The sequence below is a fragment of the Canis lupus genome, chromosome 2, assembly GCF_048164855.1.
Source record: "Canis lupus baileyi chromosome 2, mCanLup2.hap1, whole genome shotgun sequence".
Classification (NCBI taxonomy): domain Eukaryota; kingdom Metazoa; phylum Chordata; class Mammalia; order Carnivora; family Canidae; genus Canis; species Canis lupus.
The window spans coordinates 46,121,041-46,193,129 of record NC_132839.1 but is presented as its reverse complement, the minus strand read 5'-3'; positions in this window follow the sequence as shown (position 1 = coordinate 46,193,129).

Sequence of the window (72,089 nt, the reverse complement as noted above, 5' to 3'; positions counted from 1 at the left end):
AAGAATTGATGGGACAATAGGAATGACTCAATATGAAGGGTGGGAGGGAGAGGTCAGGGATAAAGCTCTGGTTCTTCTTTTTTTTTTTAAGATTTTATTTATTTATTCATGAGAGACACACAGAGAAGCAGAGACACAAGCAGAGGGAGAAGCAGGCTCCCTGCAAGGAGCCTGATATGGGACTCGATCCCTGATCCCAGGATCACTCCCTAAGCAGAAGGCAGATACTCAACCACTGAGCCACCCAGGAGTCCCTGAAGCCCTGGTTCTAATCTAGTTTGTTATAAATTTGTCAAATCCTTTCACTGAAATGAGAAGAGAAATAATTGGGATCTGAATACATGATGAAAGTTTCAACCTGGACATCTTAAATTTGGGGTGTCCATGGGCCAAGATATTGTGGATATTTAGTAAGCAGTGGAAAGAATTGCTAACATAAAACAGGTATTCCATACATATGATGAACAAATTAAATTAAAATTTACCTTTAATAAAAAAGTGTTATGGGACTATCTTGGACTCTAAACATAAGCTATTATATATTTTATTTCCCCGCTGCTTTATCTAGCAATGAAACATTTGATTAGCTACTGGAATTACTGACATTTCACTTCCCACCAGCACCATCAGTAATAGTTTAGGATTTAAATATTACAAATGGAGTCCACATACTAGTGAAGACATTGCCATTTCTGTTCTAACCTGGTCTCTCTTTTTTTCACCTTTCAGACTTTGAGGATTTTATGGATGAAAAGATATAGAATTATTATGTGCTTATACTAAATACTAATAAGATACTTTTTGATTGATTTAAATATTACATTTACAACAGTTTGATAAAGGGATCTAGTTACAAAAACTGCATTTGCTCACCACAGAAAGTAACGCAGCATCTAATAATTATTAATAATATCAGAGGCAAAACAGGTTTGCTAAAGGGAACAGGCAGGAGGAAAAGACATATTTATTTGAATATTAGTGATATTCATTTGAAGTACTAGCTCCTTCGTCTATGCTATCACACTCAAGCTTCCCATAATAATTTGGATAAATATCATTAGATCTACTTTGAAAGTTAAGCAGTTGAGACTGGGAAAATGGACAATAGCCAAAGACGACATAGCTGGTAATCAGCAGAGTCTAAGCATAGACTCTCATGCTAGATGACTTTCAAAGCAGGCATTTGAAGATATTTGAGGATAGCCTCCTCCTGTCTATGTTAGCCTAAAACATTGAACATTTCAATAAATAACTTGGAAATTTTCAAATCATTCAGGTATCCCAACTATGTAGGTTCCCAAAAAATCTGAGGATAAAGTAAGATTTTCAGGTTACAAGAAACAGTGCCTCTAATCATCATTTATAATTAATCAGCCTCATAGCTCTTTTGGCTAGAGGAAACATTTTTTCATATTCAAGTTTGTCTAAACATGTTAGCATGTCAGAGCTGTTTTCTTTTTTGTGGGTTTTTGTTGTGGGTTTTTTTGGTTTTGGATTTTGGGGAGTTTTGTTGGTTTGGTTTGGCATTTTTGGCGGGGAGGGCTTAAGATACCACTAAAAATATCAAGCTAGATAACTGTGTTTAAAGTCTACTATTAAGGGCCAACATTCTGTGCTGCCTTGACATCTGGGGAAACTGGGAGAGTCTTGAATGGCCTAACCACTGGTTCTCCTCTCATTCTGCTCCCACGATTAAGGTCCCTGAGCCAGATAACCCTCCATGTCAAAAGGACCAGGCACAGTTCCCACTTATCTCAGAGTATCTCTGAGTCTGTTCCTTTGCAGCCTGTGGAATTATTCAAACAAGCCAATCATATCCTCCTGTGGGAACTGAGAGTCACCTCACCCTCTTGGTGCTACAAAGAGTTTCTCCCATGGACCTGCTTTTTCACTCTGTCCTAAGCACAACCTCATGTGGCCCTATATGGCATGCAGTGTCCTCCTCCCCCAGGCTGAGAGTATATGTGACTAATGAAATACTAAATCTCAGCTGCCTGGTATCAAGTGTCTTACATTGGTCATTCTCATAAGCTTAGGGTGGGAGCCCCTCCCCCACTAATGAAGTAAAAAAGAAGTACTTCAGACATCATAATCAAAGAATAATCCTTGTTAAGTAAGGATTTTGATTTGTAATTCTGTTGACTCAAGATCTATTCAGGGCATCAGAGAAGCCCTAAAGCTTGCTAACACCAACAGTGATCCCTTATTTCAGTGGTGTCCTAAATAAGAAATCAGAGAAAGATGGATGAAAGACTTCAAGAAGCCCTTCCTTATTTCATTATACCTACCATATGAGTATAAGAGAAGAGATATATAAACCTGGACTCCAGAGTGTTACTTTGTAGGATAATATAGTATGATGGTTAATGGTAACAAGCTCAAGAACTAGATTAATCAGGTTCAAATCTTAGCCCCACAAGTACAGACTTTGTGGTGTTGGGCAAGCTAATTAAACTCTATGACGAATTTTCCACAATGGTACAATAAGGAGATAATTATACCTATTGATATAATAGCAAATGTTGTGAAGGCCATGAGTTTAAATAAAGTACCTATCACAACACTTGCTTTTGGTAGGTATTGTCTTTTTAGTGATGCTAGTATTCTATCAGTAATAGTATTAGAATTAAATTACTAGGTACTATTACATTGAACCACATGAACACTTTTTAGGTAAAAATAAGATAAAATAAAGGCAATTTCTTTTTTAATTGAGATGTAATTGACATACAACATGATACTAGTTTTAGGCATAGAATGCAATGATATCATTGCTAATACTTGTTATTTCTTGGTTTATTGAATAACAGCTATATTGACAGATGTGATGTTATATCTCATTGTGGTTTTGGTTTACGTTTTCCTGATGATTGATGATGTTGGGCATATTTTCATGTACCTGTTGACCATTCCTATGGCTTCCTTAGAAAACTATCTATTCAGGCCTTCTACCTATGTTTTAATTGAGTTTACAAGAAATTTCTTACAGTCAACTTAATTCATTTTCATACTTGTGTTCATGACTGAGAAGATGATTTCTGAAACTCCAAGTTATTCCTGCTTTCTGACTTTGGAGGAGTGTATTATAATAAATATAAAGTGTGCCCTCCTAATCACTGCTATTCCACCTTACATGATTGTGTCAATGATTAGCTCTGCCTAATAGCAGAGACAACAATCACATATTACTTAGAAAGAAAGAAAGGACATTAATACATAAAGGAATCCTTTCTATTTTCATAAGAATAAAGTTCCACCTACCTCTATAGTCACATCCTTACAACCTCTGTTCATACTTTTATATGAAGTTTTTACTAAGTAGAATTCTATATTCTTAGTTTTGTTATCATTTCTGTGACATTGGAATTATTTGTCTAATACTTTCACGTTTTAATTAACCTAGGATATCTGGGTGCAATGGGCATTTTTTAAGCTTTTGGCCTCTATGGAAAGATATTCCTGTAAAAAAAGCTTTCTGTGGTATGTCTCTAATTAGATAGAAAAAAATACAACTATATGCAGTGGTTCTGGATTAGCCTGACTCGAATTAGGTATGGAGAATTTGGGCAGGAGGAATTAGGCATTAGTAAATTCAACTAATGTACAATTCATCCAAATAATTTGTTAAGTAATACTAAATGTATTTAAAGTGTAAAAATCTTATTCAAATAAATTCAGGCAGGAAAAAAATTTATTGGTGTACTGACAGATATCCAAGAGAACAGCTAGCTAAATGTTCAGTCAGATCCAATGACTCAACACATATGCTCAGGAATCTTCCTTTTCATCTACCTGTAAGCTGTTATTTCACTTGAAATGAAGGTTTCTTTCATAGAGTTAGTAAGGTAGCCACCGGCCACCATTAGCCATCTTTGGCTCACTTCTTAGTTTTAGAATCCCAACATAACTAGGTATTGTCTTGTCTCATAAGCATGAATTAATCTCACAAAAGTATCTGCTTGTCCAGGTTACATAGTGTGTTCATTTCTTAACAAATCTTTGGATCTAAGGAGATGGAATTTTATTATTGGCCCAAATTGGGTCACAAGCCAATAACTGTGGTCAGAGAATATGGTCAGAGGTTGTGGAACATCATGAGTGAGGGTCTCCAAGGATAATATTGGGTAGAAAGATGCTGACAGGATAGAAATAACATGTCTGCCAATTGTCTTCTGATAAAGAATATCTTATGTGGAGATATTATATTGTTCTTCCAGAAAACATTTGTCAAATTATCTTGACAGCACTACTTATAACACATTTCTGGGATTGGTCCCCTCAAAATCACTGGGTAGAAGCTGTGCTTCATTCTCTGGAACAGAATCTAATATTGGAAAATCTGTAAAAGTAGTACAAATGAAGCTATAAACTTACTCTATTAGAGGCTCTGATTTTTTATGGAAATCCCTCATGTACCTCTACTAAACAGTCATTTGTTATTATAGAACCATTTCAAGGGAAGGATCTTACCAAAAAGCTCCTCAGAATGGCTCAGAGCACTCCAGTCCTTTCTCAAATTCTGCTGACTAACTAGAGTCCTAAATTACATACAGGATTGTGCAATGCTATTAACTTATACTGTAGAGACATTTATTTCTAATAAAAGAATGAAGGGGCTCCTGGGTGGCTCAGTTGGTTAAGAATCTGACTCTTAAAAAAAAAAAAAGAATCTGACTCTTGGGGGATCCCTGGGTGGCTCAGAAGTTTAGCACCTGCCTTTGGCCCAGGGCATGATCCTGGAGTCCCAGTCCCACATCAGGCTCCTGGCATGGAGCCTGCTTCTCCCTCTGCCTATATCTCTGCCCCTCTCTCTCTTTCTATGTCTATCATGAATAAATAAATAAAATCTTAAAAAAAAAAGAATCTGACTCTTGGTTTCTGCTCAGGTCATGATCTTAGGTGTGTGGGATAGAGCCCTACATCGGGCTCTTCACTAAGCATAGAGTCTGCTTGTCCCTCTTCCTCTACTCTTTTCCCTCCCTCCTTCTCTCTCTCTCTCTCTCTCTTTCTCTCTCTCTAAAATAATAAATAAATAAAATCTTTATAAGAATTAAGGCAGAGATTTTTATTCATGTTGTTATCCTGAGCTAGTTATCAGACCATTATGGATGTTCTGAAGTCTATGGTTGACAGCTCCTTACTAATAAACCCTGAATAGCTAAGACTGAGTTGAGTTGACATCTGAAGTCTGGCTTTGAACTTTTGCACTTGTATTTATAAGAAATGTATAAACCAACAAAGGTATGACACTCATACCTTTCTCAAAATTTTTTTCTATCAAAGTTGAAGCTCTGGATCTGGCTGACCCAGTTCCTTGTGTTATATCTAAAGAGGACAAACTTATGATAATGAGTTATACAAGCATGATATCATCATATTAATTATTAGTTCTGGAGATGCTTCCTGCACAGTGAAATATGTCAACATAACTATAGAAAAGGCTTATTTCTGGTATCACTTCACTTTGCTATGTGAAGAAGACAGAAGAGTAAATAGTATGGTACAAGGCCTGAAAAAGGAGCCAGTGTGTGGCACATTTATGGCAAAAAAGGCACCTTTCGAAGTGAAGATGTTAGAATATGAGGGGCAAGTGGTAAGAAATAATCCTGTAGTCAAGCATTAACTAACTTTCTTAAATTTACAAACTCATTTTATAGTAGCATAATCTCACAAACTTTCAGGAATATTTTTTCAATCTTTTCATCATTTTGCATGAGAGATTATAAAATATACTTCTAAGTAAGTATTTCATTTTGCATACTAATATTTTTGAAATTTATGATAAATTTGATTTGACACAATCTCTAATGATGTTCACAATATAAGTTTAGTAACTACAAAACATGATGGGTATCTTAGATCGGATTCCTGGAAAGAAAAACAGAAATTTTATAAAGAAAGATGATTGAGAAGTGCCTTCAATATTGACTCTTGTGGAGGAAGGAAGGAAGATTGTACAGAGGGAGAAATGCAATTTAGAAGGCATCAACCCAATCCCAAGGTCCCCTGGAGAGTTTTGGAGATGGATCATCACTTGGAAATTGCTTGCCTTCAGGCAGAAAGGCTGAACCTTTCGCCTTTATATTACCAGTCACTGGATCCGTGCTTCTACTCTGGGAAAAAGTACAAATTTAGGCTGGGTAGTTCTCTTTAGCTGAGGGCAATTCCTAAAAATGGAATCAACTGAGAACTGTTACCAATATTTCTAGCAGGTAGGGGAATGAATGACTTAGTTCTAAAGGATGAACATATGTGGTCCATCATAATACCTACCATAGGGGTTAAGAACATGGTTCTGGAGACAAACTATGAGTTCTACTCACTACCTCCATATTCTCCCATGAATGAATTTGGGGAAGTTAGTGAAGTACTCAGAGATCACCATGGTGCTAGAGGTCCTATGCAGTTAAATAAGACAAAGAAGAAGGAGAAGAAGGAGATGTAAGAGGCATGCTGGTTAGAAAAAAAGGTTAAATTACCATTATTTTTGTTTGTTTGTTTCTAGTTTGTATTTAAATTCTAGTTGATTAACATATAATGTAATATTGGTTTCAGGAGTACAATTCAGTGATTTATCACTTACATATAACACCCAGGCTCATCACAACAAGTGCCTTCTTAATGCCCATCACCCATTTAGCCCATCCCCCACCCACTTCCTTTTATCAACTCTCAGTTTGTTCTCTACAGTTAAGTGTCTTTTATGGCTTGCTTCCCCGCCTCTTTCTTTTTTTTCTTCCTTCCCCTATATTTATCTGTTTTATTTCTTAAATTCTGCATATGAGTGAAAGCAGGTAGTATTTGTCTTTCTCTGACTGACTTATTTTACTTAGCATAATACACTCCATGTTGTTGCAAATGACAAGATATACTTTTTGATGGCTGAGTAATATTCCTTTACATATATATATGTGTGTGTATACTACATCTTTTTTATCCATTCATCAGTTGATGGACATTTCCATAATTTGGCTATTAGAACAACATAATTTAAGTGAACTTATAAGTGAATTTATAAGTGAACTTTAAAAGTTCTAAGATATAAGGTTAGTATTATAAGTATTTAAAAATCAGTTAATTTCTATATACTAACATTAAACAACTCAAAAACATTAGAAAAATTCAGTTTATAATCACATAAAAAATACACACATTAAATGCCTTAGAATACGTCTAACAAAAAATAAGCAAGACCTCTATACTGAAAACTATAGAATGACATCAAGAGAACTTGAAAAAACACAAATAAATAGAGAGATGTATAATGCCAATTCTCCCTAACTTATTATAAATATCGAATGCAGTCCCTACCAGAGAAATTTTTTGACAAAATAAGCAAGTGGATTCTAAAATGTATATGGTCAGACAAAACAAATTCTAATAAGAACAATATTGGACAACTGTTCCAATATGATTTTAAGACTTACTATACAGCCATAATAGTAATGGACTCAGAATTGAATTTTAGATAAGATGCCAGGTCAAACTAATTGGGAAAGAAAAATCTGGATATTTGCATGATTTGTTTTTTAATTTGTAGTGCATACACAAAATGAATCATAGATCTAAACATGAAACTCAGACACAAACAGATATTAATATAAAACAGGAAAATGGGACACCTTGGTGGCTCAGTTGATTAAGCATTTAATTCTTGATTTTAGCTCAGGTCATGATCTCAAGATCATGAGATTGAGCCTGACAGAGCCTGCTTCAGATTCTCTCTTTCATTCTCCCTCTGTCCCTCCACCCCTACTTGCATGAGCACTCTCTCTCTTTCTCTACAATAAGTAAATAAATTAATAAAATATTAAAACAGGAAAATATCTTCATGATTCTGGTAAAGTTTTCTTGGACATGCTACAAAACACACCAAAATGAAAAAAAAAGTTAACAAATTAGACTTCATCAATTAAAAAAATATTAATTTTCAAGACACCTAGGTAACACAGTTGGTTAAGCATATGACTCTTGGTTTTGGCTTAGGTTGTGATCTCAGGGTTGTGAGATCGAGCCCTATGTCAGGCTCTGTACCCAGCACAGAGTCTGCTTAAGACCCTCTCTCCTTCTCCCTCTAACCATCTCCCACCCCACTCTCTCTCTCTCTCTTTCTTTCTCTTGCTTTCTCCCTCTCAAATAAATAAATCTAAAAAATGAACTTAAATTTCAAAAGACTATGAGAAAGCAAATAGATAAGCCATACACAGGTAAACATATTGTCATTGCATGTTTCTTAAAAGGTCTCGTTTCCAGAATATGTGAAAAAAATCCCTACAAATCTACAATAACACAAAGCAACCAATTAAAAATGGGCAAAGTACTTGAACAAATACTTCACATAAGAAGATGTTACCATATATTCAGCATCATTAGTCACAAATGCAAATTAAGTCCACAATGACACCACTAAATGATATCAAGGATATGAAATAATTATGACTATCATACATTGTAGGAGGAACTTTAAAATGATAATACTGTTTCAGAAACTGTTTGATAGTTTCTAATACATATACCCAAACATGCAGTGAGTCTAGTTCTATATATTTACCCAAGAAAATTGAAAAAAAATTTTCTAAATTGTCAAAAAGATTCAGGGCATATAAAAAATAGTGAAAGGGATTATAGGGGAAAGGAGAGAAAATGAGTGGGAAATATCAGAAAGGGTGACAGAACATGAGAGACTCCTAACTCTGGGAAATGAACAAGGGGTAGTGGAAAGGGAGGTGGGTGGGGGGAAGGGGTGACTGGGTGATGGGCACTGAGGTGGGCACTTGGCAGGACGAGCACTGGGTGTTATGCTATATGTTGGCAAATCTAACTCCAATAAAAAATATACAAAAAGTAAATAAATTGTCAAAAAGAATTTTCATAGCAACCTTATTCATTATAGCCTAAAACCAGAAACAATACCTGGGTAATGGCTTAAGTACTTGGGTATATCCATACGAAGAGCTAATACTCACGGTAGAAAGGAATGCTCTATAGTACACAGAACAACATAGTTGAGTTTCCAAAATGTCATGTTAATCAAAACACAGATATTTTCACTTATATGAATCATAAGAATAGGCAAAAATAATCCATGGTAATTAAAATAAGGAAGTGATTTCTTGGGGTGGGAACTTTTTTGAAATGCTGTGATATTCTAAATTTTGTTTTGAAGGTGACTAAATAGATGTATACAGTTACCAAAACTCATCAAACTAAACCCACAAAATCTGTGCATTTTGTTTTGTTCTGAATATCTAAATTATATCTCAAAAGTTTCTTAGAGGCTCAGTTTCTTGTGTGCGTTCTGTCATGTTTGTAAAATAAATGCTAGGAGGTCCTACTTTAGATGACTGTTATCAGAAATATTGACAATGTATTTACCTATGTATGTATTTTTAAGTAGGCTCCATACACAGTAGGCTCCCTGGGCCCCAAGCTTGAACTCACAAACCTAAGCTGAGATAAAGAGTCGAATGCTTAACCAACTGAGCCACTCAGGTGCCCCTGATGTCAGAAATGCTGATTTTTGGAATAATATATATGAAAAGTTTATTACAAAGTATTGCGGATGCTATAGATTGACACCTTGCCTGCCAACCACCATCCCCACAGCAGGACTAAGTACTTATTTCTTAACCTGATGGGAGAATTGAAGCTAGCAGTTGAAGTTTATCTGCCAGCAAATGCCCTTAGCTAAAGGACACATTCCATTCCCAGGATTATCCTTTATCAATAACTAGTAAATGCAGAGGCATGAAAGTCTTTTGCCTCAGCTCAAGACAACTCCTCGGGGCCATCCCAGCTCCAGGACTTCCTGTTTGGTATTGTCTGAGGCGGTTACTATATTATCATGATTACATCACAGCTCGACTTCCCCCTCCACTCCATCCTGTTTCCATTATTCTACACAGTTGTTGATCTCAAAACACTTCCAAATAAACTTCCTGCATGCCAATACCCATCTTCTCTATCTGTTTCCCAGTGAAGCCAACCTGCAACAGTTGGTGCCAGGAGCATTCCAAGAAAACAGACTCTAAAATGGGATTTGGGAACGAGGTCCACCGCTTTTGTCTGACATTGTCAATCCCATTGCAGTTGGGAGGTGAGTCATTGATAACCTCTGGCACTGGTGGTGATGCTCAATGACTTACCTGCTGAAGGGAATGCATTATCTGAAACTATAAGGCAAGTGTTTGAGAAGTTTGAGGCTGAATGTAATTATAAGAACAATGGAATTGGATGGCCATAGCTAGAAGCAATCAAGCCTCCTGAGAAAGACAATGAGATGCTGAAGGTGATTAATGAATCATTAAAGGTCAAAAGTGAAAACCAGAGACCTCTTTGACAAATTAAAAAGAGATTCTCCTGTGTAGTTGGAAGACAAAAGCACTGAGAACCTGACCTATTCCTAAAACCTAATCTTATGAGTAGCAGAGCCCCAAGGAATGATTAGGGTTGAATTCTCAGCTCTGGCAGAAGAGGGGGTGGGGGTTGCTGTGATTGAGATAGAGTGAGACCCTAAGAATTAGGATAGGGGTGTCTGAGGTTTCTCATCAAAAACCTTGAATCTCTAGATCTGCTGAACCCTCTAGGCAAATGGAAGTCTCCCCCCACCCTTTGTTAAAAGCTAGGACCCCCTTCTTTCATGAAGACTGCAGTTTTCTGCCACGCAGAACAACATATGTCCACTTCAGGATCTGCTTTGTATTCATTCTTCACCATTAAACCTCTAAGAGATAAACCACAATGATACTTTGCTCAGAAAGTGCTGAGCCTGCCAAAAGAGGAAAGGAATTTGTTAAGGGACTATAGGACTTACTGTCAGAAGCCAGGAGATGATATACAGAACAGGATTCAGAACGTATTGAAGTAAGCAGAGCAGAATCTAAGTTCGGATAGAGACAGGCTACCAAAATGGGAACACTACCAGGAATATAAAATGTAATACTCTGGCAAAAAAACATGGATGAGGATTTTAACACATTGACAGGATGTGTCTTTCAAGCTTGGGGAAATCAGTGACCCTCAGTAAATTGAATAGAAGTGATAAGCCATTGCAGACTATGTAAAAAGGAATCAAAAGGCTAAGAGAATGGGCACGCTAGAGTTGGTGTCCTGTATAAGACTGGAAAACCCACCAATTGACTATGTTCTGCAGGAGAGACTGCATGCAGGTCATCCTGCCCACCTACCTGGCAAGCAATGCACTGATGAGAGGGACACCAGAATTGCTGAGTGGGGGCTAAGCAGGTGGAACAGTAGTGACGGGAGGAGACATGACTATAGGAATGGGTTCACTAATAGGATGGATGATAGAACTCAGAAATATTTGAGGATAAATGGTAGCACTTAACGGCCAGAGCAAGTTCTTTCTACACAAAGACCATAGTGAATAACAAGTTTGAACTGTCAGCTAGAGTATCTGACCTGGGGAGAAACAGACAATAGCAACACCACAGAAAGTATATATATTAAAAGTTTTCTCAGTCTCTTTACAAGTTGAGTCATTTACCCGGGTAACAAAAGAAAATATCCAAACATTATGAGAGTTTTTGCACATAGTATCTGGGGTGATATTGATATTCAGCAACACAAAGCATCATCATGGAACCCTCTATTAGTGTGGTTGTGTATGGGAACCAGGTGAGAAATGAAGTTCGGTGTCATCCACCAGCTGATAAATAAGAAAGCTATCAGCTTCATCAAGGTCCAGAGAAGGAAAGAACCTTGAAGCAGATCCAGGCAAGCAGCGTGGGCACTTGAGCCATGAGATCTGGGAGACAATATGGTATTAGATGTGCCAGTGGTTAGAAAATACACCAAGAGAGCAGTAAGGAGGGAAAGAAATCATCTCCACCCTGGCTGGGTAATTGACACTACTCATTAGGATGGGGTAGAGGCTGCATTTACATAATTGGGACAGGGAAAAATAAATTTAGTCACTGTTTGGGTATCTCTTACTATCCTGGTGATGAATTTTGATGATAAATGGGCAAGTGCAGCAGGCACAGCCTGAGAAGAATATGGTGACCAGGGGCAAATCTTTTCACCCCACTCCTTAGGTAAGCTAACTAGGCCAGAAAAGAGGTCATACTACAGGGAAGGAAATCTGGAACAGATGGAAAAAAAAGAAGTGGTAAGTATTGATTATATTCTTAGAAGCAGTTTCAGTGATGGAGGCTGAGTATAAGAGGACTCATACATTTCTTCAGGAGAGGAAGCCACCATAGTTCTGAAGAAGCTAATCCCCAAATTTATATGAAGCAAGTAAATCTTAGTAGTATGAGGGATGAACTGTAACAAACCCTGTGGGGTGCCAACCACACCCTCCAGGATTGAAGCACTTGTATATTTCCCCAGCTGTTGAATGAGCTGATCCTGCAGCTGAACACTATCCCATCTTGATCCAGTGAGTTCCCCAGAAAAAAAGTCTGTTGTTTCATCCAAACTCATGTATCCTTCTCCGGAGTAACTCACATGCAATGCCTGGTCTATATAAAAATTCCACTTCTTTGCTTCAATTTGGGGCAACTCTGCAGGATGATCCCAATCTAGCTAAAACCTATGATATGAATGAACAGCAGTCTAATTTTTCCCTTTGTCAAATTTAATTTCTTCACTCCCCCAAAAGTATGGATCCTGAGAGCATACTTCCAGTAAACTTTCAGCCCATAAATCTCTACCTCATTGTTTCCTGGGAAATCAGACTTGTACCATAAAATTGCACCCTGAATAAACTCTAAATTATTATCATTATATGATTGACCAAACTGGACTTGATTGAGTACAATCAGAAAATGTTTATTCTCTACTCATCACTTGCTCTGAAGACTAGTTCTTTGGTCCTGGATGACATATCAGGCAGGTCTTTATGATTTCTAGCCCTCTTTAGTCATAAAGTAAACTTATTTCAAGAAGTAAAATATTCATTCTTTTTCTGACTCTCTTCACCTCTCCAAGTGGCTTTCCCAGATGATGGGTCTTTAAGACTCCAGCAATATTCCTCCCAAAGGGCTCATATTTGGTACTTGTGAAACCCATGCCATCATAGTCATTTATATAAGTGGAAGAGTATCCCTGGCATTGCTTTCAGATTTCAACAAATGATGATAAGACATGATGAAATTCTAAGAAGTAAGCCCTTTGAAGGTTTTTCTCTCATTCAGTCAAAGGTACAAGAATATCTTTCTCCACACCCTAAGGGTATGCTCTTTCTTTGCCTTATCAACATCTACTCTTATGATCTGGAAGTGGGTTATCAATAATTCTAGAAGAATGAGTTTTGTCACATCATGGAACAGTAGACCAACTTGTCCCTTTAGATGGGGAAACTTCTTGGAATATTATATTTTTTCTTAACCACTGGGGCCCTGGCCATAAAAATAAGATAAAAAAATCCCTCTTTAACATCCTATTATAATTATTATTAACAGAAATTATATGTAATGGTAAATGTCTATTATTTCTCAGAATAAATGCTACTCTTGTTATTTACCTAAAAGTTAATTATGTGAAAAGTTGTTAACAATTTCCTTTTTTAAAAAATATTTTATTTATTTACTCATGAGAGACAGAGAGAGAGAGAGAGGCAGAGTCATAGGCAGAGGGAGAAGATTCCCTGCAGGAAGCTCGATGTGGGACTCAATCCCAGGACCCCAGGATCACAACCTGATCCAAAGGCAGATGCTTGACCACTGAGCCACCCAGGTGCCCCCAACAAATTATTTCTAAGACAATATATATCATATATTTTTTTTTTGTACTGAACGTATAATAAAATGTAGGTTGGAAGTGAATTATTTCTTAAAACGTAAAGAGATAAAAACTTCATTCCTAGAGTAGTTGGCATTTTTAGGTTTTGAAATATTTCTCTGTCTCTCTGTCTCTCTCATGCAAACCTATACACACAGGCACATAACTTGTTAATTCATTTTATAAATGTTATAATTTGCTTCTAAGCTATGATTTTCAGGATGCTACTGGCAGGCTCAATTCTACATATAAATTATTATGGGTACAGATAGATTATCTTATTACCAATAAATTAAAAGATTTTAATAGGACACATGGAATATCTTTACCTGTGTTTTCCTTTTCTAAGTTTTGGGTTTTATTATCAGATTACTAGAGACATCATTTGATTACTGGAGGTATTTTTGCTGTGGTTTATACATATTGTGATTGGATGAATTCAGCTTTACAGGTCCATTGTAGCTCATTGCATTTTTTGTTTGTTTGTTTGTTTTTAGATTTTATTTATCCATTCAAAAGAGAAATACAGAGAGAGGCAGAGACACAGGCAGAGGAAGAAGCAGGCTCCATGCAAGGAGCTCGATGTGGGGGACTCGATCCTGGGACTCCAAGATCACTCCCAGAGCTGAAGGCAGATGCTCAACCACCAAGCCACCCAGGCATCCCTCACTGTAATTTTAATACTGCTTATTAACTGATATTTTAACATCTTGTTTTAGACTTCCTTCCTTTAACCAACAGTCCACTGTAGACATAGGTAAGTAAGTTTAAGAATAAAAACTAATTCACCTGCCCACTATGGCAACCAAAGTATCCCAGGGTATCCATCTCAGTGATGTAGGTGTGAGTGACAGTTCATGAATGAGGCTGTCTGAGACCTACCAATACCAGATGTGCTTGGCTTTCAGGTCATCATTGGAGGCTCGCAAAGCATTACAATTTTGAAGAGGGAATACTTTGAAAGTTTAGTTATTGACTTCAAATAAAATTAAAGCAAATCCCATTACTGCTTTTAAATGCAAGAAGTATCAGGGGCCCTGAAATAAGTTGCTAATAGACAAGGGGAGCCAGTGAGGGATTTCCACTGAGATAAGACACAATCAGATTTGCCACATGGAGAATGAAAGAGAAATCAAAGGTGGGGTGGAGTGGATTAGAAAAATGGAAGAAGGGTTAAGAGATTATTGCTACAATCTCAGGACTGAGATGATAATGACCTGAACTAGGATACAAAGTTGAGATATGAAGAACTCTATAGATTCTAAGCATAATAAGGAAAGGGCACCCGTATTGATAATTGCTTGCTTATGGAAGATATGAGTGAAGAAGAGGACAAACATAGTATGAAAGTCTGGTTTGGGACACAGATTAGGTTTGGTGTCAATCACTAAAATAAGAAAGAGGAATAGGTTTCTGTGAAGAAAGATGAATTCAGTTCAAGATATTCTCAGTTCTGGGTATTTGTGGACAATTTAAGGAGCTATGCTATGGAAATCATTCCATGTAGAACTCTGGAGAGAAGAATGTGAGGAATTGGATTTGGGGATCTTCAGGTAGAACCCTATGAAGAGTCTCAGTATAAGGGACTGATGCATCAATAGCTAGTTGCCCACTCTCCAAACATAATACTCATCTTTTATATGAATTTAAGGATTGTGATTCAAAAGTTAAATCCCACTAGCATGTAGTATTTGTGTTCACTAACCCAAACAACATACAAAAACAATTGAGATAAAAACAAACTTTAGAATTTCCATGACTTCTACCTTTCTGCATCTCATGAAAGAAGATCCATGTAACTAATCTCTTTTAAAATAAAATTAAAATACTAAATTCTGACTCTTTATTCTAAACTGATTTGGGTTAGTAAAAATTGGCAAAAAATGAGTTTGGACAAAACTTTGTGGTAGTATCACACAGCTATGCTCTGTGGCATTTCACATTTTTGCAGCATGCTCAAATACAGGCTGATGATATTGCTAAATATAAAATCCTATATTAATTTTCTGTATTTAGGCTACTGCATCATTTCTGCAATCAGTTGAGTAGTGGATAATTTAAAGTACTGAAAAAATGCCATTTTTCTCATGCCGATAAAGTGAAGAAAAAAACCACTGATAGAGATTATAGCAGTGTGAAGAACATGACAGGGAGATCAGAACAGAGGAAATAGCATGTTAATGACATTCACTATTCTCCTTGTGTCAAGTCATCAGCATTTTTATTGCCACTATTTCTCAGCATACACTATTAGAATTTATTGAGTCAATCTGTCTCCATCACCTGTGATATAATATATTTTATTCAATAAGATATGGAATAATATTTATCTTTCAACTCCAATGACTGGCTTTCAGGACAATAACTGCTTATCAACCAAGCATTACAAGAGTAGGAGAGGTTGTACATTTTAATATCTGACCCGCGGGTTGTCATTTTAGCATCTCTACATTTGGTATTAAGAAGTGTGCAGACTTCAATCCAAGAAATCACTCAGATTCAGTAGTTATGGCAAATGATGGTATCAAATCACATTTTAAAGTTCTAACCTAGCAAAGCATATTGCAAGAAGTTGAGAAGGGAAAAGGCTAGTGTCTGAAGTTTACCCTATGAGGTGTTTACACTGGATTGTCTATACCAGAATGAAACTCAAGCTTATGTCTGAGCTTACTCAGCTCATAAAAAATATGTGAATGGAAAGTGGGTGCTTTTTAAAAATTACCTCTAACAAATATCATTGAAAAATCAGCGTAAAAGTCAATCTGCAACGTATGTCCTCAAATTGTCAGTCTGAATCTGGGTGTGTTCAGAACTGAACATAGTGCCCCTGATTTTCATGTCGTTGATGTAGTTGGTACCCCATAGCAGCCATTTAGAAGGAGAATTGCATTGTTGATAGCTATGTCTTCCTTTGAAGGGAAGCATATGGGTTTCATGCAGTTGACTTAACCAAGTTCTCAACTTTCTGCACAGTTTAGCTTCCTGTTGCTCACCTAAGGTAATTCTGAAAAACAAAGAATCCACTATGTTATTCTTCTATGTGCTTTGATGAACATTTATTCCATATCTACTTCCTACCCGCTTTCTCCCCAGAAATCTCCCATCGATGTGGAGACAAAGGGCTGTCACAGCTGACATGATTGAATTGGTATTTGGTGGTTTCACCCCAGAAACCAAGGGGGTCCGGAACTCCTGCTGGTAAAAAGCACTAATTTATCTGCTTTTAGTTTTGCTCACCAGGAAGTCCCCTCTCCCGGGCAGAGAGCAGAGCACTGCATAGAAGCGACTTCCTGTCAGGCAGTTTATTGCTTGATTGTGTCAGCTATTGCTGACCTGCATGAGAGGGTCAGACAGCAGGTAAAACACAAAGATATCTGCCTTCCAACAGGCACATGTCTCCTCAACATGTGCGGTATTACTACTATGTGTGCCATCTTTATCATTCCCTGCTTTTTTTGTTGTTGTCTGTTAGTCTGAGCTTTCATTACAAAAATGATCAGTTGCAGTCAACTTTTTCTGTCCAACCCACACACTCTGCATATTCTTTTCTTTATTCTTTTCTGCATATTAGAAGAAAGTGAAGAAAAAAAAAACTGGTGTTGGAATCATCTGATTTGAATTCAAATCCCAGTTAAGCAACTTACTAGCTGTTTGATCTTAAGTAAACTCATCCGAGTTGCAGTTTCTTTGTCGTTAATGCCTGCCCTGAAGGAGCTATGATAAAGATAAATGAAATGATAAATGTAGAGGGACTGCCCCCAGATCTGACTCACAGTAGGTGCACTTGCTTCCCCGGGGTGAGGCGGGGGGGGTGGGTGGGGGGGACAACTAAACTTTTAGGTTATATTATCCTCTCAAAAGAAAACAGTGGAGTGTTGCTTGTTGGTTCATTTATTTACTTATTACTCACAGGAAGGGAAGACGGAAAGGAGGAAGTGTGGTTAGGAGAGATCCTGCATTAACTCCATTGGGAATTGCTCTAAGTGTGTGTTTTGTGTATGCTACTTATATCTTCTTAGAGTCCCCATTTTAAAAGCACGTCCTCTCTTTACTTTGGCACCACCAGAGACGGTAACAATAGGATTAAAAGGAGTGTATCTGGTTTAAGATTTGTCTTGAAGCTTTACGGAAGCCAAAAGGAGGTGTTATATTCCCAGCTTAGCAGGGGAGCACTTGGCACAGGAAATCTCAACCTCAAATCCTTGGCAGTCCTCCACAGATTTGAGGTTGCTTTGTTGTGTGTGTACCTTTGTATGTTGGTGTTCGGGAGGAGGGTGGGGGGGAAGTAGGGGAGGCTTAGGAAGGGGGTGTGACTTAGGGAAAAGTGAATGGAGTGGAGACATCTGATAAAGAGATGTCAGGGTTTGGATCAGATCTTGATTCTTGTACTCTGGCTGACAGTCTTGTGTACAAATGCCATCTACCAACCTCAGCAGGTCTCACTGTGGGCAAATTTTTCAGCCATAAGGCAGTTGATTTATCTGTAGAGAGGGGAAGAAGATACCTCTCAGAGAAGCCACATGAGGAATTATGTATAAAGCATATAGAATGACAATTGTTCTTTATTTAACAGGTTAGTTTCCTTTTATAATGTGGCTTCTTACTTTATATCCTGAGAGAACTGCACCTGGAAGAACCGCAATGTAACTTTGATTCCCCATGCAAAAGGCTGAGCAAGGCAAAAGTCACCTTAGACTGCATGCTTTTCCATAGAGAAGCTTCTTTCCCATTCAGTGGAATTCTTTAGACCGTATGATCTGATTGGATGTTCAAACTTTGATTTTATGAAGCCCACATAGCTCTCTTTCTTGTGTGTAAGAAACTGAGCAATCCAATTCAGTATCAAGACCAAAGTTAGGGGCACCTGGGTGGCTCACTTGGTTAAGCATTGGACTCTTGGTTTCCGCTCAGGTCATGATCTCCCAGTCATGAGATTGAGCCCCACATCAGGCCCTGTGTTCAGGGCAGTATCTACTTCAGATTCTCTCTCCCTCTGCTCCTCTCTTTCCCCTCCCCACCCCCTGCTCATGCTCTTGCTCTTGCTCTCTGTCTCCCAAATAAATAAGTAAATAAAATCTTTTAAAAAAGAAAAGACCAAAGTCAGCCCTCAATTGACCACACGGTTCCAATGGAATGGTAGTCTATTGAATATTCATTTAATGATTTATTGAGAAGCTAATAAGTGCCAGACATGGTTCTAGATGTTCAGATTACAGAAGAAAATAAGATGTACAAAATTCCTAGATTTCAGTGCTCATAGGCCAATGATGAAAACAAACTATCAAATATATACATGAAGTGGTATCTGGTAGTGTTTATCAAACTATTCTCACAGGAAAAATCACAGGGTAATAAGATAGAGACTTAGATAGAAAGGGTTATGTCTAGGGATACCTGAGTGGCTCAGCAGTTGAGCATCTGCTTTTGGCTCAGGGCGTAGTCCTGAAGTTCCAGGATCAAGTCCCACATCAGACTCCCTGCATGGAGCCAGCTTCTCCCTCTGTCTGTGTCTCTGCCTCTCTCTCTGTGTCTCTCATGAATAAATAAATAAAATCTTTTTTAAAAAAGGATTATGTCTATGCTATAGACATGGAGGATCATAGAAGTCCTCTCTGAAGGGTAATGTATCTGAACAGATATCTTAATGAAGTGAAGGAGAAATTTAGGAAAAGATTTGGAGGAAGTCTATTTAAAAAAGAAAAGGGTCAACCTGATATTTAAAAAGAGTAGTGCAAAGACCACTATGTCTGGGATGGGAGAGAGCAGATGTTGGAGAAGTGGAGATCAGACAGGCAGGATGTAGGTCATACAGGTAGTCAGGAACCAAGGAAAGTCCAGTCTTGTAGGCTTAGGCTAGGTTAAATAGTTGGGATTTTAATCTGAATGTGACATGAAGCCATTGATGGGTTTTGTACCCATCAGTGATGGGTTTTATTATCTATTTTATATTTTGCCAAAGTTATTCTGGCAACTATATGTAGAATTTACTGTTAATGATCAATGATGGACAAATATTAAAGTATTATTTAATCAATGCAGTATGATTCCATGGTAAGCATGATAGCAACAGATTGGATTGTACAGCCTACTCTTTATGAGTGGGATGACTCTAGGTAAAGTACAAAAGTTTGAGCCCCAGTGCTCCCAGCCATTAATTGGGAAGATCACCCACCCACAGGGCTGTTCTAAGAATGTAATAAAGGACATACGTGAAATGTTTAATGATATAAGGTACTTAAAAATGTGAACACCCCTCCCCCTTGCTCCTCATCTAAATCATTCAGTTACTTAAGCCTAGCTAGCTTCTACTTCAATAAAGTGCTTGCATCATTACTGTGTTCATGAGATCTTACTCCCACCCTGGGAGGACACCCAGATGGGCTGGGAAGGGGAGTGAGTAACATGGAAAAGTAGCAGGACAGAACTAGTCATGGTTCTGGCTAACCACCAAATGATGCCTGTAGCAAGTAAGTGCTGGAGGAATGCAATGAAAAGAGAGTGACTGTGCTACAGTCACCAGGGATGGCTTCAGAAACCTTGCAAATCTCAAAACAGCAGGTAAAGACAGGGTGGCTGTGGGCAGCCTTTAGTCCATATGTGGAGAAAGAGAAATACTTAATGGACAGGGTATGGAACAATTTAACTGGAAGAAGAATATTAGGTTGGGAGCAGTAGAAGGTAATGTTGGAAATATATGAGGACTCTAGGCTATGGATGCCCTGGGATTCTAGGTGAGGCTGTTCTGTCTTTATCCTGCATGACCTAACATTCCCAACATTAGACAAAAATACCTCAAGACAGGAGCTGTTCCATCTGTATTTTGCCCAGCTGAGAAGATACTTATTGTCCTTAGGCACCACAGCATGAGGGGATTCTGTTGTTGGTGAGGTCTTTATTGGAAGAGCCATGTTTCTCATTCTGAAGTGTTTTAATTATGTGTGGACAAATCACAGAGAATTGTGTGGTCAGGGATGGCTGGGGAAAGAGAGGTTAGAAAAGCCTGCAATGAAGGAGGAAGCACATATTTTGGCTACCATGATGAGGAAAGCACAGCCATCAGAATGTTGTTGTTCTTTTTTAGATTGTATTTATTTATTTTAGAAAGAGAACAGGAGGTGGGGCAAAGGCCATGCCCAACATGGAGCCTGACATGGGGCCTGATCCCATGACCCCAAGATCATGACCTGATCCAAACTCAAGAATCGGACCCTTAAACAACTGAGCCACCTAGGTGCCTCAACCATGAGGATGCTATGATAGATTTCAACAGAAGAAATGGTTCATATCTATGAAATTGTGGATGATGAAGAGAATAGCCAAGAAATCCCTTGTTTCATTTCACAGATGCGTGTTACCCATCACTAGATCAAAAACATAGTTCTCTGAACACAAACTTCAAGCAGCTGTGTGCTGCTGGACTGACATCCACCTGCTAATAGGTATCTGGAAAATCCATTTTCTACTATATTTGTTAATAAATCTTAGTAAAGCATGTATTATAAGGAAATGCAGTGTCTTAGCTAAAAGAAATCAATAATGCTTTTAAACACAAACTCATTAGTATTAAAGATTATTCCCATTTTTCATTATATTGAGAAAGAAAGGAAATGATAATCATATCAATGCATGCCATCCATTGAACTAACATGATGTCAAATGCATTGTTTAAAAAATTAAAATGTTTCATACAAGTCAGATATTATTTATTTATTTACTCCCCTTTCCCCCCACACAATCCTTTTACTCCCCCATGCACAATTCTTTCCAAAGAATATTTGAGACAGCTTTAAAAAATGCATACAATTTACTAAGACAAAAATAGATAAAGAAATCAGAGAGACATATATTACTATTAAAAATAGCATGCCATATAAATGATAAAAGAAACAATTAATATATCATGTTCCTTAATAGTGGTTGCTTTTCATCCTATAATCTAAAGTACTCTATAGATATCAACCTATTAATAGTCCTGTTATCTTTGCCCAGGTAATTCATTTTGGAGAGGATTAATATTCAATAAGATATCAAGTAACTTGAGATTATCATAGAAACAATAAATACTCTGGAAAACAGTGTTCCATCTTTTAGGCCATTTTCACAAATCATATAAGAATGATAATAATTCCTAACATAACAAGAAACCCTTGCTGGAGCATTGTCTGTGCATGCCAACTTGGTTTACTCACACATACTCACATTTATTCACACGTACGCCCATGCTTCTGTTTCAGTTCATGGAGACATACGTATACTTGCTTTGTGTAGAAAGACAAAGATATTCCCAGAAGGCGACTATGGAAGGAGGCTATCACATTTCTTACTTCTTCTGGTGTGCAAGCCAGTACTGCCCCAGACAACTAGACGAATGGCCTTTTGCCAAGCAGGATTTAATCACTGGGAGGCAGCTACTTGTCCCCACCTGCAACCACACCCCCAAGGTAATTGTAACAAGCACTGGGATTCCTTACAAGTCAAGGTGTGAGCATGAGGTTACCCATGTCACCTGGTGAGAGGAACACAGGGATCATGCTAATCCTTTTACAAGGGATGCAAATCCACAAAGCATCTCAATGCCAACCTGGTCAGTCAGTGCATTCAGTGTATTCATTGCATTAAAACACACATACACACACACACACACACACACATGCACACATAATAAAAAAATGACAAAAAAGAACACACTCAGCAGAAGTCTCCCCAAATAGCAAAATACAATTTTTTTTAAAGGACTCAAAAATCTTAGTGGTAATTTTTGCATCTGACATCGTTCCACGTCCAATATTTATTACCAGTACTACTATGTTTTTCTTTTCCTGGTTGTTATTTAAAGGAGAAAATTTCATTAACAAACCGTGGATATAAAATATGAAGTCTAGATCACCTACTGCCAAGGAGAAGCCAAACATCACTAAAAAGGATTAGTTTCTTTCACTGTCTAGAAATTTTTCATGGAAGACCTTGGCTGGCCTTTTGATATTAAAACTTCCTAACAAGTATTACACAGGAGTTTTAAATTAGAACTCGCTGTCACCGAGACAGTTATAAACTGTTAAATATGTCCTTTCTATGCTAAGCTCCTGTAAAGTATGCACATGGCCATGGCCGGGACACTCTTCCTGACAAGTAGTGGGGTGAGATCACAAAGATTGTTTGCAAGCTGCCTGCAAGGCTGTGCAGGTGGCCTGTGAAGTATGTGTGTGTGCACATGTGTGCGCACGTGTGCATGTGTGTGTGTGTTCAAAATAAGCCACACTTGACTGCTTCTCAAATCACGTAGTTCTCTCCATGAAAACCTCTCATGGAAATGTACATTATATTTGTCCATGATACCTGCAAACCAGAGAGTGATTTTCAAACTAACTTTGCTTGCATTGGACTAATTTCACATTGAGTTTTCTCAAATAGCCAGAGCTCAAAAACTATTTCTATGCCACCATGATCCATAGGTATATCATTATCCATAAGGTATCATAATTTGGTTGACTAAAAAATTGAGTCATTGCTTAAAACACTATTTTCCTATTATCATTATATTTCATGAAACAGAAAAATTGGTATATGTAGTCAATGCCACATTACAGAAAAAGTGGGGGGGGGGGAGGTGGAGAAAAAAAGGAAACTCAGTCTGCCATTTTTTTTCATTCCCATGTTTCATTTTGTTTATTTTATAATATTTTCCAACAACAAATAGCTCCTTCAAAGGTTTATGCTAGAGGTTGCATAATAGACTCTACTTTCTCCTATTTGACTAGTAGAGCTTATAATTAGTGCTTAATTATAGTTTATATGGCCACTTTGGCCAAGAAGAAAAGAGCTGCTTTGTTACAGTCAATGGAGTATTTAAAGCTATGCCCAGGACAGGGATGGGTTTATTAAACACTTGGGTAAGCAATAATAAACTTACATTGATCGGGCAATTCGATAGATCTCTTTTATGTGCTGCTTAAAAAAACAAAACAAAACAGGTAGAACTGGAAAAAACTAGAAATCCTGTTGAATATGCTAACAGTAGTAACCAATTCCCTACAAAGCCAATGTAATAGGAGGAACATAACCACCCCCCCCCCAAGAAAAACTGACTCTCCAAAAATGTGAGATATTCCTGCTTTAAGCTGACTTTGACAAAAGGGATGGACATGTTTTATATTATATAATAAGTAATATGCCTTGAGAGCCAGGCACAGGCTCAGCATTTTCCTTGTGTATAAAGGTTAAATAAGTTGCCCAAGGTCATCGAACAAGAGTTCAAATCAAGGGAGTTTTGTTGCACAACAGACACACTTAACCCTAAATTGATTTTTTACCTTCTTCAGCTTAAGAAGGCTTGCTGCTTGTGTGAACATTTGCTTTTTATAATTTTTAAATTTATGTTTCACTGACTATCCTTCCAAAATTGCTGGGAGACAGAATCGCCTTCATACTAGAGAAGCTGAAGAGACTGGCTACTCATTTTCTTAGCTTCTCCTGCAGGAAGGAAAGGCCAGGTCCCAGGCCAGCCAGTAGCATCCAGAGACTTGAACTGGGAGCCAGATGATGCTCAGAAGGGGGAGCAGAGGGTTATTCACTTTGACTGCAGCACGTACAGTGGCAGCTACATCCAGTTTCCCTGGGTACAGAGGGTTTCAGTGCCAGTAATGGTTCCAGGGCACAGGGGACAATGCTGAAGCATGTGGCAATGTGTACTGCTGTATCCGTGCTCAACAAGGCCAGAGCTATGATGTTGCTGGTCTGGTCCTAGTTGCTGCCTGGCTTCTTTTAGCTTCTATGTTCTGAGTCTGCTTTTCTAGTCTCACCACTTCTTTGATGGCTTCAAAAGTCTGCCTTCGGGATCCCTGGGTGGCGCAGCGGTTTAGCGCCTGCCTTTGGCCCAGGGCGTGATCCTGGAGACCCGGGATCGAATCCCACGTCAGGCTCCCGGTGCATGGAGCCTGCTTCTCCCTCTGCCTGTGTCTCTGCCTCTCTCTCTCTCTCTCACTGTGTGCCTATCATAAATAAAAAAAAAAAAAAAAAAAAAAAAATTAAAAAAAAAAAAAAAAAAAAGTCTGCCTTCCCTTTTTCAGCCCCCCAGAGCTGCTTTTGTTACCTACAACTGAGATCTCTGATAAACAAGAATTAGTTGATGTTTTCATTTATTTAAACACTCAACAAAATGATTGGGTTTGTTGTATTTTGCATCACAAGGTGAATTTCAAATTTGGACCTTGGAGAGAGACGTTAAGCTTTATATCATTGTTGGCCTGCGCCTCACCACTGTACCTCCAGCTCAAAACATGTGTGGATAAAGGCAAGTGAGCTCTAAGCCCACTGCTTCTGAGCCTGCACACCATCTGTTGGGAGGCAGAGGGGGCGGGCTGCATTGTCATACTTGTTAGTTCTCTCCTGGGAGCATTGCTCAAAGCACAGGGTTAAAACAAAAATGAAACTGGACAACATAACATACAAACGGCCTCCTGCCGCTTCTTTTGTCACCTCTTGCTTTTTTTTAGTCACAAAAATAGTCACCACCACGACCTCTACAATATGCTAGCATGCATTCTTCCCTTCATTCCCCCATCTATTGCCTTGAAGGAGCCCTGGCCTGGCCCCAGGGCAGCTTAGCAGGCAATGTGGAGCAGAGAGACATCAAGTAATCATAAATATCTGTCATTTGAAATGGTGACAGGTGCTCTGAAGGAAGAGGCCTGCATCATTCAAGGAAGTGTTATGGAAGGCAGGTTCTGATATAATAAGCAATGTCATAAGAGCAGGCTCTGAAGAAATTACATAAGACCACTGACTGTTGGTTAGGTAAGCATTCAGGGTGGGTAGAAGCATCTTCGTTGTCACCAAATCAATTGCTGCAAACTTTGTGATTTAAAACAACACATATTTCTTACAGTTCTGGAAGTCAGAAATCTTAAATGGATTTCACTGGGCCAAAATCAAGATATCAGCAGGGCTAGTTTCTTCTTGAGACTCCAGGAGATATTCCATTTTTCTTGTCTTTTCCAGCATCTAGAGGTCACTCACATTCCTTGGCTCATGGTTCATTTCTCCATCTTCAAAGCAGCAGCATGGCATTTTCTCTCCTCTCTGACCTCTGCCTCCACTCCTTACAACTAGCCTGACTGTGGCCTTCCTGCTTCCCTCTCATAAGGACCCTTGTGGTTACATTGGGTCCTCCTGGATAATCCAGCATCATCTCCTTACTTATCTCAAGACTCTTACCTCAATCACATCTGCAAAGTCCCTTTGACCGTATAAGATGACATAGTCCTAGGATCCAGAGAGTAGATAGTGAATGGGGGCATTCTGGGTAGACAGAACATTAGTGTAAAGGCACTGAGGCAGCGTGGAACATGGTGCAGTTGAGCAACTGAGGAAAGTCAGATGGAGACAATTGAGAAGAGCATGGTATTAAGAAGAAACAAAAAGTACTCAATGCACAGAGAAATCCTTGAAGGCCAGGTTGAGGACTTTGCTGTATGGAGTAATCACAGAAAGAAGCCAAGATCTCATTTTCTTTTTGTATATATCTATATATTTTTTTTCTATTATTTACATGTTTTACATAGTTTACTTCAATCAGAGGCCACTAGAAGCTGTCTCGCTCTGATATGTTCCCTGATACTTGATTTGCATGTTTAAAGATGGCTATGAGTCCAAAGCGGAGGATGGATTGGGATGCAGCATGAGGAGAGGCAGAAGGACCAATGAGGACTGGACACAGTATACTCCAAGAGAAAGGCAGGAGATCAGCCTCCAGGATACTTTCAGAGAACCAAAATGTGAGATGGAGCATCTCCTTCACAACACTTCCTGTTTCAAACCTTCCCATCTGCAGTGAGGAGTCTCAGAACAGAAACAGGACTTTCAAAATCATGGTTAGTGAGGCAGGAACATTTATAACCTAGGGTTACTGAAATAAGGCATTTAAAATAACATGAACAATATTTCTTTAAATCTTCTTTAAAATATTTTATTTATTTTTGAGAGAAAGCAAGAGTGGAAGTGAGAGAGAGTGCACAGAAGGAGAGGGAGGAGCAGACTTTCCACTGAGCAGGGAGCCAGAGGCAAAGCTTGATCCCAGGATCTGGATGGTGCTCTATCTTAGGACCCTGAAATCATGACCTAAGTCTAAGGCAGATACTAAATCAACTGAGCCACCCAGGCACCCCACATGAACAATATATTTTAAAGCAAAGTCAATTCTTAAAGAAACACTCTAAACAAGAATCACCAGTGTTAAGTCTTTTGTCTTTTTAAACAAATTTTGCCTTTTTGGCTTGTTTTTCATCTCAGTCACTCTGACGTTGATTCACCAGAGAATTTTAATTATGTAGACTCATCTTTTTTTTCAAGTATCTGAGCTCCCTTTTACTGACATGAAAGTTAAAGTCTTTTACATTTGCTTCCTCTCTTATTTATAAAAGTCTCTGCAAAAAGAGAAAAAAAAATTTTATATCCCATTGTTAACTGCAGTTACCCTTGTCCTAAAAACATAGGTAAAATTATTTAAATACTCATCATACTTTCCATAGAAAGTCCATCATCTTCCACAGGATCCCTATAAGTTCTGGAGAGATGGTATTTTCCTTGTCATCTTTGGCTTTGACTTCTTTACTGGGATGAGTTAGTTTGGTGTAGAGATGATTTCACTTTTCCATGGGTATTTCACTAGCCCCTTGGTGTTTGTGTATGGAAAACGCTTCACAGAAATTTTTGACTGTTTGTTAATTTGTTAATTTTCAGTAAGAGAAAAGGCGATTAGGATATATAATGTGTTTGGAGAACTAAATAAAGTAACAATACCAATTTAATATTCAAGTGGTTGCAACTCTAAGCCTTTGTAAGTGTCAGGATATCAAACCTGCTCCAGATATTCATTCTCAGGGCCTCACTCTGAATATTTATTCAATCTGAAAGGGAACATGCTAGAGATCTTTGCAGACTTACAGTCAGTCTTCTGAAAGGATTTCCTCTTCTCTACTGTGACTGACTCAGGATGGTGCCACCAAAACCCACTTGAGACCATTGTTGTCATTTCTCACCATGATTGCTGAGACCAATGAGTCTGGAGGATTTACTTCAATCATTGTCACAGGTCTCTTATTTCATGTCCTAACATCATATCTGAAGATTTCTTCCTTCTTCCAATACTGTTTTCCATCAGTTTCTGTGAAACAATGTTCTGGTTTGCTTTGGCCTTCTCATCCTCTTTGACACAACTACTACATGTAGAAAGTCTTCAAGAATAGGTCCCAAGACTCTGCTCTTTATATTTTCCTCATACATACTTTTTTTTTTTTTATCCTAGTTATTTAAATTATACTTAAGCTCAAAGATTTACTCTAAGACTTAGATTCCAATGCTCATCTTCACTGGGATGTTCACCATGTCTGTGAATGAAATCAGGCTCTTGACAAACTCCTTTTAAATTTGGCTCTCCTGTTTCTATTTCATCAACCAGCCATCTCACCTGGCAAGTCAGAAACTAAATGTTTTTCTTAGTGCTCCTCACTTATGTGTGTCTCTTAGATTGCCATGTCCTGTTGATGTTACCGTCTAAATCTCTCTTGAGATCTGCAATCTCCATCGTCTGTTATTTCACACTAGGATGACAGCCTTTCATTTCTTTATATGTGGTGCACTTTCTTCTTCCTTAAGACCTCTGCACATGATAGTGTCACCACGTAGTTAATTCAGATTTCAGACCTCAGCTCTGGATCATAGAAGATATGGTAGATCTCCCAATTTAAATTAGTTTTCTTTTATTATATATGTTTGTAAGCCCCGATTCTTTGCCTCACATTACTTGGTGATATTTTTTATTTATTTAAGATATTATTTAATATCTGTCAACTCCACTAGGCTACAATTTTCATAAAGACTGGACTTTTATTTGTTTTGTTCATTAATATAGCCGCCATCTTGCACAGAATTAGACATGCAATGATAAATATAAACATATGTTTATTTAATGAGTGAATGTCTTTGTGGCTCAGAAAATCATAGTAGCTTTCAAACTAGGTCAGAGGTCAAAAAGCTTTTACGTAAAGGCCAGATAAATATTTCAGGCTTTGTAAACCTATAGTCTTTGTGGCAGCAATTTACTTTTATAGCATGAAAACAGTCATAGACAATCTGTAAACAAATAGGCATAGCTGTGTCCCAATAAAATTTCAACAAAAACAGATTGTGGGCTAGATTTAGCCTGAGGGCTTGCTTTGCATACTCCTGAGGTAGAATACAGAGTTTTAAATAACTCCATGTAGAGAGCATTACATCTTTGTTTTTTATCATTTTTCAACTTTGGCAAGGTTAAAATTTCTCCAATTCAAACTACTAAATAGTACATTTAACACATTCTTCTTTATAACAATTATATTAAGCTCCCCCTCTTGCACTGTTGGTGGGAATGTCAACTGGTACAGCCACTCTGGAAAACTGGGTCAGGGTCCTCAAAGAGTTAAAAATAGAGCTACCTTACGACCCAGCAATTGCACTGTTGGGGATTTACCCCAAAGATAGATATGCAGTGAAACACTGGGACACCTGCACCCAATGTTTATAGCAGCAATGTCCACAGTAGCCAAGCTGTGGACAGAGCCATGATGTCCTTCGACAGATGAATGGATAAAGAAGCTGTGGTCTGTATATACAATAGAATATTACTCAGCCATTAGAGGTGACAAATACCCACAATTTGCTTCAAAGTGGATGGAACTAGAGGATATTATGCTGAGTGAAGTAAGTCCAGTGAAGAAGGACAGACATTATAAGGTCTCATTCATTTGGGGAATATAAAAAATAATGAAAGGGAATAAAAGGGAAAGGAGAGAAAATGAGTGGGAAATATCAGAGAGGGTGACAGAACATGAGAGACTCCTAACTCTGGGAAACAAACAAGGGGTGGTGGAAAGAGAGGTAGGCGGGGGGTTGGGGTGACTGGGTGATGGGCACTGAGAAGGGCACTTGACAGGATGAGCACTGGGTGTTATGCTATATGTTGGCAAATTGAACTCCAATAAAAAATATATAAAAAAAAGAAACTAGACAAACACTTAAAGAATACATAAAAAAAAGAATGATAAAAAAAACAACTGTATTCAAATTTCAGAGGATCTCACAATTTTCCCCTAGAACAAAGACTAGATGTTTATTTTCATTCTCATCACCAAATGGCCATATTTGGTGGTTTCCTAAAACAAAGGGAGTCAACACTGAGGATACAGAGAGTTTTACTATCCCCAAATGACAGTTCTTTAATGACACTAAACTGATTGAAAACTCTTCTTCAGTAATATTACTGGTCTTACATGCCAACTTTCTCACACATCAATGGGTAAAGAAACTACTTCCCCACCCCATGGCCAAATGACCTTCTTTGGCCAATGTAATGTGTTTCAAAGTGTTGGGTGTCAATTCCAACCAGAAATTTTAAGACACAGGCTGTGCTTCATTTCTCTTGGTCTTTGTGCTCAATAATATTCTAAATGGAGGCTAATCTATGGAGCCTGGGCCCAAAGGGAAGACAAGCTGGAGCATCATGGCTACCTACCTAAGGGATTTGAAATGGAAGTGAAAAATAAATTTGTATTGTTGTAAACCATTGCAATCATGGGATCAATTATCACATCGTATCCTAGTTTATCCTGACTAATATACTGGAAACCTCCTTACTCAAACATCAAACACCATTGTTGGAAAAGCCACTGTTGATGAGGACTAACTATAATCTACATTGATGTGAAAAGGATCCTAATTATAGTCAGTAACAGCATGATCAGGTTAAATTGAATGGATGAGCAAGCTATATAATATAGGGTACAAAACATGTTTTGTAAAAATATGTTTAAAAAATTGAACTGAAGTGAAATTATTTTATGGTTTCACATAAAATATGCCAGCTTTCTAAAACCTCAGATGATCTAATATGATCTCCCAGTACCCCTACATAGCAAAGATTGACTGGAGTTAATTTTCAACATCTCCCTCTAAACATTATGTCCGCTTTTCCATTTGCCATAGTCCTCTCCACTCCTGTAATAAATACAAATACCTCTCATCAACTTCCCCTGAGTCTGCCCTCCCCATCTGCCGTGTCAGACTTTGTACTTGCCTGGCATCCCATCTATACCCTTAGTCACTCAAATCTTGAAGGCCAGTGACTGTGCCTTACTCATCTTTGTATACTCTGCCCTAAGCACATGCTGGGAATATAATGTGCTCAGTAATATCAGCTGACTACATAGCTATTATTGAACTTCTAGGCTAGAAGCTTCCATAGATTTAAAAACGTAATCAAGTAAGACTCAGGTTCACTTTGAAGTGATGAGTCTTATCAGTCCATCTGAATATTTATTAAATCTGAGTGAGTGCTAAAGAGAGTATGTATGCACGATGGGAGAAGAAGAACAGATAACCCAGACAAGTCAAAGTGATGTATGATATTGGCAAGTTATGAAGCCTGCAGGATCTTTTCCGATACTCGGTTGAACTTCTAGGGTTTTACAAAAAGCAGAAAATTTAAAGACATTTTCCTCCCTGATATTTAGTATCGCTTAATATGAGACTCTTGCTCCAAGCCAAGTATGGTAAGGTTCATCCAAATCACAGGAAGAGTGAATAAAATTTGATATCTGTAAGCTCAGAACTTTAATATTAATCACAAAGGCTATATCCTTTTCCCAAACCTGCTGTATTTCACGTCCCTGTCCTTCCCTCTCCCCACCCTCTTCCTTGCTCCATTACACTTTATTCTCTTCTTGGGGGTGGGTGGCAGAGGGAGTGGTAATTCATGCTGCATCTTCAGACTGTGTGCAGAACGTGTCTCCCTTCAAGGTGAACGACACTAAGTCAAACTCTTCATTTAAGGGTGAGAATGGGATCAGCAGTCAGTAGAAGAATTATACATACAGATCAGCAGAATCTTGACCAAAACGGACATAGGACAAAGAAATCCCTTGGATGTAGTATTTATTTACTTCCTGATATAGTTGAGGATAGATTTTAAGACATGCACAGGATTCTGGACTAGAAATCACTAGCTGTAGTGATTTTTTTTTTCCATTCACAGTTTTATTTCTTTACAACAATAGAGAAATGGTGGAATTTCATTGATGCATTTTAATAAAAAAGAAATCAACATATAAGCAGTAATTTTAATTCTATTTTATTTTCATGATATACTTGATTCAACCAAGATCCACTGTCACTACCTATAACAGTTTATAAGGAACTGCTCTTAAGTAGAACTCTGCATTTGGCTTTACTCTCTCTAGTGGTCTTATCATTAATCTGTGTTATGTATGATTTTGCAACAGGAGAATCACAATATCTTGTGAAAAAAATAATCAACTCAGTAAAAAGAACTTGCTCAGGGTGCCTGTACTTTATTCATAGGTGAATTTCTATTGTCCATTATCATTTATATCTAATATGAACCATTCTACACTGCTTGCTTCTAATCCCCACGCTTGTTAAGGAGCTTAAGAGGAGAATCAGTTGATTTCAAGGCCTTTTGGAGTTCAAGGGCACAGTGATTATTTCCTTAAAGGAAAAAAAGATCACGGACTCATCACAATTTCCAAAGTTCAGCTCTTTTTTGTTCACTAATTAGAAGCCAGACCAAATGCATATCTGGAGGCTTTTATACAAGCTATCAGCCCTTTGCCCTGGGACCAATTACAGAAAAGTATCTTTTACACATTACTCTCTGTGAATATCTAGTGTTCATACAAGCTGTCATGTTCACCATGAGTCATGCTAAGACCATATAATCACATAGCTGAAGAGCTAATGATATGTTTGCTCTTCTCAGTTTAACTTACAAACACACTTCAATGCTGTGGCTTATTTGTGGCTTAAACATGAATGTGTGTAAATATACATACATGCAAACATATTTTTTCAAAAGAGGACACTATTGAATCAGTAAATAAGATCATGCTTTTTCACCTGAAAAGTATATTCCCATGTCTAACTCTGTCCATAGGAATATATTTTTTTACCTTGCAAAATGAAAGCAACAGTTGAGTGTATGTATCAAGCACCCAATTTGGGTTCCTGCATTAAATTTGCATTATCTTTTTGATGTGTTTCAGAGAACAATTGATACACTGGTTATGTAGATCTATTGTTTAAATTGATTTCATTTGTCCAACTATATTAGTTTGGGAGAGAGAGGGAGGGAGGTGAGAGAGAAAGAGAGAGAGAAATTTACTTTGAGGAATTGGCTCATGCAGTTATGGAGGCTAAGAAGTCTAAGATGGAGATTCAGGAAAACAAATGGTATAATCAGTCCAAAGGCTGGCAGAGGAGTGACCCAGAAAGACAAAGGTTTCATTTTGAGTCTGAGGGCAGGAAAAAAAGCAGTTCTCAGTTGAAGGTCATCAGCAGGAGGAGTTCCCTCTTACTCACAAAAGAATCAGATTTGTATATTCAGGCTTCAACTGTTTGGATGAGGCCCACTCACATTAAAAAGGACAATCTGCTTTACTTGACCTCTTGACTTAAATGTTAATTTCATTTTAAAACGTTCTCACAAAAACACCCTGCATCATGTTTGCTCAAATGTCCATGGCTTAGTCCACCAGACACAATACCATTCCGGCCCAAAGCCTTCATATTTATGTTTCTGGTGGTCCAGTAATGTCTAATATAAGTCATGATGTAAAAGGTCTTAACTTCTGTTAGAGCTTTGAAAATGTGACACAAGTCAACAACACACAAAAACTCACCCTTGAGAACAAGGCAATAGGACCATTTTCTCACAGTTCAAAGTCTATAGAAAGAACATTAGAGGGGGGCAGCTGAGTGGCTTAGTGGTTGAGTGTCTGCCTTTGGTTCAGGTCATGATCCTGGGGTCCTGGGATCGAGTCTTGCATCAGGCTCCCCACAGGTATCCTGCTTCTCCCTCTGCCTATGTCTCTGCCTTTCTGTGTCTCTTATGAATAAATAAATAAAATCTTTTAAAAAAAGAACATAAGAGGTCTTTTAGAAAGATGACCTTTCAAAATTAGTATATTAGGATTTTCATTAGATGCCATGTGCATTTATCAAAAACGCCACTGTTTAGAAAGGCCACCTTGTTGTGACATTACAAGTCACTGTTGTCATTGAGCATTATTAATGTTTGAATGGTGGGGAACAAGACTCACGAAATAATTTTCTGTCTTCCACTGAAGACACCACTTGATTATAGTTCATAGAGAAAAAAAATATTGCTTCTACTTTTAATTGCCATGGCTAGAAAGTGAAGTTAGTTTTTATTTTGTCAAATATTGCACTTTTGTCAACAAAGTATTTACAGTGTATGCTGACTCCCTACTTTTGATAGGGGGTGGAAGAGATTATTAAAGAGAAGATTTAAGGGAAGAGGAAAGAGTCATCTTGTCAAGAATTATATAGCAGTGTTGAGATAGTTACCTAGGGCTTACAATAGCATATTCTGAGAAGAAGCATTTGGAAATATTTGTAAACTGTTTTTAGGTCTATGTAAATGTTATGCAAGTGAGGGTCTCCTAGGTTCAGGATAGGACTGACCCCCAGACTTGGTTTATCTGGTTTATAAATAAGGTATTCCTACCCCTCTTCACATCCCACCCTACATTTTATATTTAAGTTAAATGGCCTTTCCAAAGAGAGAAAAAAAATCTTCAGTCAAGGGCACACAAGTAAAAGCCATCCTTTCCTAGAAGATCAGTACTCCAGGTCCATTTACTCCCCTGGTTAATTGCAGTCTATGTACCTGTCCACATGATTTTGGACAATCCACCCTAGGAGAATTTGGCTAGAGTTGCTAAGATTTTCTTACAGCTGTACTATTATGTGCACTTTGACAAAATTAAATATTCCTCATAAGAATCCCATCTGGCTTGCTTTGATTTTACATAGGCAGATCCAAATTCAGGATCTGTTATTTTTTAAAATAATCCACTTCCTACTTTAGTAAGTCATGGTTTATGGTACTAATTGCTGGGGAATGAGAGATTAGATGCCTTTCTAGATTCTAACCCATCAAGATATTTACTTGACTGGCTCCTCTTCTTTCTTTCCTTCCAATATAGTTTCCATTCACTGTACTTAGAGCAGTTTAACATCTTTTCAATTCCTCTACCCCTTCAAATCATGCACTCTAGACTTTGCATAATCGAGGTATCTTTTTCTCTAGGTGTTGTGAGGGACCAAGCAGTGTACTAGTGGCATGTATTCTTATGAAGGAGATAGATGTACAAGCAAACATAATGTAAGACAAACATAACATAATACTGTTAATTATAGACACATGCAATGTGCTATGGGAACAGAGAGGACCCAGAGGTAGTGGGGACTGGGAAGGCTTCCATTAGATCATTGTATTTGATCCAGGCCCTTATGAATGAAAATTCTTGTATGATTGTGGTAAAATGCACATATCACAGAATTTTGCATTTAAAACAGTTAAAGTACATGGATATGATTCTAACAGTCAGATTAAGACATTGAGCTCCAAGAATGGACCAGGTGCACATTATGACAGAAAAGTTGAAAGCATGTGAGCAGTCTTCATGAATGCCTGGAGTATAAAGAATATGATATAGATAGATTAGGCCAAACAAAAATGCTTTCTTTTCATATTAAAACTTTGGAATTTATTTTGCAAATTATAGGAAAATAAATGCCATTTGGATAGTCATCGTAGATGAGGGTAGAAATAGAGACAAACGGCAAACAAGGAGGCACAGTAATATTGCAAATGTCCAGATTAAACAAAACAAAACAAAAAAAGTAGACATGGTTTATAAATTAGCAAGTTGCCTGGCACATTAAATTAAAAGGTTGGTATAGAAGGATAAGTAAAACTTTAAAATGTTGTAGAATTTAGGATGTTGGGAGCTGAGTCAAGACCAAAACATCAAGGAAACTAATGAAAAGTCAATTTCGAGAATAGAAATGTTTCAAGATGACCATGGTAGGCAATACTGGTGCATTCTTCTGAGATAATCAAGTGGACTGAAGGATCTCACATACATTAAGAGTAAAAATAAACCAAAACAGAAAAAAACCTGCTTCCTTCAGTATTATGGCATTCGACTAGGCCAGAAGCTTCTCAAGTTAAGGTTTTCCAACTCTGAAACATGGAGAAAATGATACCATTTGGAAATCCAAAGGGATTTCCGGTGTGAGAAAGGACAAAGTAAGACAAACTAGTGTAGTCAGTTCAGGAATTACAAGTTTAGCCAATATGAAAAACTTTATTTTTCACTCTGTAACTTCTCTCAAATGACCCAGAAACTCAACATTCAAAGGAACTACATCTACAAAATTGAATATGGAATCTGGTAAGAAATTTCAAAGCTGGAAGGTTTTTAAGTTATCATTTAAATCATGACAGTCTTTTAGTTACAGATGTAAAATAAAAGGTAGATTGAGAAATCAATTAAAGAAAATATTATTACATATTTTGGGAATGTTAGATCAAGGAGAATAAATAGTGCAAACCAACAGTCAACACTACTTAAAATCTTATTTTATCAAAAATGACAAGCAACAAAAAATTTAAAGAAACAGAAAAGTCTAATAAGATTTCCTTTTTTTTTCTAATAAGATTTCCTAATTTAATGTATGCATATTATAATTGAATACAATATTTCTTTAGCTAGTCAGGGTTTGTGTTTTTTTTTTTCTTCTTAAATGTAATTTAAATTATGAACTGGTTCTTAAGCCAAAATAAAGGCACAGATTGCTTTAATACATACAAAGCAGATGCTCTGATATCCCTATATGCAGATTCCAAGTATACATGGTAGTGCTTGAGTTATGAATACCCACTTAAGAATACTAGTCCTGATTTAGGAATAAATCCCACTTGAAACTATAACTCTGCCTCTGTAAAATATATGGGAAGGTGGTTAATATTAGACATTGTGAGGAAACTGCCAAGATTTAATTTAAATGTTAACTCACTATGCTGCCATTTTTTGCAAAGTTCTAAGCAAGGAATAATCCTGGGACAAGTTTTGGAGAAGCCATATCTTAAGCTGATAAATTGGTAGCTCTGTTCTATTTCCAACAATGTGGACCTCAGTGAAGCATAGTAGCGTCTCCACGAATGTCCATATCCCCCAACAATCACCACCACTAAAACCTAAAAATCTTTCCTGTGTCCACCACCATAATCTGCCATTTTTGTGCATTGGCTGGTCCCAGTCTACTTCAGAGACTTCCTAGAATTTTTTTTAAAAACTGATTGCTGCAGAATAATGAAAAAGACCAATCTTTTTTTCAAACAGAGTCATCAGACTAGTCAAGTTGTTGGGCAATATCAAATTTCTTAATCTGTTCTCTGATATGACTTATTCATTATACTAGAGAAACTATCTTCAACTATCCTTGGTGCATAAATGAACTAACTAGAAGAAAGAGCTAAGTGGGAGTGGGGGGTGAGGGGGAGGGATGTTTATTTGTTTTTTTCTAAGAGAATCTATAAAGATAGAATGAAATATAGTGTACATTAGGAGTGATGTTGAAATGTAGTTTAAACAAAGTCCACTGAAAAGATTGGAGATATTGGTAACTTGGAGCAGGAGATCCAGGAGAGGATGAATTATTTGGAGAAAAAAAAAAAAAGGTACTCATATATGAATCCATGATGACAAGAACAAAGAACCATAGAATAAAAGGATACAAATATAGTCTTTGAAATAAATTCAGGAAAAAGTGTATTTCTTCATGTTTATTTATTTATACATTTATACTTTTGTAGAATTAGCAATAGTGACACAGAAAACTAATGTACAATTTTAGGTCTCACACCTTATTCTGTGAGGTTCTCTTTATCCATGCACTCTTTATCAGGTCCATGAATAGATTTTTCTTGGCACTCTGGTCGTAGATCATTGATGTATGGATGCCCAACTGACTTGATCTAGCCCAGGAAGATTTTTCTCTTAGAGTATGGAAATAGGACAGAGAAATGTTAAATAAACTTCTGTTAACTGATCAACCTAGGAAGTGATTGATACAGCATGTGGAGATGGTACTGATTGCCTATTCGGTTGCCTAACCTGAGGAAGTTATTCTACAAAAGAGAAAGGGAAAACTGAAGTAGTTGGGAAGGAAACAATATCTCATGGATCCCCCAGAACCAGGAAGTTTATCTTGGTTTCTGATCTCCCAGTCTTCATTCCAGTATGCAAATGAAATGGATTCATATCTAACCTTTGATTTACAGAATTGCGCTTGTCTTTTTCTTTTCATATATTAGTTTGAAAGGTCTCTTTTCCTTGTAATCAAACAATTCCCAAAACATAAAAAATAAGAGGATTTCTAAAGCTTCAGTATACATTTATTCAGTACACAATATTTCATTTACAATATATATCCAGTATACAATATTTCAAATTTTTTTAGAATTAAATAGATTTCTCTGAGATAAACTCACCACTAGTTATGACATCAACATCACTCTGTAATAAATGAACAGAAGCCAAACCATGAAAAATTTGAATGCCATTCTTTAGAATATTTGAAAACCATTTCTAAAAGAGGATTTTTTAAAAATATCTTTATCTTTCTTGAACATGAGGACATAAACATTTTCCTGACAATCAATTAACTAAGTTCATAGCTTCCAAATAAATTTTATTATAGGAAAAATCCCAAATGCACCCAAATCTGCAAGTTAGAATAATAAAATTTCCATTAAAAAAAACAAAAACAAAAACAAAAACAAAAACACTGACTTCCCCAAAGGGCAGCACAGATCCATGAGGAAATGCAAGACTCTTTTAACTAATAGCCACAAAATTAAAAACATTTCATGTTTGACTGGACAGAGAGAGATATTAAAATTGTTAAAGCAGTTAATTAAAGTCTGTCACAACACAAAAGGTTTAAGTAAGTATAAATTTCTAACTGGAAAATGGTAATAAGTTTCCTCTTTTGAAAGAAAAGAACTAAAAGCAGTAGAATTATCTCATACTTATTAGGTATTAGTGTGGGACAAATTCTGTCCAGGGCTCTAGTTACAGTGCACTAGTTAATTTGGTCAAAATTTACTTGCTGAGGACAACTAAAAAAGCCAGGTAAAGTATAAAACTCTACTTGAAGACTCCTCAAATCACCTTAAATCTAAGAATATCATTAAGATTACACCAGAGTACAAGAAGGCCCTGGCACCTGTCAAAAGAAAATGTATGCTATTTTGGAGGAAGATAAAATTGTGCAAGGTTCAGATTACTTCTACACATAATTTTCAAATGGAATATCAGGCAAAAAACATCACCAAGTTCACGAGGAATTCAAGACTGTGTGAAGAAACGTAGTAGAAATAGATTATTAGGGGTTCTAGAATTTGGAATCATCAGAAACAGATTTTGAAGCAGCAGCTGTGTTTACTTTGTTCTACAATTAAAAAAAAAACATTTGAAGATTTTGGAAGGGAACTAAAACTAAAAAATAAAATGAGAAAGAGAAGGAAGAGATGAAGATGGAACTAAAGACAAAGACCTAGAAAAGGAAGGAGAAGAGAAGGTGGGAGGGGAAGAAGAGAAAAAGGAAAAGAAGAGAAAGAGTCAAATTGAAAGGATATATTGGACAATAAATACACAAAATTAGACAATGAGTGAGGTTAATGGTAGAAAAAAAAAACTGAAGAGATAGAAAAAGGAAGATAGGTGAGACAAAAAACCTTTAAGATGGTGCCAAATAGGAAAATGGAAACAGGGTAGAGCAGCAAAAACCAATCCATGTGAAATTAAATTGCCACAAGAAGCCAACATAAAGGGAGACAAGAAAGGAGGGAAGAAAGGGATGAGAAATAAAAGGAGCAAATGGAGCAGAAGGGATGTTCAAGGAGACAGTGTCTGAAAACTTTGCAACACTGGTGAGAGATCTCCAACAAATTCAATAACCCCTGTAACTATAATTAGAATAAAGAAAAAGAAATGTACACCTAGAGATACATTACAACTGGCGAAAACAAGGGATAAAGAAAAAGTTCTTTTAAAAATAGTTCCAGGGAAAAAAGACATTTCCTCCAAAGGAACAATAAGAAGGTATAAGTCTAACTACTCAGGGCACCTGGATGGCTCAGTCACTTATGTGTTTGATTCTTGATTTTGAATCAGGTCATGATCTCAGGGTCATGAATTCGAGCCCCAGGTCAAGCTCTTCTCTGGACATGGAGCCTGCTTAAGATTCTCTCTCCCCCTCTGTCCCCCCCAAAAAAACAATATGAAGAAAAAAATAACTTCTCAACAGAAATGATAGAAGGCAGAGGACAATGAACTTTTTTTTAATATTAAAAAGAGATAACTGGCAATATAGAATTTTATATCCAGGAAAAACCATTCTTTCAAAATAAAACAATTATAGCAACTGGGGACAGAAATGAAGGGATTGAGATTTATCATCAACTTTCTTGCACAAAAGGAAGTGCTAAAAGAGGTTTCAAGCAGAAGGAAACAGACACCAAGGGGGAGATGGGAGGTGGAGGAAGAAATGAAAAGCACGGAGAGAGAAAACTCAATACTAACTGTAAGAAAAATATTATGTTAATGTATTTCTATGTTTAGAATTAAAGTAAATTTTACCTAGAGTATTCAGATAAGGAGAAGGAATGAATTTAAAGTATTCTAAGTGTCTTGCATTGCCTGAAAAAAAGAGTAAGAATACCAGTCAATATGTTTTCAATAAGCTAAGAAAATCATTTTCCGATTTGTAGGCTAGCCACTCAAAAGTATGAAAGAATACATTACTTTCAAAGTAATAAAAAAAATGATAAAATAAAAAGAAAATTAAAAGGTGAACATGGAAATAGAGGAAAAAAGAAACTTAAACCATAAGAAAAAAATTAATAAAATGACACATTAAATTAAAATATCAACAATTATACAAGTGTAGTAAGGGTCCCAAGTAAAAGAAAAATAAGTCAAAGTATATTTAAAAAATTATATGTATGATAAATGACATATCTAAAATGCAATAAATAAACACCAATAAACATACAAAAAGTTGAACATAAAGGATGAGAAGGATACCACAGGTAAATATTGACCAAAAAATAGAAAAAATTCATTTACCTATATTAATAGGAGACATGGTGGGGCCTAAGACAAGCAAAGTTCAAGTGTCATAAAAATGATATATATAATTTACCAAGAGCTAAAATTAGAATGCATCTAACAACATGGCCTCAAAGTATATAAAAGAAAATTGTGAACAAAATTAAAAAGAGAAAAGGACAGGGGCACCTGGGTGGCACAGTAGTTGAGTGTCTGCCTCCGGCTCAGGTGGTGATCTCAGGATCCTGGGATCGAGTGCCATATCGGGCTCCCTGTGTGGAGCCTGCTTCTCCCACTGCCTATGTCTCTGCCTCTCTCTGTGTGTCCCTCATGAATAAATAAATAAAATCTTAAAAAAAAAAATAAAAAGACAAAAAGACAAATCCACAATCCTAGTGGGATAATAAACATTACAACTCTCCGTAGCCAAACAAAAACTTTTAAAAAAAGCAAACTACGAAATTAGCAAGGATGTGAATGTGTTCCATAGCAAGATCTACAAGGTTGATTTTATGGAAATATGTAGACTCAATACCTAATAACTGACACACATATTTTTAAAACACACATGGAACATTTTTAAAAACTGACTGTAGAATGAGTGACAAAGTCAATTATTACAAATTGCAAAAGGCCAAAGTCATACAGAGAGCATCCTCATCTTGGAATATAATTATTTTTAAAAATCAATAACAAAAAAGTAGTTAGAAAATACTCTTATGCATGAAAATTTAAAAATAACTTCTAGTAATGAACTCATGGGTCAGAGAAGAAATAACAGAAGAAATTTGAAAATATTTTAACTAAAAGAAAATGAAAATACTGCATATGTGAACATGAGAGCTAAAGCTCTTGCCTAGTGGGCTATTTATAAGGTTGGACACATATATCAGAAAAGAAAGAAGCCAGAAGTCAGTTAGAATTCATCTAAAACATAAAAAAGAAAAAAAAAGAAAAATTGGCAAATTAAACCCCAAGAAAGACAAGGATAGGGATAATGTACAAAAAATATTCAATTTCATAAAATGAATATAAAATGGAGTGGACCAATAAAGTCAGTGTGTTATCTGCATCCATGAAACAAGTGGAAAGAACTATAGTAAGACTGATCAGAGTGAAAAAAGACCGGATACAAAAGTAATCAATGTTAGAGAGGAACAGAAGAGCATCACTGGAGAAGCTGTTTACTTTAAATAGAATACAAGGAACATTATAAACATGCTTATTCTAAGAATTTCTAAAATTTAAATAGAACGAGTGGATAAATTTCTTAAAATAGCAAAACTGACACAAGAAGAAATTGTTTTAATTGAGTCTCTAATTAAATGCCATCACATACACTACAAAAGAAAGGGACAGGGAAAGAGGAAGGAAGGAAAGGAGGAAGGAAGGAGGGAAGGAAGGAAGGAAGGAAGGAAGGAAGGAAGGAAGGAAGGAAGGAAGGAAGGAAGGAAGGGAGGAATGGAGGAAGGAAAATGGATGAATGGATGGATGGATGCAGGAGGGATGGAGAGAGAAAGGCAGAACAAGTTCCCAATGGCTTCATTGTTGAATTCTATCACATTTTGGGGGAAGAAATTATGCCCCAAATTATGTATCACTTAATACACTTTCACAGAGGAGGAAGAGAAATCTACTATCTATCTTTTTTACAGAGAATAGCATGACCTCATGTACCAAAAGTCTGATTACAAGAAAGTAAAATTATAATATCGTATAGTATAACTTACATACAAAAATTTAGGGGATCCCTGGGTGGCTCAGCAGTTTAGCACCTGCCTTCCGCCCAGGGCGTGATCCTGGAGTCCTGGAATGGAGTGCTGCGGTGGGCTCCCTGCATGTAGCCTACTTCTCTGCCTGTGTCTCTGCCTCTCTCTCTTTCTCTGTGTCTTTCATGAATTAATAAATAAAAATCTTTAAAAAATAAAATAAATGTAAAAATTTTAGAAAACTGAACATATCTAAATGTAAACATGATAATCCCTGATAACTAATTTGGGTTAATTCAAGTATTCAAGGAAGGTTTATTTTTTTATTATTATTATTTTTATTTATTCGGAGGAGGAAGAGGGGCAGAGGAAGAAGGAGAGAGAGAATTTCAAGCAGGCTCCATCCCAGCACAGATGCTCATGCAGGGCTCAATCTCAGGGCCCTGAGATCATGACAAAGTAGCTTTAATATTTAAGCTAATCATTGTATTCACAACATTGATCAAATGAAAGAGAAAAAAATTGCATAACGCTGTCAACGGATGCATACAAAACATGTGGAAATCACTTAAATATGTACTGGGAGGAAATACATTGTGATATATTAATACACTAGAACACGTTTTAGCAATAAAAATGAATAAACTGCAGCACAAACACACAGAAGAAGCCCCACAAAGATAATGTTGATCAAAAGAAGTCAGACACAAAAGAATAAATGTTGTTTGCTTCCATTCACATAAAATGGGAGAAATAAAACGCAACCATCGTGTTTAGGATGTATGCATAGGTGGTATAAAGAAACAAGAAGGTGATTATATAAATTCCAAGGTAATGATTGCTTTTGGAAAGAGTTATAGGAGGTAGTAATTGAAAGAGGGCAGAGTCAGGGAAGCTGATCATGCTCTATTTCTTGACATGGACGGGGATTATACCAATATTCATTTGTTGATAAATCATTGAGCTGCATAACTTTGGTTTGTACAGTTTTCTGCACAGATTTTGGCTATATTTTATTAAAGGTCTTTACCCAATCATATCTCCCTCACAAAGGAGAGAAGTAGTGATAGTATAAAAGGTTTATATTACAAATACAAAAAAACTGAGAATTAGGATTCTAGTTACTTTTATTAATCAATGTGAAACAGCACTTTTGACTTTCCTTTTTAATTTACATAGACCTCAAGTAAGGACTACATCATCTCAGGGGCACACAAAAAGTAAAAGCTACTCCCGTATGAAGCAAACTTCTTACATAAATTCATGTTGGAGTTCTGAGCATCTCGCTATTGATAGAACAATGACCTTAGCCACTAAAATCACACCAAAAGATTTTGCTCACATGCAACTTTGAGAATCATGCTTGAAACATGATTCATAAACATAAATCACAGCAGATAACCCATAAATTACTACAATGAACAAATGAGTTTATCGATTTCATTTTAACAACAACACAAAAATCACACAGAATCCATATTTTTAATCTATTTTGACATGCCAATACTTTATCAAGCATTCCACTCTCTAGTTAGATTATCATTTTAGATCTATCAAAACAGGAACACTTCTCAAGGATGGAAGCTGAGTGCTATTTTTCTTCTGCTATGCCTAAATGTGCCCATCAACAGATACCTGGGGGTGCCTGGGTGGCTCGGTGGTTGAGCATCTGCCTTCAGCTCAGGGCATGATCCCAGAGTCCCAGGATCAAGTCTCATATCAGGCTCTCCTCAGGGAGCCTGCTTCTCCCTCTGCTATGTCTCTGTCTCTCTCTCTCTCTCTGTGTCTCTCATGAATAAATAAAATTTTAAAAAACAAACCCCCCCACAAATACCTGTTAACAGTGTACACTTAATTTTGAGCAAACCAAATCTGAGCCAAATTTGAGGTAAAACAGAATACTTAGTACCTGATGAGAGCAGTTAGGAAAGTCCCAATTGAAAAGAGTACTGTGGGAAGAAAGGCCTATCCTAAGAAAACTCAATGATGGGAGAAAATGTTGGCCCTAAACGAACAGACTCAACTGGTAGCTTGGGACCAACGTGGAATTCTACTGGAAACCAAACATTTCAGAAACATGGAAGCCATATTTTACTGAGGGAAGTTAACTTTCAAAACGTAGGTGGAAGTGTTTCGAGAGAAGAGAAAAGCAAACAGACAGGACTGGAGAATGCAAGGAGAAATCTGTGGAGAATGTAGGGGAGGGACCTAACTTGAGTGAGAGTCACTGCAGGGCAGCAGGCACACAGGGGAATAGAAACCGAGATGGAAAATGATTTTGCCCAAAGCTAGCAACATCATTACACACACCACACACACACACACACACACACACACACACACACACAATGACTTTAATGTGTGGTGTTTTTAAAAGTTGTTGCATTTTAGTCCAAATGTCATGGGATGAAGGGGGGCATACATGGCAGGGATGACAGGAAGCTATCAATTTGGCCCTCTTTCTCCCACTTTTTTGTGCCAATTCTTTCAAAATCATGAAGATGCAGATTAGGCCAACTTTTATGGGCCGGTAGAACTGCCCTCCTGTCCCAGTTAATGGCAAGATGGGTTGAAATGGCTCCCTGGCAGGCATATGTAAAATTATTACAAATGGAGTGGGTCAGGAGCCACGGAGCAGCACAGGTCAAGGCCTGTAAATGGGCAGCCCTCAAAGCAGCCTGTTCCTTCAGTAGAGAGATTAGGGAAGCTCTTGGTCAAGGGGCAGCAGAGGGCACTCCAGGCCACATCAGGTTAAGTTGTGGTCACTTTATCTCTTGTTGTTGACGCAAAGTCCTGAGGCCATGGCCCAGGGTTTTCCTGCAGAAATGTGTTTACAAGCAGGTCAAGGACTTGGAGACAGATAACCATTAGCAAAACAACTTTTCTATTGACAACAGAGCAAAGAAAGGTGTGTTTGCAGATGAATTATCACTCGCTTCTTAAAGGAACAAGAAAGCTCAGTCAAATCACTAAATCCCAGCTTTCTTACCCATGACTGAATTTTCTGAGGAAGCGCTGCCTCTTGCTTTTCTCAGGATTACATCCTCATTTCACCAACTGTGGAGAAATCTGCGAGGGCACTTTTTTTTTTTAGCCTTCAGTGATATCCACAAATTACCATTTGAGGCTTATTAAGAAGAAGGAATGATTTTGTGCCAGAGTCAGAAAAAAACAAAAAACAAAAAACTGAATCAGTGCCAAAATAGCAGGAAAGCATTTCAGTCTCTTGGGTGAGTCTTGGGAGTGTCTTATTAAGGCCAGGGAAAGGGAATTCTTGAAATTTCGGTGAAAGCTTACATTTCTGAGGACTCAAGACAGAAAAATGGAATGGTCCAAGCACATGGAGGCAAGCAGGGGAAAAGCAAAACAAAACCAATTAACAAACACATCAACCAAAAAGACTCAAAATACGGTTATCAGAAACAATGTGAATGCAAGACTTCACTAATGAACGTGCTCGAAGCTTTGAAAACTGTAGCCTATTTCAGCTTGGAGTGTGATGTAACTCTTGCAGAGAGGCTGAGAGGGGGAAGGCCTCTCATGGCATGTCTTACTCTTATGCTAAAGAAGGGAACTCACATGCATTTTCACTAAAGGAGAAAAATCTGAACTTGGGAATCAGCCCGTGAGTAAATATGAGCTGTCTCATTAGAAAGATACTTCTCAATTAGTTTTCTTTTTTTCCTTCATTCTTTTGGCTCGCAGCCGCCTTCCGCACACCCACACAGACACAGTTTTGCACTTGCGAGGGGTCAGAAGGTTCCTGCCGATTTCTCTCCATAGAAGGCCTGACAATGTGGCATGTGCAGTGTCGACAATGACATGCCACTCAAAATCCCTCCCTTCAGATTGTCCCTCCCTTTAAAGGAGACAGCCAACGTGAATGAAACACTCTTTTCCCCCTGGGGACGTCTGACTTGCTTTGATTAACCCAGATACAAAGTGCCACTCAGAGGCCTGAGACAGTGGAATTCTTTATTCTCTTAACTAGCGATTCATTTGACCCTCAAGAATAGTATTAAGGCTTCGCAGTTTTCTATATTTCTTATTTATTTTATGTTCCCACTGCTTCACGAAGCACGCTTATAAAAACATTGTCATGTACTGTATGTAGTCTTCATATTAAAAGGACGTTTTAAATGGTTTCATCTTAACATGTTTCTGCCACTCAAATTGGAAAACTTTATGCTAGTTCCTTTCCAAGCTGTTAAAGATTAGCTTGATGTAGATAAGGCTATTCCCCAAACTCATTATCTGTCTTCCAAATGCACCTTAAGGACTCCTTAATAAAGTCAAGGTTACGTGAAGAGTATTTTACTGAAAATCAGTGAATGACTATTAATAAATCTGCATTAAAGACGAGTTATTTTGTCTCTGTCTCTCATCTTTACCGTGAATGACCCTTCTCTCTTATTAGGTTTTTAAACAATAAGATTATTTCTTAATTTTACATCACCCATGCATCCATTAGTAACTGGTTGGAAGAAGCTAGAAAATATGTCCGCCAGTTTATAAATAAACATAGGCCACACATTCTGCTGCGTATGTTACACAAATATCTTTGACTTCCACATCACCCCCAAATGAAAACTCCATCTCCACAACCCACCTCCTTGTGGCTAGTGGTATTCAATACACATGCACACATACACACAGAGAGAGAGAGACAGAGAGAGACAGGAGAGACAGAGACAGAAGAGAGAAAGAGAGATTCCTTTCCTAAATAAGGACACAAAGAGTTCCTTTTATTATGTTTTTAGTTCCCGTAAAACGAAATTTGAGTCCATATGATTTTTTCAGATGTTTCTCCAGCTCATACAGATCTAAAGCTACAACCAAAATACAAATCCAGTAATTCTCTTGCCACCCTACCTCTGAGTAACTGGACTTCCACCCAGACAGTACTTTTTAGCAGTTTGCTTTCTTTTAAATCTGAGTCTTCCCTAACACAAACAACAAATATCACATGCTGTTTATGCAAGATGGACTTCTTTTATCTTAGAGTCAGGAATTCTAATTCCTCCACATTCTTGTCATTTTTCCACCAGACTCAAGATCCTAGAGTTACTCGGAATTTTTATTAAAAATAAAAATAGTTCAGGGCACCTGGGTCGCTCAGTCAGTTAGGCATCTGCTTTCAGCTCAAGTCATGATCTTGGGGTCCTGAGATTGCACCCCGAATGGGGCTCCCTGCTCAGCGGGGAGCCTGATTCTCCTTCTCCCTTTGCTTATCCCCACCCTGGCTTGTATTCTCCCTCTATCTCAAATAAATAAAAAAAATCTTTTAAAACTAATAATAAAAATAAAAATAATTCATAATAATTACTGATTTATCATAAGCCCTCAGTGAGGGTCTCTCATAAAGTAAGATTGATGGTAGTGGAATTTTTACACATTTGCTTTCTCCACACACAACAAAGCTGTAAGCAAATCTTTTCATGCTTGCTGACTAACAGACAAATGTTTAATTAGCTGCTCCTTTCTGACAAACCTGAGCCATCCTCAGATCTTTCTGCTGGAAAACTTTTACTGGGACTCTTCCAAGCAGTTGGCTTTTTGGGAGTGATTTTTCTCACCTTTCTGATGTAAGTCAGATTAAAATACAGTGTATGTGAATCATCTATATTTATTGATAATGTTGACTCAAGTCAAAATCACAATCTGCAGACATATAATCATAGTAATAGTGGTGTGGGAGACCAGTGAGATAATGGAACATTTAGAGGCTGCACCATTTTGGCTCCTGGGAATTACATCAGACACATAATAATGTTGCTAAAACTGCACCTTCATACTCTTGAATATGAGTAAAGGATTCCTTGTTCGCAGGGCCACACCTTTCCAATAGAGAGGCTTACACACTGTTTAGTGCCTTCCTGATTGCCTGGATTCCACACTCAAATTTAGAGCCCATGGTCAGCAGCTTTCCCAATGGGAGAAGACAAATCTGGCTTCACAGTAGAGGGTAAAATAAGGATAAACTAAAGATTCCTTAAAGTCTCTCCCATTCCATTCTTCCCCGAAAGTCCTGGGATGTTTTGGTGCTATAGTTCTCCTGCAGGAGGCCAGTGTTGCCTTCTGGCTGCCTTCCACCCTCCTCCGTTTCCTCCAGGGTGATTCATGGATGATAGAATAGGGAGGCAGAGATCAAGGAGGCCTGGCATGTGAGCAGCAGTGCTATGGCATCTCTGGCCCCGTTGATAGCAGTCTCTTCAGCAGGTGGCTTCCAAGGATGGGGATCAGTGTGGCTACTCCGGATGATCACCCCACAACTAATCCCAGTGACTGTGGGAGGATTCGTTCTGATTGAAAAATTAATAACTCATAGAAAAAATCAGTTTAAGGAACAGGTTGCAAATGACCTATAATGGAGAGAGCCTTTAAAATATTTTTATGTCTTCTTAGAATCATAAAAGCAGCACAAGGAAAAAGGAAAATATCAATGATATTTTATATATTTAAATTAATCATAATGAGTACAGTATATTTTCAACTTCCATTTGCCACCCTTTACTTGCTATAAATTTTCAGGGTCTTCCTTGGGCTCCTGTTTCACTGAGACACTTGGAGATTGTTTTTTAAAAATTTTTTATATCAAAAGGAACTTAGAAAAAAAATAACTCAAGCATCATATATTTGTTCAATGACGTTCTGATTTTATGACTCAGATTTATTGGCTTCTAATCTGAGAGTCCCAGTGTGGGTCCTGGCACCAACCCCCAAATATAAGCTTTTCCTCTGGGCTTCAGGTCTGGCTCTGTGACCCATTTTTAAACCATCTAATAAGAGGCAGGAAAGTATAGTGGTCAAGGTAACACACTTTACATTTCAACATGTATTAAAGCCCTAGGTCCACCATTCACTAGCCATTTTTATGTTCTATAAAGGTAAATAATAGCAATAGTTAAAATAAAGGGAAAAATCACATTTTATATATTTTCACAACTATTTAACGTGTATGACTCTTTGTTCTGATTTGCAAAACTGGACATTACTACTTTCAATAGTCTCTTTGGAAAATGAATCAGATAAAATTATTTACCAAATATTTGTTCCATGTCATCCATCATAGCCAACAGCTAATGACTTATCTTGCCTATACATGCAAACATACATAGAATATATGTTTATAAATATGCATGAAAACAAACTATATAGGATAACTATGTATATATTTATCTAGTTATATATGCATATTACATACATAGACTAAAATTCTTGATGGTGCCTAAAATTATCCCTAATTAATGCCCCACTTACTGGACCTTACGCAGGACACTTGGGGTACTTCTGTAGCATAGCATCTGAAAACCTTGATTTATTCCATTAGTAAAAACTGCAGAAGCCACAGTTTACAGTAATATCACTGATGAGCCATTTGGTATCTTTGTTTATAATTTGGAAATGTTCATTTTCTCTCAGTTACATAGTTATATATATGTTATATATATAAATATATCTTTATATGATTTATGATCGTATTATCAGGTTCTTACCAGTTCAAAACTGTTTCCACCTGATAAATTGTTATTTCTTCTATTAATGCCCCTATTGTACTTCTAATAATGTTTTTGCTTTAAAGTCTTTCTCATTTGATACTGATAAAGCAAACAGCTTTCTTTTGCTGTTTGCCTGATACACACACACACATACACATACACACGTGTTGTTAATCCTTCTACTTTTTACCTTTCTCTGCTCCATAGGAAGAGATGCCTCCTGTTTCAAAACATAGGTAAATTTTGATCTTGTTATCCAATTTGGCCATCTCTGTCTTTTGATTTGAAAGTTCAATTCATTCACATTATTGCAATTACTGATGCATTGGGATCAATTTCAACTACATACTTTTATTCTTCATAGTGTTCTCTGACATCACACTTTCTTAATTCCTACAGTTTTCTCAGCTATGCGTAAGTGTACTTTTTTCCATGTAAATAAATTTACATTTAATTGAGATAATATTTACATTCAATAAAATGCACAGTGCTTAAGTGTGAGGTTTTTCAATTGTATATACCCTAGTGACCATCATCCAAAACAAAATATAGGGTATTTCTATTACCCCAGGAACTTCCTTTGTGCCATATTCTAGTCAATTCCCAAACTCCATAGATTAAAATGTTCTCAATTTTATCATCAGAGTGTAGTATTGCCTCATCTAAAACTTCATATAAATGGCATCATATAACATGTACTGTTTTTCTATTGTCTGACCTCTAAGCAACATACTGTTTTTGAGTTTTACCCAGGTTGTTGTATGAATCAGTACTTCAATTCTTTCTATTCCTTAGTATTCCATGTATGAACATGGCACAATTTATGTCCTTTTTTTTTTTTAATTTTTATTTATTTATGATAGTCACAGAGAGAGAGAGAGAGAGGCAGAGACACAGGCAGAGGGAGAAGCAGGCTCCATGCACCGGGAGCCTGATGTGGGATTCGATCCCGGGTCTCCAGGATCGCGCCCTGGGCCAAAGGCAGGCGCCAAACCGCTGCGCCACCCAGGGATCCCAGTCCTTATTATTATATATTTTGATGGGCTGGTGAATGCTTCCCATCTTTTAGTTATTATAAATAAGATTGCTATGAACACTCTTGTATCAGCCTTTGTGCCAGCATATTTTCATTTTCTTGGGGAAATACCTAGGATTAGATTAGAATGGATGGGTGAGGGGTGGGAAATGGATGTTTAACTTTGTAAGAAGCTGCCTAATGGTTATTCAAAGTGGCTGTACCATTGAAAATTCCAGTCAACAATGTAGAAGAATTCCAGTTGACCTACATATTTGCCTAATATTTGATGCTCTTAGTTTTTACTTCAAATCATTCTAGTGGATTAAACAATGGGTATCTCACTGTATTTTTGTTTGTTTGTTTAATATTATTTATTTATCTATTCATGAGAGACACAGACAGCGAGGCAGAGACATAGGCAGAAGGAGAAGTAGGATCGCCATAGGGAGCCTTACATGGGACTTGATACCAAGACCCCAAGATCACACCCTGAGCCTAAGGCAGACACTCAACCACTGAGCCACCCAGGCATCCCTCACTGTGTTTTGTTTTGTTTTTTTCTTTTCTTTGATTAAGCAAGGAGATTTTTTTTGTAACTTTATTTTTTAATATTTAATTTTTTAATAATAAATTTATTTTTTATTGGTGTTCAATTTGCCAACATACAGAATAACACCCAGTGCTCATCCTGTCAAGTGCCCCCCTCAGTGCCCGTCACCCATTCACCCCCACCCCCCACTATGTTTTTGATTTATATTTGCCTCATGACTAAATATACTGAGTACTTTCTAATGTGTTTATTGTCATTTTATATCTTTTTAGGTAAAGTATCTGTTTAAGTCCTTTGCTCATTTTTAATTGAATTGTTTTTCTTTTTATAGTTAACTTGTAGAAGTTTTATAAAAGTTCTAGATAGAAGCACAACTGAGTGGCTCAGTCAGTTAAGCATCTGACTCTTGGTTTCCCCTCAGGTCATGATCTCAGGGTCTGAGACTGAGCCCTGCCTCTGACTCTGCTCTGGGTACATGGAGCCTGCTTGGGATTCTGTCTCTCCCTCTCCCCCAGCCCCTCCCCCTCCCTGCTCCCACATGCTTGCTTTATCTCTAAAAAGAAAAAAAAGAGTTCTGGATGCAGATTTTGGTCAGGTATATGGTATAGCATACACTTCCAGCCTCTAACATGGCTTTTAAGGAGCAGAGGCAATTTTGAAAAAATTATCAGTTTGTATGGTTAGTGCTTTGTATATCTATATAAGAAATCATTTCTTATCCCAAGGTTATGAATATAGCCTTTTATATTTTCTTCTAGAAGTTTTATGGCTTGGAGTTTATATTTTGGCCTTATCTCAAGTTCATTTTTCTGTATTCAATTAGATAGGGATCATAGTTAATTTTTTCCCTCAATGTATATCCAGTTGCTCTAGGAATATTTGCTTAAAAGATTTTTCTTTCCTTCATTGAAATTGATCAAAAATCAATTATAGATATACATACATATAGATAGATAGATAGATAGATAGATAGACATATACATATACATATACTTAATTATGGGTATCACATTCAGTTTTAGTTACCTAAATGTCCATCCTTAAGATGAAGCCACAATACATTGATTATTATAGCTTTATAAATCTGTAAATTAGTAATATAGTTCCTCCACTTTTATCTTCTTTACAAAATTGTTTGAGCTATGTAGGTCCTTTAAATGTATACATACATTTTTTAATAAGCTTGCCAATTTCCACAAATCAATCTTCTAGGACTTTGATTGGGATCATGTAGAATTTATAGATCAGTTTAGGGATAATTTGTATTAATATTATTCATCTTTTCAAATAACTAATATTTGATTTTTTATTTTCTCTGTAACTTTTTTTATATCATTGATTTCTGCTCTTATTTTGATTATTTCTTTTCCTTTACTTTGAGTTCAATTTATTTCTCTTTTTTTCATTTCTTTTTTTTTTAAGACTTTATTTATTTATTCCTGAGAGACACAGAGAGAGAGAGAGAGACAAGGACACAGGCAGAGAGAAAAGCAGGCTCTATGCACTGAGCCCGATGTGGGACTTGACCCCAGGACTCCAGGGTCACGCCCTGGGCCAAAGCCATGTGCTCAATCACCAAGCCACCTGGACATCCCCTTTTTTTTCAGTTTCTTAATGAGGAAATTTAAGTAACTGTTTTTAAATCTTTAATTTGTAATATAAAATTTAAAGTTATACATTTAAAGGCACTTGGCTAGCTCAGTTGGTGGAGCATATGACCCCTTGATCTTTGGGTTGTGAGTTCAAACCCCACATTGAATATAGAGATTACTTAAAAATAATTTTTCTTAAATGCAGTTATATGTTTTCCTCTAACAACTACTTTTACCACATTCAACAAATTTTAATGTTGTGTTTTCATTATTATTCAATCTAAAATAGTTTCTAATTTTTACTTGGTGATTTACTTTTGAATTCAAGGATAATGTAAAGATGAGTTGATAAATTTCCAAATCTTAGGATTTTTTTAAATTCAAATATTTGATCACTATTGATTTCTAAGTCAATAGCATTGTGGTCAGATGTTATAAACTGAATGACTTCAGTATGTCTTATGTATTTTAGTACTCAGTCAATAGTTTGTTTTAACAAATGTTCCATGTGTATTGTTAGGCATATATTTCAATAAGTGTTAACTAGATTATATTGGTTAATAAGGTCAAGTTATCTACATATTTGCTGTAATTTTTTTTGGTCTGCCTGTTTTATCCAATACTGGACAAAGATTCTTAAAATCTCAAACTATGCTTTGCACTAATTTATCCCCTCCTTTATTTTTGCTAACATTTTCCTTACATATATGGAAGTTTTAAAGTTGATTCAGTTTAAGTTTTCATCTTGAAATGTATTTCAAGTTTATCCCATTTCTTCCCTGCAAAAAAGTTGTATTTTTCGTATTCCATTTTTCTTGTGTATTAGCATTTAGCTATATTTTTGTGCTATCTTGGATGACTGCTCTAGCAGTTACTTTATTTATCTTTAAGTAGTCATGGTTTACCTTCAAATAATATTATACTCTTTAAAAAATAATGTAAGAATCTTACAACTATATAATTCATCTTCCTCTTATCCTTTGTTCACTTATTTTCTTATGTTTTATTGTTCTATACGTTATAGATTCCACAATACACTATTATTGTTTTTGCTTTAAACAGACATTAGTCTTTTAAACCCATATGTATATGCAAAATGAAGGCTGTACCAAAAACATGCCTTTCATGTTTATCTAATACTCACCCTTTCTGGCATTCTTCAATCTTTTCTCAAGAAGATCTTGAGTTCCATCTGCTGCTACAATTTTCCTTTAGCTGAAATAACTTATTTTAGCATACATTATATAGTGTTGAATTGTCTATGTTTCAATTGCTCAAGATTTAATTTCAGATTAAAAATATTAAAGGGACGCTTGGATGGCTGGGACGCCTAGGTGGCTCAGTGGTTGAGCGTCCATCCACCTTCAGCCCAGAGCATGATCCTGGAGTCCTGGGATCGAGTCCCACATTGGGCTTCCTGTGCACTTCTCTCTCTGCCTATGTCTCTGCCTCTCTCTGTGTGTCTCAAATAAATAAATAAATAAATAATCTTTAAAAATAAAAATATTAAAATTCCTTTTGTAGAAAATTTCTGAATGTGGAATAAAACAATATAGTATGGGCTGCTAATTTTTCCTTAACCTTCCCATATGAAAACTTAGAAAGAAATGCTCTATTTCACCATCACTTAGAACAATGAATATTAGTCAATGATATTTCAGACACCAGGAAAAATGCCCACCTTGTGGGACTCCCTCTGGCATTGGGAGAGTACCTAACTTATGGGGGGCAAACACCTATATCTCCATGGGGTCTCAGCTAGGCAGCATGGATATCAAATTTATAAGAGTATGTCTGGCTACTTGTTGGTTTTTGCAGAGACATATTAGTGTAGGAAATTAGGGCTTCTGGGAAATAATTTAGTTGGAAGGAAGAAGAGTACAGGTACAAACATCATTAACTAATAAGAAAGTTGGTTCTCTCAATCTTTCCAGGAGGACAGATGAGGACTGAGTCATGGATTTGTTTGTTTGTTGTTTGTTTAATAAGTACATGTAGGAAAATCTCTTGGGAAGCTATAAGGAATTGAGCAATATGTACTGATAAAAATATTACTTTGAGGGAATCCTGGGTGGCTCAGTCAGTTAAGAGACCAACTCTTGATTTCAGCTCAGGTCATGATCTCAGGGCCATGAGCTAAAGCCCCATTTTAGGTTCTGTGCTCAGTGAGGAGTCTGCTTAAGATTCTCTCTCTCCCTCTCCCTCTGCCCCTCTCCTGGCTCAAACTCTCATTCTCTCATAAATAAATAAATCTTGAGAAAAAAAAATCACTGTGAATATGCTATTTATATTTATGAGATATTTGGATTATGTAATGATAAAGACAAAAACTCCAAAGAAAAGATTGCTAAATTTGGCTGAATCTAAATGTAAACTTCCAAGTTCTAATTAAAACTTGAAAATAGCTAAAAGGCAAATTATCACTTGAGGATAATGACCTCGGGGTTGTGAGTTCAAGACCCACTTTGGGCATGGAGCCTACTTAAAAAAAAAAATCCAGTATTGTGAAAGCCCATTCATAGACATCTAAGAAGCTTTAAGAAGTTATGTTTCATTCACTGATGGAAATATGTGCAGCCATTCAAAATTATTTAATAGAAAATATAAGAGCATGGAAAACAGACCTTATTAATATAGAAATAAAGAAAAAGATATATTATAAAATACAATGATCCCATTTTGAAAAGAAAACAAAACAAAAAGTATGAATATATGAATCTCAAAAACTAAAAGGATGTATGTTTATTATCCTTACCAATATGGAACTTAAATTTCTAGTACTCTAATGAAAGATAAAAACTGCAATTTTATCAAGTTAGTTGAAAATAAAGGCTTTACAGGAAAACAATAAAAAGCATTATACTTAAAGCATAAAAGAATTTAGTACAAAATAGAAGAGATTTATAGCATTAAATGTATATGCTTTGTTAATTGTACTACTGATTGGCCTTCTTTAATCTTCCAGTGAAATATTATTTTTAGCGCCTTTTACTGGGTAAAGGCAATGGGTTCCACTAATTGTATGCTATGTACATGCTACTCTGGTTTGAAATTTTTTTTAACCTTGATTAGCATTTTGTTGTGATCCTCTGTTTTCTTTTGTTTCAACAGATATCAGCAATTTAAATACCTCCTGATCTGTGTACAAAATCACATTTTTTGCATCTATCTTCCTTTATTTTTATAATAAAAGAGGTGCAGTTTAAAGAGATGTCATCATTCTGCACTTGTTTAAGAAGATCGAACTGAATTTTGTATATGTAAATATGCTGTGGATTTTAAATTTTGGCATAATGATACAAAGGAGGGTCATCTTAAAACTTCAGTTGGCAAAGGATTATGACATCTCAATATATAAATTATGATTAGCTGAGCAGAATTATAAATGATTTTTCCCCACTGCAATTGTATGTATTTTTTCAAATTCATACAATAACATCATAAGCAGAAAAAATAATGAATGTTGTGTAAGAACACCTATATGGTTATTTGGGGATCTAGATCTAGAAATCATATCAGGGATGCTCTATCTGGCAGCAATTGGATACCTTTTTTTTTTCCTACAGTAAGCAGAAGACACAGCATCTTATAATGTGATTTGAGGGCAATAGGAAGAGATAAATTTGGGTCTTCTAGCCCTGAAAATATCATATTTGTCTGGTTTCAAGAAGAAAAGTGTAATGTAATAATTTGAGAAGTCAATAGCAATAGCCCACATAGGTATGCCCAATTTTATGGTGCACTTAAAGCTTAGAAAAATTATTTAATCTGATGTTGGCATAAATGAAGTTTGATGTATGAGTATGCCAATTCCCATTGAAACTGCCATTTTAAGAAGTAGGAATAAAAACCCAAAAGAAAGAAAAAAAAAAAAAAAAGGAAAGGAAAAAGAAGCATATATCCCTTCCTTTGAAGCAAAATTGGATTTTCAGCATTTTACAGTTTTGAATTTCACATGAAGATGACCTTAAAAACAGTAACTATTAAAACAGTTATTAGAAGAGTGTATTATTTACACGGCATGCACTTTTGAAATAGAGGTTATAAGAATCATACAGGAAGACATAATCGTACCATGCAGTGTAACCTACTTGAAAGGTGTAGGCAGCATAGCAAAAAAAAAAAAAAAAAAAGTCCTTACATTACACTTGTCAAGAAACAGAAGTTTTATTACCAAGGAATTTCACTTTTGCTGCTTATTCTTAACACTAGCCCAGGTACTGAGAGGATTTGTTGATCTAATATAGATAGTGATGTCTTGGGTTTGTTCAGATTTATATGGACAGCATCTGGGGATCGGGAATTACATTTAAAATGTAATAAAATGTTCCTGTGCACTTTAACTTACAAATACTATACTTAAAAAAGTAAACATCAAATAATCTCGTGTATCTTTCAAGAAAATGTTGACATAGCTCAAGGAGCTCACACAGATATCTTTGAATCATTTCTAAGTAAACTTAATAAACTCATTTTCGTATTCTACTGCTGTACAATAAACTATCACACCTGGGAAAGGAAGAAATATCAAAGCATATGCTCTCATTTGTCCAAAATGTATATTTTCTAGTATAAAAAATATTTTTTTCAAACACTATCAGAAAAGTACATTCAAAATAAAAGTAAGCATATATAAAGGACCATCTATTACCAAGAGACTACAATAAAAAATATCAATAGTCACATATAAAAAACAAAACCACTCTAGTTATTCTCCTAAAGTGTTCATATCATGGTCAGAGTCATTATTAGAGTCTGTTATTCCAGAACAAGTACACTTTCAATTTAATTTTTTTTTAAACCTTTGGATTGAAGATTTCCTTCCAAAGTTTCTTTAATAACAAAACAAGGAATCCACTTAAGTGGGATTAAAAAACAATTCAACTAAAATAGAAAACAAAACAAACCAAAACCCTCCATTTTAAAAAATCCTATTTCACTTTTTCTTTACTATCCGGGAGAGTTAGTAAGAACCTCTTCCCTCTCACCCAGATCCCTATCAATTTATATTTTAATGGCCCTTGGATTCACCACCAGACCACTGTGAATGCACACCCCAGGCAGGAAGGTAGCAAACTGAGCAGGGAAGAAGGCTTTGCAAGTTTACAAAGTTGAAAATAGTTTACAAAGTTGAAAATAGAGTTTTCTAATAGAACTGTTAAGTGCAAATAACTTTAACAAACTATATTTTGAAAGATGATAATAGGGCCGGGACAGGGTTTTATACAATGGCACACATTGCACAGTGAACAAATGGGGAAAAAAAAAAAAGAACTCCTTCCTTTGTGATATTTTGAAGATTTTATTTCAAATATTCTTTTTCACCTTAAATCACATTAATAGAAGACTGTTGACTCCCAACAAACTGCTTGTGGCATAGAAAGTTACTTTTACCAAACTGTAGAACCTCTATAATCATATTCTAAGTAATTCCATTGACTGGAACTGAAACAAGTCTGGATACAAAGATTATAGGTTTTATTACATTAAATGTTATCTATAATGTATATTTATAAGATTGTTGATTTATATAGGCTCCATTTTAGGCTCTTCGATGAAAAAAAAAAGAAATGAGTTTACTAAAGTTTATATGTTCTTAGTTTTATTTTTGTTTAGTCGGAGGAAAATAATCACAGATTATTTTGTGTCATATTCACTTTTAAAAATGTAATTTCATTTATTTTTTAAAAAGATTTTATTTATTTATTCATGAGAAACACAGAGAGAGGCAGAGACATAGGCAGAGAGAGAAGCAGGCTCTGCGCAGGGAGCCTGATGCAGGACTCTATCCCAGGACCCCAGGATCATGACCTGAGCCAAAGGCAGATGCTCAACCACTGAGCCACCCAGGTGTCCCAATAATGTAGTTTTAAAGTCAGTGTCTGTTCTTCCTGAAAAGACATTGAATGGTGTGAACTTTTGTATGTAAGTGTATGTTGATGTGTGTGTGAGAGAGAAAAGGATCTCAAGCACAAGAGGGAGGGAGAGGAAGACAGAAGAAATTTTCTTAGAGTTTCTTTAATACAAAAGCCTTTTTCTGAAGCGGCCCACAAAACTGTTCTTAATTTTGCCACCTGGGATCAGGAAGCCAGGAACGTGGTGTATGGCAGAACTCCGGGTGGCTTGGAACACAAAAACATTCAAGCAGCACATTTTTCAAGTAGGGCCTATCACCTCTGAACTGACAACATTTCTTCTAGTATTTTGAAACAAACGTGGAGAATTTGGCAGCTAAACTATTTCTCTTTAGATCCCAACAAAATGAAGTAGCTGGTATCTCTTAATAGAAGCTGTAGGTCTCTGTCTGTCACAAGGACTCTGATGACTCCAAAGAACTGTTCTTATTTTGGAACCCCTTTTAGAAACTCAGAAGGACATAAATAACTTCAATACAGCTAAATATTTACCTGGAAAATTCATCTTCCAAAGGCTTGGTAGGCAAGTTGCCACTCTAGGAGGGGAAAGAAACAATGTCACCTTGTATAGGCCATCAATTTCTGCTGGGTAGAAAGGAGTTTAACGCCTTTTGTTTATTTGTCAAATTTTTATTGAGATCCTACTGTGCACCAGGCACAATGTTGGGCTCTTGTCAATACCTTTGACAGGATCTGAAGAATCCACTTGAAATTTACTTCTGCTCAGAAAACAAGGGAAAGTGGATAAATGATAATTATCCAAAGGATATAACAACATATAATTGACTAAAATTAAATTCAGCAATTCATTTTTTCATCACTAATTCATTCAAACTTTATTTGTTCAAAGAATCTTAGAAATTTCCACATCCCTTGAAACCAGCCTACTTTCCTAAGACAAAGAAAGCTGTCCAATACCTCTCTTTGTTGCTATTGCCAACCTTGTGGTCATGATTTTTGGTGGCTGATGCCATCAGAATGGACAATATTTTAAAATATCAATCGGTTTATCATATCCAAATGAGGTCAACATTTTAACATGTTACTGGTAGCCCAACATCAGAAGTCTGCTCAATGATTTTAACTTTTAGTTTAAGGTTTGTTTTGAGCATAACTTTTTTTTAGCGTGGCCACCAACTTTTTTTTTTGCTTGAAAAATCAGAGTAAGTAATATAATTACATCTGAGATCTGTATTGTTATATTCTTCATGCAATTGTTTATGGATATATTTCAAGAGGAGATAGATAACATTTTAGATAGTAAAATAAATTTATGTCCCCTAAATAATTTGACAAATTGCTGTTTTATGGATAGTTGTTTTCTTTTCTTTTTTTTTTTAAATTTTTAAAGAAATATACTTTTCAGAGACATTTGGTAACTTTCTGATCAGAATTCAACTTTTCCTTACACTATGAGTCCTAAATCACAAGATTTCTAGAATCTTGGTATCTTTTCTTTTCATGCCCGAGGCCAGATTGAGACTTTGCACTTACTGCACTCTATTCAAATTCCAGCTTTGTGTCATATCCGAAACGTGATCATAAACATATCTCTTAACCTTACCAGTCTCGGCTTCCTCATCTGTAAGATGAAAACAGAAATGCCTGCCTCTTAGAGCCATGGCGAGAATTAAATGAGATACTTCCCATAAAGCAAACACACAGGGTGCTCACTCGTAAATTCTGTACTAGACAGGTGGGTAGGGAAACAGCAGCAGTGCTGATACAACTAATGAGCTTTAGTTCTGACAACTGTGAAAACTCGATCATCAAATGCCTTTAAGGCCAAAATAATATTATTTTTTGATTACTTGAGAATTTACATCAACACGTGGTAAAATTCACTGTTGTTGGCCACCACTGGGTTCTTTAATGCTAATATTGAGGGAGATTGTACTTCCCTGATCACTGGTGGTTAGGCCAGGCCCTGTGATTACTCCTGGTCAATGAAATGCAACTGAAAGCAACATGAGCCCCTGGGAGCCATGAGATCTTTTTTGTCTTTTTCTTTCTTTCTTTCTTTCTTTCTTTCTTTCTTTCTTTCTTTCTTTCTTTCTTTCTTTCTTTCTTTCTTTCTTTCTTTCTTTCTTTTCTTTTTTTCTGGTTCTCATCACCAACACCCTTCATTGCAGTGATTGAGAAGCCAGTGATGATACTCAGGTGCCACTAGACAAAGCAGCCTGGATGGCTGAGCCAGCAGCACATTAAGGAAAATTGTGTGGAGATTTGTTTAGACTCTCCACTCAACTCTCCCTGAAAGATAAACTTTTGCTATGTGAGCTTAGCAATATCTTGAGGTTGTTTGTTACTGCAGCATAATGTAGCTTGTGATCACAGATAGGCAGATAGTATAAAAAAAAACAAAGCCTACATAAAAATAGTTGCAAGTTTCCCTTGATTTGTTAGGATTTGTACTGAATTTTAGTCTAAAGACAAATAAGTACAGATGCCTGGGTGGCTCAGTGGTTGAACGTCTGCCTTTAGCTCAGGTCATGATCTGTGGGTCCTGGGATCGAGTGCTGCATTGGTCTCCCCACGGGGAGCCTGCTTCTCCCTCTGCCTATGTCTCTGCCTCTCTGTCTCTCATGAATAAATATAATCTTTTTTAAAAAGTAAAAACAAATAAATAAGTAAAACACTTGTTCCCTTCCTCTTCTCCCTGCTTGTCCATCTACTCCGACCAGAAGCCACTTGCCCTCCTTCCATAGAACAAAATCTGAAAACAAGTATGTCAATAGTCAGGAGGAACTCAGAGAACTGAAGGGCTGTGCAGATTCATGATTAGGTCGATTTTAGTTATTTATTTTTTAAAGATTTATTAATTTATTTTAGAGAGAGAGAAAGAGGGAGAGAGTAGCAGGAGGGGCAAAGGGAGAGAGAATCTTCAAGCAGACTTCCCCTGAGTACAGAGGCTCACTCAGGGCTCTATCACCAAGACCCAGAGATCATGATCTGAACCTAAATCAAGAGTTGGCCATTTAGGGATCCCTGGGTGGCGCAGCGGTTTGGCGCCTGCCTTTGGCCCAGGGCACGATCCTGGAGACCCAGGATCGAATCCCACGTCGGGCTCCCAGTGCATGGAGCCTGCTTTCCCTCTGCCTGTGTCTCTGCCTCTCTCTCTCTCTCTCTCTGTGTGACTATCATAAATAAAAAAAAAAAAGAGTTGGCCATTTAACCCACTGAGCCACCCAGGTGCCCCTTTATCAGGTCAATTTTAGAATTAAGGTGTGTTAGAGTGAGAGTTGACCACAATAGATTTCCTGATATGGTCAAACTTAGTAGTAGATACACTTTAAAACATACAAAAAATTAGAATTTAGAAGCAAAGAGAGTGGTTAAAAAAGATACTTAGTTGTACACTTGAAACTAATATAACATTGTGTGTCAACCATACTCAAATTAAGAGAGTCTTAGTACCATAGTATGCTTTTGAAAGGTGTTTTATTTTCTTCTTAGCTTTGACCGAAACTTGTGATGCATTTATCAAATATTTAGGACTCTTGAACCGAAAACTAAAGTTCAGTTACTTGACACAATTATTAAATAAAGTATAGGGGAGGCACCTAACTGACTCAGTGAGTTAAGCATTAGACTCTTGATTTTGGCCCAGGTCATGATCTCAGGGTCCTGAGACTGAGGCCCATGTGGAGCCCTGGGATGGGTGGGTGTGAAGCCTGCTTAGGATTCTCTCTCTCCTTCTCACTCTTCCTCTCTGCCTCCCCTGTTCACTTGTGTGCTCGCTCGCTCTCTCAAAAAAAAATTAATAATACTAATGTATCCAGGGACATGAAACAAAATCAAAAATCCATGTTCTTGCCATTATACGTCCACATCTTTACCTTAAAAGAAACATTAAGGTCGATTCATGTTGTAGCAAATAGTAAGATTTCCTCTTTCTTATAGCTGAATAATATTCCACAGCATATGTATATACCACAATTCCTTTATCCATTCATTCATTGATGTGACAACATGGATGGACCTTGAGGGCATTATTCTAAGTAAAATAAGTCAGACAGGGGCACCTGAGTGGCTCAGTGGTTGAACGTCTGCCTTTGGCTTGGTCGTGATCCCAAGGTCCTGGGATCGAGTCCCACATATGGCTCCCTGCAGGGATCCTGCTTCTCCTTCTGCCTATGTCTCTGCCTCTCTCTCTGTGTCTCTCAGTAATAAATAAATAAAATCTTAAAAAGTAAATAAATAAAAATAAAATAAGTCATAGAGAGAAACACAAATACTGTATGATCTCTCTTATATGTACAATTAAAAAAAAAAAAAAGAAAACAAAAAACTCAGAAAAAGAGATTAGACTTGTGATTACCAGACTCAGAGGATGGGGGAAGAAGGAATTGGAATAAGGTCAAAAGGTACACACTTCCAGTTAGAATATAAATACGTACTAGGGGTGTGATGTACAACATGATGACTGTGGCTGCCACTACTGTACAATATATAGGGAAGTTGTTAAGAGAGTAAATCCTGTGAGTTTCATCACAAGAAGAATTTTCTTTTCCTTTTTTGTTCTTTTATTTTTATTGTATGTGTATGAGAAGTTGGAACTTAGCTGAACCTAGTGTGGTCATTATTTCACTACATATGTAAATTAAATAGCATACTGTATGTCTTAAGCTTATATAGTAATCTGTGTCAATTATTTCTCAATAACACTGGGTAGAAAAAAAGAAAAAGACACATCATACAATACTTTCTTTCTCCTACAAAGAACTGGGGCATTCATTATACCACATGGCTTCTACCTTACAAGGAGCTGATCATTGGCTTCATTTCCTCTCCTGATATTCTGACTTTTTCTACAGCAATTCTCAGGTTGGATCCTTGCATTTCCCTTTGTGGGACTCTTGGAACAGAAGTTTCTTGTAAAACTTCAACTCTGTGGCTAGAACAACCATTTATTGCCAGGCTTTTAGATGTCAGTGCCCTGTGTACTTTTCCATAGATCTCTCAATTGTAGACTTTCAAACCTTGCGTATTTCTTCACCTTTCTTTGGAATCCTTGGATTATCCACTGCCAGGTTTCTGCAGAATTATCACATATTTAATGCCACCTTATTCTCTCCATCTGACAGAGAAACTTCCTGATGTGCTCCAGCCTCTTATTCTGAAAACATAAGAATGAAATTGAATGAAAAAGAGGAACTATTCTGTGGTATCTGCTTAAGCCATATAGATGAAAAGGTAATATAACTAGAATTCAGACTAAGTTTGTAAAATAATATTTAAAAATGTTCCATCTATATCGATCTATTTCTGCTAATACAAATTGGAATAAAAATTTGTCAACAATTTAACCAGATGAGCAGAACTGGTTAAAGATTTGAAATGGAAATGCCTTTTTAAAAATAATACAAATGGGATACACCACATGGAGTGCTAACGAAATAGAACTTGAAACGAGCACTAATTTCCAAAAAAAAAAAAAAAAAAAAAAAGAGAAAAAGAAAGAAAGAAAGAAAGAAAGAAAGAAAGAAAGAAAATCAACTATAAAAGACAAGTAAAGCATACTATAGAAACCTATAGAAATAATACTATAGAAAACAAACCTATTAGAGAAATTAATTTGGAAAAAATATAATTCCAAGACCAATTAAAAAATTCATTTGTTCCCCCAGCAATTTGATATGCACATCCATGTGAACAGCCTCAGATGCAGGCCCATCCCCTTGGTGGAAACTCTCCAGATTAAAGCAATGTCCTAAGCCCACACGTCATCACAAACTAATGAACAGAAGGTTATCTTTATAGTATCTAAATAGGCAGCTCCGTCATTTCTAGTATATCTCCCCAAATGATGTTGTAGCAGACACTGTGGACTGGCCATCCCTGATTCTGAATCTCTTTCTTCCTGGTCACTTTCCAGTTTCAGATGTCCACGATGTGCTGCATTAGCCAATGAAGTGTAGCAGAAGTGCGCTCTATGCCCAGAAAACCATTGCTTTCTGAGTACAAGGACCACCACATCTTACTTCTCATTCCTGCTATAATCTAGACATGATAGCTATGGTTCTGGCCAACATCCCAGCACAAATCAGGGAAATAGCAATGACCTCAGTATGAGACTAATTGGAAGATTGAGCCACTTGCGTTACTCATTCAAGAGGGAAAAAAAAAAAAAAACCCTAATTTGTAAGCCACTGCAGATATATTTTCTGCTACTTCAGTCAAGATCCTCCCTCCCTAACTGGTTCAAGTGCCCTAAAAAGATTTTACTCCAACATTTTTGATAAATTCCCAAGTAATCTGCCATTTTGTCCAATAACTTACTGATTTGATAGATTACCTGACTTATGTGAAAATTTGACTGATTCCTACACATCTGTTATTTCAACAATTCCTGTATCTGATCATGCTACTGTAGTTATTGCTGAGTATAAATTTCCTCCAATTCCCATGTCAAAGTCTGCTATGTTGGCTAGAGATATCACTGACCAATATTCAATCCAATTACCAAGGTTGGTGCAGTTACTAAATTAGAAGTTACCTGATGATATTATCCTAAACTCAGACTTGCAAAGACTATTCCCTAACCTTAAAATCCTTGTGACTAGGTCTCCAATCACACACACACACCCCCCCAAACAAACAGACAAGCAAACAAAAAACAACTTTCTCCCAAATGTGGTGGAAAGAAAAAGATGTTAAACCCTTACTCATGTAGCTTTATTTTGGACTTCCACATTATTGTTTATTAGACGTATGGAAAATATCTTTTACCATATTCAAGACTTCAGGCATTTTCTTTATCTTTCATAAGACAGTTATTTTGTTGATGGAAATGGTGGGCTGGTATTATCAATTCAGATCAGGGCACAAAATGATAAGATGAATATCAAAAGTCGAGGTGAAAAATGATTCTACGGGTCCAAGATGAAAGAAGAGGCACTGAGCACTAATGTTTCAAGCAGAATTTTGAGCTATGAATGAAGTACTAAATGAAAACACAGGTGATTCAAATTAACCAGGTAAGACTATTGCATAATATATACGATATGTGTATATATATGAATATATTTACTACATGTACATAAAGAGTATGTGTGTATGTAAACATATAAATATGAAAAGCTAACAAAATTCCATCTTAGGCATAAAATTCTATAGAATTTTGTCAAATCATGATTTATGATGGATTTATGACATTCTTCCACCTCCCCCTTTTTTTCTTGTGAGCCAAGACAAGGCCAAGCACTTATAATTCCCTGCATTGGCCACAATTGTGTAAGACATGAGCTAATAGGAAACATGGTTTCGATCAACAGAAAAATCACAAAGTCCTAACCTCTCATTTAATGGAACTCTATTACTCTTAGGTCATGTGCAGTATTTAATACTGTATGACTTACACATATCTAGAGGTACCTTGAAACAGAACATACCTGCATTCTTTATTATATATTACCGTGAAAAATCCAGTCCTACTCTTTGGTCATTAGTTTGTTGTCTGTGAAACTAAGGTGTTATACCAGATGGTACATAAGGGCATTCCACACCTAAAATTCTGGGCCTTGTTTTTCTTTATCTACTTTTTAATTTGTCCTTTTAATTTTTTATTGTAGTTTCAATTTGAAGGATAGGGCAAGGGATTCCAGGGTTCAAATTAAATCATTTCTATATTTCTACTCCTCCCCCTTATCCATTACTAACATGAATAGCAAAAGTATATGATGTCTGTAGGATTTAGTATATGCATTAAAATAGTACAGGTCTGTATGCGCCTTGAGGTTTTTGTTTGTTTGTTGGTGGTTTGTTTTTACATTCTTAAGTGTTATTACATTGTTAGGGGTCCTAGGCTTTCCTTTCTTATTCTCCAGATAATTCTTCTAAAATTACGTTTTAGTTATTGCACACATAGTACTACTAGAATCAGGAAAATTAAAATTTCAAAAAAATGCAGAAAGTTATGCTACTCTAAGAAAAAAGTTTTCCCTGTATGTTCTTTTTCAGTGCTTGCCCATTTATATGCAGGCGTACATTTGCAGTTGTAATCATTTTATAGATATAATTTTTGTTTTCTTCATTTTTTATTTAACTTCCATAATAGCCATTTTCTCATATTGTTATGCATTTTCTCATTTCTCTCTAGGGCAAGTTTCATTACTTCAAACTACTTTCCAGATCTCTAAATATCCTTATATGGTAGCAGTTACATTTTCTCCTTTTTCCCCCATGCTCTTCCCATCATTTTCTACCTGTTTATTTATCTAAATAGTGGTAGTTATTCCAATAATAGACCAATCAATAGGAATTTTAGACCTATTCCAATTTTGCTAGTGCTATACCTAATTTTCAGATACACATTTGAAAAGGGATAGGAAAAACTGAAGAAGGTACAGATGGAAACAATAAAAATGATTAAAGGATGGGAAAATGGGACCTCTAAGGAAAGATAAAAGGAGATGAGATTATTTGTTCTTCAGAAGAGAAAACCAAAAGCTGAAAGGTAGGTTTATAAGGTTCCTAAAGAATGGACAGAATTATCTACGAGCAAGTGTTCCTGTTTGTTTCTTCTATTTTGTTATAGAACATGGAAAAATGGGTTTAAACAGTGATTAGAGTGGCCATAAAGATTCTATGATGGCATAAAGCTCTGGGAAAGAGCTGCAAGAAACAGCGAGGAAACATGTGAGGGATCTGAAATACTCAGGTGTTTCCCACTCTACTGAAGAGGGCTGTGTCTTGCCATATGTTGATTACTCGTAGTTCCATTCTGCCTTTCTTCAGGACACTTGTTTATTTTCTAGAGTGTCTAATGTCTATTGTTAGTAATTATAGCCTCTGATGAATGTATTGATGTTGACCCCCAATGAAGTATTCTTCTCAAAATAAATAACAAGCTTGCTAACAAAGGATTTTACCTAATCATAGTCTATTCCATGCCTCTATCTCACTTCTGCTTTATCCAGGCTGGTCTGTGTATGCAGTCAGCTGCTTGGATGTAATTTCACTAATACATTTTTTTGGAGATTTTATGATAGAAAAAAAATAGGTCAACTAGGTTATTTTCCCACATGGTATAACTTTTTTCAATGTATTTTTGTGAAAATTATTCTCATAGAATCATTGATTGTTTGGCAGAGGTGGTTTTTTTTTTTGTTGTTGTTGTTGTTTTTAAGATTTTATTTATTTATTCATGAGAGACAGAGAGAGAGGTAGAGACACAGGCAGAGGGAGAAGCAGGCTCCACACAAAGGGCCGGATGTGGAACTCGATCCCAGGAATCAAGCCCAGAGCCAAAGGCTGGCACTCAACTGCTGAGCCACCCAGGCGTCCCTCAGACTCTAATTCCAAACCTAAGATCCCTAGGGTTATCCACAGCTACCTTGCCACAGGGAAAAACAATCTTTTTGACAGAGACCTATGATTTCCCCTCATTAATGGGTCAGAAAATGTTCATTATGCCCTGCAATTCCTTAAGCTCTTAAAAGCAATAAGAATGCCACCATTTTGGAGAGGTTCCATTTTATGACTATTTACCATGGAGGCTCTGGACTCAGACTCCATGGGTTCATATCCTGGTGAGAACACTTGACTGACTTGATGGTCTTAAGAAAGTTTTTTGTGTGACTTAGTTTCTTTAACTGTCAAATTGAATTCATAGTAAGAATTCATTTCACATTGTCATGGCTTTAGGATAATAAACCACCATCCCAACTTCCCATGAGTTTTCTAAGTAAGCAGTGTTCTCTAGTCTTACCACCACTACCCTGTTTTAAGATTTGTTTTCCAGTGTTCATTACCAAAAAAGCCCAGAAAAAAATATATTCATGAGTTTAATAGACAAGAGTGATTTAGGGTCAGGATGTCCATCATATAAAGAACAGTTTTTTTATTTATTTTCTCTTCTCCCTCACAGTGCTATCAGCCACCCCATCTACCCTTGACCTCAAGAAGTTCAAATTCTCTGGTGTGATGCAGACCTATTTAATAAAATATTTACCCAAATGTCATCCTTACTCTATTTCTCTCCCTTGGAGAATTTTCAGTGCTAGATGTTAAAATAATAATGCTGTCCCTACCTCATGACTCTAAGTTTGAGACCTAGTTCAGCCACTCTGTGGGTTGGTGGCTTTGCTCATATTATCTCTTCCCTATAGACATCAATCTACTGTCTGGAAAGGCTAACACTGTAACACACAAGGTTTTAAATAGGGTGAATGCATATAAAGTGTGCAGCAGAATATCTGGAAATGGAATGTCCATAATAAAGTTTTAGCCATCTTATTCTTGAGTTCACTGAGAAAAGATAATAATTAAATTAAGTATGTGAAGGGATTTTATCAACTACAAAACCCTAATTGTTTACAAAACCAATATCATCTTAACCATTATTGGAATGTACCTCCTTTTCGTCTCTTTCATCTCAGTGCTTCTTTACACTTACTGCAAGGATTGTTGTGAACTTTGTGTCAATTTCCATGCTCCAAATGGTTTTGCCAGAGAAAATTTGGGACGCTTCTGTTTTGCAGAGTCCCTGGTTAGCCTTTGGAAAAGGAGCTTTGACATATTTAAGTTCTCTCACAGACGTAATCAAGCTCTGGATGAAGGATCAGTTAGGAAATTCAAACAGACTGGAACCACCTCACAAAACAAAGTGCGAAACACACCTTCTTTTCTTCATCAGTTAATGAATAACTCAGTAAATGCTGTGACTAACCTAACTTGGACTTGTGGAAGTGCTGAGTTCCTGTCCTGAAATTGGTATCTTTACTACCTTTGAGATGACTGCAAATTATCAAATAGGGAACAGAGACTAGTGAAGAGGGTTGGCTATGTCATGTTATCTTCCAGTATTAAAGATTAATTACTTAGGAGAGAGTGAGTTAGGTGTATGGGATTTAGAGGTAGATTATACTGGCATTAAGCTAGGGCTACAAGGCATGTTGCTAACTTCTTTGACAGAAACAAGAGGAAGGAAAAGTTTGCTTGATAGAAATTCCTTTTAAATAGGCTTGGTTTGGCTGTGATTGAGAAAAAAAAATGTACTAGCAAGTGAAAAATAAACCAAGGAAACTGTATTTTAAAAGAAAATTTCCTCTTCAAAGGCATGTTTGTACAGTCAGGTTAAAATTAACATTTACTAAGAGACTATCGGAAGCTAAAAGGTTTTGTTAATGATTTCTGGCGTAAATGTAAGAAGAAACCTGTGAAATCAACATTGTTATTTCCAGGTTGTACATCATTAGCTGAAGCCCTGATAGGGAGACAAAACAAAGAACAAAATTACCAATAAATTATCTTTTTATGATGGGTGGTCTGGGCCTATTTAGCTAATTTCTCTCCTCAGACTTAGCTCATTGGGCTCCAGTCACAATTGTATACTTAGCTGTAATTATCAAAAGTCTCAAGAAGTGCGTGCAAAAGTACGACCCAACAATATGGAGCAAACCATTCTACTACTGTATGTGACTGAACTCTCTCTAGATACAAGATACTCTTCCTAATTTTTTATGTCCATCTCATTAAATTGGCTTATTTTCTGGACTATTTATCAAATGGTCCAAATTGTATAATTTATAATAGCATACTATAGATTATATACTGTATAATATTGTAGGCACTTATATACTATATAATATGATAGGTAAGTAGATGATTAGCAACTTTTATTGAATCATGATGTAGATCCTTTAAAATTTTGTGTATCTTCTTTATAGCTACCTTTAAAAAGATTATGTATATGCCTACAAATTTTGATAACTTAAAAAAAAACTGACAACAGAAGGAAAATGTGTAATTCTGACTCCATGAAACACTATTTTAATTTACTTGTATACACTTCAACTGTATTTCACATACATTTGGGTTGTTTTCAAAACATTTATTTATTTTTAGAAAGAGAGAGAGCATGGGCAGGGAGAGGGACAGAGGGAGAGAATCTTTTAGGCAGATTCCCTGCTGAGAGAGGACTCGGATGCAGGGCTCTATCCTACAACACTTGATATCATGACCTGAGCCAAAACCAAGAGTACAGCACTTGACTGAGTCACCCAGGCCCCCACATGTGTTTTTAATCACAAAACTAGTTCATACCACACTTTCTCTTTTAATGTTGCTATTTTCACTTAATATATCAAAAACATTTCTCTATGTCACTTAATGGCTTTCTATGGGGTGATGTTAATATCAGCAAGTTACTCTATGCTTTCTCCATAAAAATTAATATTAGAGGCTTACATTTTACACTGAGAAAATTTCATTTTTTAACTTATTTCTTAATAATCAGTACTTTGAAATTCATAAATGTAACCAACTTTATTACAAGGTTATATCCAGTGTGCATACACTGAATTTGTTATTATCAGGATTAGCTATTTTCAGAAATAAAGAATTTTCCCATCTTTTTATGTAATTCCTTTGCTCTTTTAGTTAATGATTTTTATATTTCTCTTAATAAATTTGAGAGAAATTGTCTTTCAGACCATCTTGATCAAATGTATTTTTTTAGTCATTAGTTGTTACATTGTTCTAAAGTTATGGATATGTTAACACAATTGCACTTTTGGTAATTTTTACTTTTTTGTAAAATTCTCTTTCATACTGAAATTTTAAAATTTCCTAATATTAATTAAGAAAAATAAAATATTTATTCTTTTCAAAAATTTCCCTTGTGTGAGTTTATTATCCCTTTTCCTTACATATTTTAGCACACTTTCACCTTTCATTTTTTAAATTATAATTTCTAGAGTGTTTTTTTTTTTAATTTATTTTTTATTGGTGTTCATTTACTAACATACAGAATAACACCCTGTGCCCGTCACCCATTCACTCCCACCCCCCGCCCTCCTCCCCTTCTACCACCCTTAGTTTGTTTCCCAGAGTTAGCAGTCTTTACGTTCTGTCTCCCTTTCTGATATTTCCAGAGTGTTTTACAGCAAAACAGTCAGAAGCTGTTTCTCCTTTTTAGAATTTTGAGGCATCATGTCACCAATCTAAAGTATTTTGGTAAAATTTTCAAGGTACCTAAAAAGAACAAGTACCAATGGGTTTGGGAAAGTAAGTCTCAATAC